Raw genomic sequence first — 72,089 nt, forward strand, 5'->3', positions numbered from 1 at the left:
ATATGGCGGTCGTGCTAAGGAGCCAAGCGTATTAGATCCCCTACGGTTTATCTCTGGAAAGCCCTAACAACCTGTAGCAGCAGGCCTGCAGTTATACTGTTGACAAGTCCTAGCAGGAGGCAACATAAATGATGGCAGTCTTGTTGTGGTGAAGATTTGAGTGTAGATTTTGCCAGCTGCTATGCTTCCATGGGTGTTTGAGGAGCTGCTCTGCTGTGGAACACTGGGATGTACTGTAGGTCGTGGAGTCAAGCAGTTTATGATACATAATAAGTGACAGAGGTTTGGGCTAACCCACAAAAGCTATCACAGTGAAGATCAGGTTAATGCAGCACTCCCTAAACGTCCTGTCTTTAATTCTGGGAGATAATAGCTTGGTAGCTAGCACAACCAGCAGGTTGAGAGGCAGTAGGAGGTCTTGAGTTAACTATTGGATTTAGACTGTCAACCCCATAGGTAGTTTGTACAAGCAGCTTATTGCAATCTATATTTGCATTTATTGTTAGGCAGCGACCTATAGTGGTTGTAGTAATTACAGGAGCAAAGGAAAAACTCAGATGATGTATAAAGAGTGAAAACGTCTGCATAGGGAGGTGGTTGGGGTGGATCGATGTTCTGTCCCATATGAAACTGTATAAGTTCATTTGTAAATTAAGTTACATAAGTAACTACATTACGCCATGTCACAAACGTAACTAATGTGGTCTCTTACACACTGTGACTAACTCTTTTATGTGCACATTGTACCTTATCCATAGCCGAACAATATTAAATCTTATTGTGTAACTATAAATGATATTTTATATTCCTATATCACCTTAAAATTAACCAGTAATCCTCTAAATTACAGTATATTAAAGCCATGGGCAAATTGTGGAAAAGATTAAAATGAGCAGGGAGGCTTTCTAACACAACACATTCAGAGAGGTATGACTGTTGTCACTATCTATTCAGACCCTTTCATCATCGCAGGTGCTTACCTTCTGAAGTCCTGACTAATACAGCTCTGGACGGTGATATACAATGATTACGACTGATATGGACACTTATGGAGCCCACATTTATACACAGAAGAGACACAGCTACCTGAAGGTCAAGTTGAAGAGAGGGAGGGGACAGTCAATTTCAAAGGACCTTTTGTCAAGTCCTTATTGAAATTCATCAATGGGCCGCCCTAAGCCTTTTCAGAAATAAAATTGTCATGCTAATTCATTTTGATTGCCACATTGGAATGGCTAAACAAAATGAATGGTGGGGGCTAGATGCGTCCGCTGAAGCGTAACTTTGGATGTTTCATAGTGAATTACCCTTGATCGACTTGCCCCATGGATCTTGGTGCAAATTCCGATCAAATGCCCACATGTGCGGAATTCCAATCACCGCTTTGCTAACTCATTGATTTGCATGCCAAAGAGGTACACATTAAAACCCCAAATGAAAAGCAGCCCTGCTGACTGGGACTTTTTTTGCAAATCGAAGAACGGAGATTATTTAAATTTCATCCCAAGCATGTACCTCTTGATGTGAAAAAAATATTCAGCCATTTGTGAACCAAACAGTGACAAATCACTGTTGTCATTTACAGTGACTTGCAAACACTTACAGAGAGTACTTCATTTCATTAAGGTTTTATTAGGGAGGACGTTTGTGCTCAAACAAAAAATGCCACTTATCAACACACCAAACTAAGTTCCTTAGTTGCTATTCTTGTTGGGATGAGGGATTAAATAAAAAACACAGCTGGTCATGTAGACTATAGACCACAGGCCATACTGTATGGAGAAACAGTGAGGAATAACAAGCCCTCCATGTTGCATGAGAGACATGATTTTTGTGGATGAGGGGGGATCATACTTTCCAATGAGCCATCTGGACATGGGCCCCTAGGGGACAAAGAGAGAACAAACCATGCTTACTCTGCCTCTCTCCCTCTCCTATCTATCTATCTATCTATCTATCTATCTATCTATCTATCTATCTATCTATCTATCTATCTATCTATCTCTCTGGCTTTTTGTTTTTCTCTTACTTTTACAACAAGTAAAGTCAAGTCAACATGGCAGACTTGAAACAGTTCCTATTAATACATTCAGCAGCATTTTTTGATTCATGTTTTTGTCAACATGGGAATGTAAATCCAGCATTCACTCTCTGTTAGTTGTGTTTTTGGTCTCTTTCAACTCCTGAGGGAAATATCTATTTACTGTAGCTTCTAAATGCACCACTATGTTTACCAGCTAGTTGCCGACTAATACCTAAAATTGGCTTTCAAATGGAAAAAATTTCCGGTGTCATCTACGATCACAATGTTGTGTCCAGATAAAATGGGCCAATTAGCATTTTAATAAAAGTTGTACATGGGTTGCATTCTGTGGGATCTGATTGTGAGGAAAAACTCTCATTCATACAAAGAAGGATGGACTTTACAATGTGGTGGCATGTGGTTCTTGTAATTTTGTTGTTATACATTAGACTGACTGATCAGTCATGTGATTCACAGGACATAAATATGACCGTAGCCTTGGACTTAGTGCCCTTATCCATCACTTTACAAAACATTTCTCCATCACACTCACTTTGTCTCCCCCTCTCACCCTTTCTCAGTCACCCTTTGGTGTGTCTGTCTCTCTCTGTGTTGTTCAGTTGCAGGGATTGGAGGCCCTCAAGGTATTGATTGGGCTCGGCTTAATGCTGTCAGACTGATGGGAGACATGTGATTCACAGACGAGATCTTTGCCCGGGTACTCTTAGCCTCAAAGCAACCACACACACACACACACACACACGAACGCACGCACGCACGCACGCAGGCACATACGCGCAAACACGAGCATGCACGCACGCACAAATGTGCACGCACGCACACACATACACACACACACACACTTACAAACACACACACACGCTTACATTTTGTACACACAAATTAACACACATTAATGTACAAAAGCAAATGCATGTCCACACAGTTAAACGGGTATCACACACATGCACAAGTGGGCACACTCCCACAAAAACACACAGCCTTGGGAGTCCCTTGTGACACCCTCAATCTGTCACAGCTAAAACCCAGAGGACCTTGTCTTTGAGAAAGGAGGGCCGAGGCAGTACACTGAGCTCAGCAGAGTTTGAGCTAATCAAGACTGGCAGCAACAGACTGCCTGCAATGACAATGACAATTTTTCCACGTTTACATATTTCACAGTTGAGGATATCTCATTTCTTTGGTTGGAGGCATGGAAAAGGGAGTTTGTCCTGATGGGCAAATATGGATCGTGCTTAGAGTAATCACCCGTCATTGGACTGAGGCACAAGTCTGACTGGATAGACAGCTTTGGGTTGTTCAGCAATGTTTACTGACAATAATTACATGAACTATGAAGAGTTTTCATTATTACTGTAACTGCATTCTATCTGATTCATAGAATTAGTTTTTGTCACAGCAGGCCAACACTGTGAGCTATACTGTATAGTTATTATGTAAATGGTAAAGAAAAGGTAAATAATGGGCTTTATTCACTGATATAAGGTTCACAAGGTTAAATAACAGTAGGCTAAAGGACAAGCAAAGTAAATTCATAAAAAAAGCCTCAAGATGTATGTTTCAATGTATCAGCAAGATAAGAATGATATAGGCATATACAGTATGATGAATGAAATCCATGATAAATTTAAATAATTATTAAAGGTGATACAGTTACTGGCCTTTATTCTGCAAAGAAGTTAAAGCATGAGGCCGGAATTATTATTTATTTTCAATTGTCAACAAATCCCATGAAATGACAAAAAAAAACATGTTCGTCTGTCTCTCAAAAGTTCTCCCTATGCAATCTGCAAAAATATGAATCTTATGAAGTAAATAGTGGATTTGTTGAGGACTGTTTCAGCCACAAGTTACGGAATACATATGGTGCTCAATCTAGCAGCAGGGGGATGTATGCTAAATTGAGTAAAAAATAATGATTTAACGAACAAATTACCTAGTGTGCAACAGTGTGGCTCATTTATGTGATGTGTTGTTGATTAATGGAGCTCTATGGCACAGACAAATAAACTTTGGCAACACAAATAACACTTGTCGGCTTTAGTCTTTTCATGGGACTTCTTGACAAAATAAAAAATATAGAATATGGCCAGTCTTATCCTCTAAGGTTGTTTTACTCTTCATTTCTTCAATGAACAACAAAGTTACATAATCTATGTGCTGCAGCTCCAATGCTGTTTATTTCCTCATTTATAATACTGTAATGCCTTTTGTGTTTCATTTCATGAAGAGTACCCTATTCTATGTTTCTGCTGACATCTAATGAGGCTTTGCACTTGACTTTGAGCCTGTAATGTCTCCGTTTGTTGTTGCCCTAATAAAATGTACATTTGTCCTTTTCCATACGCGAGTACTTGCCGTCCTCTTTGACATCTGGATGTTCTCTTCGTGTGGGGACCAGAGACTAGTAGCCGCTGTAACTGTAAGTCCAAAGGCAATAAACGTTCAAATAAACTCCTCAGCAGTAGGCCTGTTAATCGTCTGCATGCAGGGCTGGGAATCGGTGAGACAGATGTGGCAGGAAACAATCATGTGATGAATTGACCCCAGTGTTAAATAGTGCCACTAAACCTTTTAAAATTCGATAAACAAGTCAGTAGGCCTGCGCAGAGATCCATACCCTCATCACAATGAATTTCCTGCTGCGTAAATTGGTCAATGGCAAAATTTGACCCCTGACTTTGCTTTTTCAGAATGTTCCAAGAGGCATTTAAAGATAATTCACTATTAGCTTCACTAACATCACTTCTTTTTTGAGTAAGAAATTGATCAATTGTGGCCAGGTTAGCTCAGTTGGTAGAGCAGGCACACATATACAGAAGTTTACTCCTTGACGCAGCAGCTGTGGGTTTGATTCCAACCTGTGGCCCTTTGTTGCGTGTAATTTCCTCTTTCATGTCTTCATATGTCCTCCTGGAAAATAAATAAATAAATACCAAAAAATAGAAACTGATAATTTAGCAATGTAGACTATTGAAAAATAGTGGCGTAAGGTATTTATGACGGGCCCTAGTGCACGACGAGATGCATGAGCTTTTGCGCCTAAACTAACTTCTGTGTATATCGTAACGTCTCAACACATGATCAAATACTGACTTGGCGTTGGACAACATCAAAATACATGTGACCCAGAAATCGTCATTGCATATTTATAAATGACAAAAATACCATAGAACATAATAAATTATTAATTTAATTCAATAGTTGTTTATTTATTTATAGTTTTCATAGTTTATTTGGAATAAGCATATCATTTTGTTAAAAATTGCTACTGGCTATTTTACAAAACCATGACGAGATGTGTTTGCCTTGTCAAGGGCATATATATCAAATGGCACAATTCATTAAGCAAGTTGGCAATCTGAATGACTTGCAAGGGCCCATTCTCCTCCGAACACATTGTTGCAGGTCCAACTCTCTACTGGCCCTTGACTACACTGCATTGTCTATCCGCCCCGGTTTTAATCCTATATCGATGTTATGCTAGTCATTATTCTTTAACATTCCTCTATCTTAAACAAAATGAAAAACTGCAGAGAAGTTGACTTTTTAGTTAAATTAACATTATGCTCACAACCAACCCAGTAAAGCTGCAGCCATGCTGGTAGCTTTACGAGGCTGTATTTAAACACAGTTGGGCTTTGACCTTAATGCTAACATCAACATGCTAGCATGCTTACAATGACTACGCTAACATGCTGATTTGTTTACCATGTTCACCATCTTATTTTACTGTGTTAAAATGCTAACATAAACTAATTAGCACTAAGCACAAAGTACAGCTGAGGCTGATGGGAATGTAATTAGTTCTGCAGGTATTTAGTTATAAATCAAAGTAAAAAGGGCAACATCATGGTGGCACTAGGGAAAAGGTTAAGGGGATCACTAAGGTCGGATTCATCCTCTGGGGACTGTGAAGGTCTGTACACAATGTCCTGGCCATCCATCCAGTAGTTGTTGAGAAATTTCAATCGGGACCAATGTGGTGGAGCAATCGACTGACAGACATTGCCATCCATAGAGCATTGCTAAAAACAACAAATACATTGTAATGATAGTGTGACGTATTTTGAGCTAATTCTGATACAGTATATAATGCTAACCATAGTATCACTGAAACACTGCTATTATCTTCTTCTGTTCTTTTTTATTATCTACATTTTCTTCAGAGTAATTAGTACTGTTATCTAGCATGCACAATCTGACAGTACAACATTGATCTTCCGAACACATGCGAATGACTCCAGTAACTTTTCCAATACCTTCAATATTTCACCTCACTGTGTCCTATTAATGATAGAAAATGATGACTCCATTGGTTAAATTTGGCTCCGGCCCCTCTATCCTTGACTCACTAAATGAGCCGAGTGAAGGATGTTGTGCTCTTCTGCATAAACGCTTGCAGCAAAATAGAGTTTATTAAGACCCATAAAAAACAACATTAAAATTCACAACCAAGGGAGCGTCACCTGACCCCTGGAGAATGATAAATTAGCTTGTGTTGTTCTAGCAAAACGACCATTTTATACCTTCATCTTCCCCCCCGGAACTGACTCTCCTTCATTGTGGTAGCACCACATAGGGCCTGGACTGAGATGCTTTGGCAGTGAGGAAATTTCAGATGCTGCTGACATCATTCTGCCTGCTTCCATTCTCATAAGAAATTCCTAATGACATTTAATTCAGCTGCACGTCGGCTCTCCACATTCAACGGTGTCAAGTCGGTGTGGTGTTGTGCCGCACTGCACATAAGCCGGTCTGAATTTGACATTGAAGTAATAATAGAGAGCAAGGGCCAAGAAAATAAAAGTCAGAAATCCCCTTCGAAATCTCTGTGGTTGATAAAGCTGCTGCTTAGGGCTCAGTTCATTGATACCTTTGATTGTATTCTACTTTTCACTTACCATGGATAAAGTGTTTTCTGCAGCCACTGCTGCTCTGCTTATCTGGGACAAGTTGTAATTATTGTGCAGCCACCTCCTCATTGTTAGTTTGAGGGATGGTAAAACAGATTTCATGTGACAGCGGTACTTCCATTTCCCACCAGGCAAACATGCAGTTGTCTAGGCAGCATTTGAGAAGAGATGAAAGAAAATGCAAAAACTCATCAGTGACACTCATTGAGAAAAGAGGGGTTAATATGAAGTTCTAGTATTCTCCAGCTCAGGTCATGTACTCCTTGCATGTATGAAGCTGTTGCCTGGTAAGTGCATACCTATAATCACAATTCGCTTGTTAACCAAAGTCCCTTGCGAGTCATCACAGGCAACTCATTAGCACTATGCTAAGCTAATGGATCAGTAAATGGATTTTTATGTGGGCATAAATGCTAATTCGCTACACTGCAGCGCTGTTTGACAACGCTGTGTTTAGCAAGCCAGTCTGGGCCTCTGGGATGCGTTTGTGTCTCATTAGGCTCGGCCAGGAATCTGTTGTGGATGTGGAGGACTTAGTGGCAAAACAAAAATACAATGACAAAGGCCTACAGTGCTAAAACACTTGTATGTCTTGCACCCAAAGGTTTTATTGAAGAGGGATAAGATATCCCACATGTGCAGACTCAATTAATATTTTTTCAAAACAGAAAATCAGTCTGTAAGATCGGAACTGATTGCCTGTCAGGTGTTATTATGTTGCATGAAGGTTGTTGCTATCTGGGATTGACACTGACACCGACTGAAGCTACTTGATAAAACTTGAGGTGTGTAGCTCAGAAATAAAGCTCTCATACAGACGTGGTGACTTTTTGACCCTCTTCTGCTCACACACTGTCATTTACCATATGTCTATTCATCCACAACTAACATTCACACAATCTTTTATTCATCAATTACTGGACACATTCCCAATTGCAAATGCTAATTGGTGATCATTACCGTATTATATTTTTTCCCATTAGTACTCTTGGCATAATATGTGCAGGGAGTCCTTTTGAACATCCAAATTTACATGAAGCCCATCAACAATGTCTGATACATGTATACACTACAGCATTATAAATTGTATCATGAGACTTTCTACAAGCCTTCAGAACCTGCTTTCTCCAAAGGTAATAAGCAATTACAAGCCATCATAATTAGGTATTAGGTATCACAACTGCTCATGCTAAATCACCTAATTTGCATTAGAGATAATAAGGTCTGACAAACAGTATGGTTCTTCCAGCAAAGTGTAGTTATAGCTTGCCATAATAGCTTCATGACAGCTCAGTTTTTTCAGCTCATACCACCTTCGTACTATTTGTTGATCCTGACAGCAACCACCACTTAAAACCCTGAGACAGCAAGACAGACATTCAAAATGGAAGAGAGCAACAGCGGGGCCTCGTTGAAAGAGCATCTCTAACTGAGTGGGAGCTGAGTGGGAATACTGGCTCTGCAGCAAACACAGAAACCACACGTCTGCGTTTCTAAAGCCAACTGGAGCACATAATATTCTTGATGAGGCTGCATGTTGGTGTATTACATTTTCATCTTTCTTACAGCAAATATTAGCCTACCTGTTTCTAGTATGTTCTACTGTGGCAAGCAAAAGAACACTATAATGGTTATAGAAAGCATGGCTAAACTTTTATTTTTTGGGTCTATTATTTCCTAGTCTCGCCTTGCCAACCCTTTCTCCACAGCGCTGTAGAGGAGGGTCTGGCGAGTCCACACAGCATTCTGGGATGGGTGAAAAACCTGCCGTGGTTTATTGACATTTCCTCAAACCAATCACAATTGTCTTGAGTGGCACTAAGCACCAGGCAGAGCCACAATGCTGCCTCAAAATAAATTTTTGGAAAGAACTTATTTTGGTGGAACATCTGTACGTTCAAAAGTTGTTTTAGTTGTGAAACAGAAAACTCAGAAAAACAGATTGGACAGATAGTCTAGCTAGCTGTCTCGATTTCTATCTCCAGGGATCTGAGGAGCAGTTAACCATAGTACTCTGATTTCTTTAAGGTCTGACATAGCACCCTCATAACCTTTCCAAATTACTTAAAGCTGGAAGGCTCAGTGTTTACTACACACTGGCTTCTACTTGTTGGAGTAGTAAAATAACGTTAACTTTATTCCAAAGATATCCAAGATTGTGGTGGTACATGTTTTTCACTAAAAGAGCATATTTTCCGCCAGAATAAAGAAAAAATATTTACTGTATATTCCTGGGAGGTGCGGCCAATTCATGATGCATCATTCAGAAAAAGAACGCACACCACACTGTGCGTTATTTTTCTACACCTGCACTTTATGTGTTATTCTCTAATACTGCACACCTTATTGTAGATTACCCCTCATATGAAAATATGGGGCAACTTTTGCGGGGTAATACACAGCTGTAATAATGCATTAGACAGTACATTATAATGCATCATACACATGGGCTTCATAGAAAATGTTACCCAGTTTCATTTGAGTCTTCACAAGAAAAGTTTGTTCTTTTATAGTTGTTCCAGTTTTTCTTGGATACCCTTGCTGTGTCCCTGTTAGAAAAATAATTGGCTTGTAGTATTGCAGTTTTCAAGTGAAGCCTCTTTCAAATCAAGGACAGTGTGACATAAAAGTATAAAATATTAATATATACACATTTGAGGACCACGAAAGGCATTTACAGTCCCTACAATTTGAGGACACTCCCTCAGCTTGGGGCACTAGATAGTCCCTCCACCACCGAGCATCAAAGGTTCAGAGTTAGCGGCTCAGCGCTAGAAGTTGCAGAAACACTCACCCACTGTCAGATGTTGACAATTTTTAGACCAGAAGAGGTCTAGATATTTGTTGTTTATGGTCCTATTAAGATTTTACTAAAATCCAGACATACATACTCTGCCACTGCACTGCAGCAGCAGTTCCAGCATTAGCAGTGGCTTAAATCAAAGGGGCAATGTATTTAAGGTAAGTGCAAATCAAAGAAGTGATAAATAAAAGCAGCATGAAATTAAAAGTATGGAATCAGGTGGAAATTGATATTTTCTCACGACACAGACTACTGTTGACCTGGAAAACACTCACACACACACACCAAATACACACTCTGCAGCTCCTGGGAGCGGACACTCTCTTTATATACTCAAATGCATACATTAAGATGGAGATGTACAGATTTTTTTAGTACAAAGAAATGAAAAAAAGGGTGTAGACATATTAACAGGAACACCTGTACAATAGTATGCAAACTATTGTAATTGCCCTACAAAAAACACAACCACTGTGAAGGTTATTTTTTTAGACTTGAGGATGTTCATTCATCTTGCAGAGCATAGCTTATTAGGTTGTGGTATTTAGATAGTGTTTGATCCTATTTTGTGTTTTTGAAATATGTGGCATTATCGCAACTGGTATTCGTGTTATTGTGTCCACCTCTTGTACTTCTCTCAGAAGAATGCCTCTTGTGCTCCTCCTTTTCTTTACTTACTCTTGGAATGAGACCCACAGAACATAAAATACATTAATTGAATACACAATTTCAAATATATCAAGCATCTGAAATTAGCAAATAGCATGTCCAGCTGGCCAAACCATTTCATATCAAAATATAGTCAATTTAGACAAGGATTTTGAATACATTTAATTACGCATTGATTTTAATTACAGAATTTAACTTATGTGACATACTGCAGATCTGTCCCCAGTTTTAATAATATTTTACCCAATATAAATATCTCTATGTACTAAATACAAGACACGAAAGAAAAGAAAAGGCAAAGCCAGGATTCATCCATGAAGATTTAAATGAGATCCAACATCAAAATCACAAATGCTTCTCTTGCCAGATGTTAAGCTCTGGTCTGGGCGTGTCCCAAAAATATACAAGAATATGAATAATGCATTGAACATGAGTTATTTCACAGTGTATATCTGGATGTGCACGCTCATTCACATACAGGCACACAAGCATGTTTACACATATTCACACATGGACAGATGCAAGCACGCACACATGCATGCACACACGCACCGACAAAGTGTAGACCATTAAAATGAGCCAGGGGTCCCCTTCTGCTAAATGCTCCCAGTGATGTGTACAAGATGCGTGAGGTTCATTGACAAAATCTACTCTTCTCGACTACTGTATGTTGGCACCACATAAAAAACATAAGTTATAAGCTAAGTTGTCCAAAATGTTCACATTTTACCATCATGACCTTCAGTCATTGAGTCGTCTCTGTGACATTCCAATAGAGTTTCATGCTTTTTCACAACGTTCCGTCCTGTGTGTGTGTGTATGCAGAGATTTTGATCCGGCCAAATGAGAGAAAGAATCCAATAGACAATACTGCCTTTATCAACCTCTGTAAAGTCATGACTCTTTAGCAGCGAGCTGTCATTAAAGAAACTTGTCTGTAATATAACCCTGGACGGCTTCATAGCGAGGATAGTAAACAAGATGAAAGGGCCGACTTCTGAAAGACCTTCTGACAAGTCTAAATCTTCAAGGAGCCATCCTCTGCAGACCTGATGTTGAATTCCAAGGACAAAAAAGGTAATGTACTTCAATGAATATTCCACTGCCCGGTTGATAAATGTTCCTCACAAGGATTTTGTTCTATGATGTGTCCACAAATTTGGCTGCGGTGAAGATTTAATGCCAGTGGTGTACCATGCTTTTCATATGAGACTTCTCAGAGTTCTCAGAAGTGTCTGCCAAGAGTCGTTCACTGTGGTGGGTGGAAAAGCTCTGGATTATTACAATTTCTTTTTTTACTGAAGGTCAAACCTGGTGTAAAGTTTGGGAGTCTTGTTGGTATATGGATACAATGTTGTGGTGTAGTGACTGGCCTCCGTTCCTTTTGTAGCATGGATGTCAGTGAATCTGGAATAGAGAAAAAAGAAAAGGAAAAGATCAAAATCACTAGACAGGTGTGAACCATGAACCTTCTTACGTACATATCTAACCTTTTACTTTTAAATCACATTGGTAATCTCACCAGGTCAAATGTAGTTATCATTTCCATAACATTTTACCTAAGACATTTCCAAACTGAATACCACCACACTGACACAAAGCCTACTGCAACACAAAATAAGGTTAAATATGCACATAGAGATTACTGTAAATGTACGTTTGGCTTTCATTTGAGAAAGCTAATACATTTATTATATCACTTACTTATCATTTCATTTACATAAAGAAAAGAAAATCTACTAGAATAAAGGCTTTTTATTTGCTGTACATTTGTGGCCTTCACCTCCTGTGAAATTACGTAACCAATGACTTAATATAGCCAATCACTTGATCAAGAAACCCATTTGAATGATAATAGAACTTTGCAATGAATATGTTATATGGATAAAACCATAAAAGTTAATACATAAATTATTTGTGGTGACAATGGACAAATGTGACACCCTGGACTGCCCATATAAATCATTCAGACACTTAAATATGAGTTGGCAAATCCACATAGAATTGCACAAATTCCCAGGGCTAGCAAATAAATATTTATGACGCCCCCAATTCCCCCTTTCTCCCTGTCCTTGGTAATTGTGCGTGATTCATTTTGTTTTCTTGGTGGAAGAGGGAAAATCAATCTTAGAATATTGGCCAGGGGACACAAAGCATGCAGATTCCAAGTGCTTGTGGTTTTACAGAATGTGAAAGCTTCACAGATACTTAGTCAATGTTCTTGAGAGGGGAATTTAGTTAAATCTTTAGATTTCCTTGTTTTTCAGGGAAAAGAAATGTTTGTGGAAGTAAAGTTAACCTGCCAGCAGAGTTAGGCTAGCCTGCTCCTGAGTTTACCAACTTTCCCTACCAACTTTTATAATCTCACAAAGGGCAGGATTCCAGAACGGCCCATCTGAGCGTTAATTTTCTCAAAGGTGAAACAGGATACTCAGGGCTCAGTTTACACCGATCGCCATTTCTAGCCACTGGGGGACCATAGGCAGGCTGGGGGAACTCATATTAATGTTAAAACCTCATGAAGTGACATTTTCATACCATGAAACCTTTAAGCATTTTGAAAATTCCAAAACCCCTTTTGATTTCCCTTTTTTGCATAATCAAAGTGACTGCATCTTGAGAAATGGGGGATCTCATTTGGTCTTCTCCCGGTCCTGGATTATATTTATTTAAGCTCAGGGGTGAGAACAATACTGGAAAATACATGGGAAATACACACTAATGGCTGAGTTATTCCAGGTCTAAACTACACTAAACTACACCTTCATACAACTTGGAATTAAAGCTTCTTGATCATCAAGATTTCCTGAAGAGTTATTATTTCTGTTTTTACAAGATGCAACAATGAAAATGTATTTAGTTGCTTGAACTGTAAGTTGTAAGTGAGTAAACTGAAGCATGGTTATGCACTTAGCATGCAAATTAAAATATAATATAATATAAAAGACTTACGTACTTGCTGTTTTCTATGCAACCTATGATGGCTCCTTGGGCAAAGGCTGGAAAAGAAAAGTAGAAGGTCAGTATTGGAGGAACAGAGGGCCAGCCTTCACTAACGTTTTACTTTCCCTCTTATTCTTTTACTTTCCCTCAGCACATTGGAGGCATAGCAGCATATGCCCATTTAAAAGCACAGATGGCATGTCTTCCAATTATATCTAAGGCGAGACGATGGAAGCTGAAGGTTATTTTGTTCTCTCCCAGTTTTTATGACCTCTGAGGACGCCGCTTCTCTCCTCGACCACAAAATACGAGCAAGTAATGGCCACCTCATCGTCTGTGTTAACGATTAAGAGACCTTTCCTTTCTTCCATCAATGGCATCACACAGATACAAAATGTTACCACGTTAGCTGTAGGGCAGGGTAATAAACAGTGTTTTACTTTGTTTCTCTGTGAATAACTTCTTGCCTCCTACATTCATCGTAAGAGAAAACATGAAAATATTGTATTTCACTTGACCAAAGGAAGAAAACAGCTCCCCTGCCTTCTTAATATTGGTGAATGAGCCCCTTTTGTGTAGATAATGACTCGGCTAATCATAATCAGGAAGCTAATGGTCTGTTTAGCCAATCAGAGGAACCAAGGCTAAACGGCTGTCTGGGTAGCGCATTGGCATTCCCAGCAGCCACTGCTCTCCTCTCTGCTGTGCAAGGCTTTTTATGCAGCAGCGAGGTGGACTTGGTATTCTGCTGCCCGCCCAGCCTGTCGTCATGCGATCTGTCGCTCTGTCCGCCTGACCGCCCGACCGGCCCTGCTGCTGTCGAAGAAAATCAGTCCTCTGAAGAGGCGCTGATCCATCACACCTCTCCAGCAGCATGTCATCTAAATGCTAAGTACTTCCACTGCATCTTTAAATCAAAACAAGAAAAGAAATGAGCATGGGGGGGGCAAGCTGTTGGAAGGGATAAAAGCTTATAAGGGCAATATAGAATCTGCCGAGCAAACCCTTAGCTTTTTGATAACATTCATTTTCGAGGGAGAGGAATTGTGAGAGAAGAAGAGAAACTGGACGAGAAGGAATGTGCATGATGAACCCAGAGACCTTGTTATCCCTTTAAATTTACAAGGAAGAAAAAAAAAGAATTGATATTGATACACCCAAAAGTTTCCTTCAAAGAAAATAGTATGTTGTCTGATTTCTCTCCACAAACTATCATGAATGTACCTGAGCTGCTTTCCTTCTCTCCCTCGACTCCCTGTCTCAGTCGGACTCCTTGCTATTGATTGGAGAGATTCTTGAAGTCGGTGCTGAGGTGGCAGAAGCGGCCGGCAGTATTAACTGCTCCTACTAATTAAAAGGGTAACAAGGTTTGGCCCCACGGGACAAACTGTGCAAGAGCCAGAGCTGGCTGTTTGCCTGCCTTGCACACCGGTAAACAGTGCTCACCGCCTATGGTGTTTACAAGACAGGAATCCAAGGACATCAAACACATATTCATCTCCCGCTGGCACGAGGGATGAGGGAGATTCACAGATAAGGAGAGAGAATTAAGCGGGAGCACACTAATCAGCGCTTTGCTAATTGCTTATGCTGTGGTGAAATTGAAACATTTGGACCTTGTCTCTGAGCTTGGGGCACCCCTAGTTTCATCACCACTTGTAAACATTGAGCACTGTGCATAAATGATAAAGTTTCACAGTTCAAATAAGGTGCACAGCCTGGATCTTTGAGAGAGTGCCAGCAGAGATTGGCAAAAATATTAAGAGATTCAATTAACTTCCTTCCTTATCATCAACAACATATTTTAGGATCAAAGTGTTTTTTTAGAAACAGTATGCCTCGCATTACACAAATAAAATCCGCCGCCAAGGTAGCAATACAACTTCCAGAAATGTTTGTAGCCAGAAGGGAAAGCCACTGCAGGTAGAGCAGACAGCATGTTTGCTCAATGCTCATGGGAAAACAAAGCAGAGACTGCATATTCAGTGGCACTTCAAGCCGCAAAATTCTCACCAGCAGCCCACCCAGCCATTATGGAGACAGGCGCTGTGCCAGCACTGCAGTAACAAAAAAAATCTTTTCCAGGGTCTCTCCTGATAAGTGGACTCCTCCAGGGCTTAGTTGGATTCATCAACTGGAGACTCATAGTGGTCCCAGTTACTACCATCCACTAGAACTGCGGTTGTTATTAGGCTAACAAGCACAGCTATATCCTACTGAAGACCCTGAGTGCATGGTTCATGTCATGAGTATGAACCTGATGCACAAAAGCATCAGAGCATCAGATTCAGAGTTATCTCAGAGAAACAAAACCAACATTACAGTAGTTACAAAGCCTTGGGTGGTATTTGCTGCTTTATTTCTCAGGGCCAACTACAGAAAAACCAGCATTTATTGTCCAACATTCAAATACTTTACTGAAATAAAATAGTATAAAATAATGTAAAAAATAGTCCATTACAAGAAAGGAAATACTGCATGAAAAATTATACCTTGCAGTGTTTTTCAAAGTTGAAGCACTGTAAAGCTGCATTCATTTTTTTTTTTACACTTGGGGACAGTTGTAGCTAAACATTGACATATTATAATCTGTTAAAGTTATCATGGTTTTGCTTATTCACACATAAAATAGTAGACACAGAACAACATTAGCATTAATTTGGTGTCATGTGTCTGGCAACCTGGTGATTGTTAAGCTACTTAGCTCTGTTTTGGTCTCCACCATGTAGCAGTGCATAATTAGTTTACGTTAAAGTTACATTAAAGGAGGGGGGTTCAACTACGAAAATTTGTAGGGGGTGCTAGCAAGCCACTTTTTCACTCCTATTTACGAAACCTTTAAAATACCATTCTTTTCGCCAGTCCTGATGCATATGCAAATTGTGGTGACTTTTTGAGGCATTGCGCATAATCATAATTCTTTCAGTTGCAATAGGGCCTTCGCCAACTGCCGGTCATCAGTGCTCAGGCCCTAACTATACTACTACTACTACTACTACTATTCATTTAACTAAACATTATGTATACTTGCTTACATGTTTGCTGAGCATTTTTGGATGCATTGTTTTACACTAATTTCTGTAAATTATCATTAGCGCTGCATGATAATGTAGTTTAGGTACATACACATTTGAAAAACATGCATGTAAAGTGTATTTGATTTGTGGTAAACTGGCTAAAACCTACAAAACCGTACTTGCATTAAAGTAAAAAGTATGATCAGCAAAATGTAGTTTCCAAAAAGTACAAATACTGTAGGATGGCACCTTTCACAGACTATTATATGATTACATATGACATTATGGAATTGTTACTCCTGATGAATAAACATGTGAACTGCATTTTGATATTGTATATTTATACATTGATGATGGGTTTAATCTAACAATGCAAACAATGTTTGTCAAATAATAATTGTTGGGTTAAGAAAGCATACTGTCATATGAAAGTTATATTATATTTATATTTATTTATATAGTTATATTTAGTGTGAGTACAATTATATTACCTTTATATCTCTGGAAACGGGTTATGTTTTTAGGTTACATACACATACATTACAACATAAATGGGACAAAAATTTAAAACTGTGGCTGCATCATATAGGCAGCAGCACTAAACATTGAAATAGGATAGGTTAAGTATGCTTGAATGTGTCCAGTCCATTGACAGGCTTTCTGCATAACACAGGGTACAAAAACCCTGTGTTGAAATGTAGCCTATGGCTCTGACAATTTCACACCAACCGAAGCTTGGGACACAAGCATTGTGTGTGGTTAAACTCGCATGGCAGTTCAAAGCCTGGCAATAACAGAACTTTAAATAAGGGAGCAGGGAAATGTAATCATGACGCTTCCTGCCTGTACTGTATGTTCCATAACCCAACACCTATAATAACACAAATAAAAGAGGAGAATGGAAAGGTTGGCTTTCTCTGTTTTTTGAACATTTCTATCAATCCAAACTATTTCAAGATAATTTCTGCATCGTCCATGAGCTATCTCCTCAAGACTGATGATCATGCCACAGAATCCGACAAACAGATGAGCTGAAACCAAAGGAGTGCATTTATCTTTTCCGCTTGATTAATAGAAGATCTGTAAATGAAGGCGAAATAAAGTAGAGTATATTTGCTTATCGAGTGTAACCTCTTGTGTACTCCGGGGCACATATGTTGTTTCAACGTCAGTCGTTTTATGAATGTACATCCAAAGGCAAAGCGGCCAGGCTACAATATGTTATCCCTAAGGATCCAGATAGTGGCTGTCAGACACAATATGACAGGAGTGCCGTCAGTTCACAAAACCGAATATGAGTGAAAGCCTGGAGGTAAGCCAGTAAAACATAAAACATAAGAGCTAGACTTGTGCTCTTTTGTCTGATGTACTGTATGTATCAAAGAAAGAGTGGTGGTGCATTTAAGATTAAGACAGGATGAAAAATAGTTAATTGCAGATGCGCATCTCTCTCAGCAGATAGTGCTGCAAAAAAACTAAACTCTTCTTCTTTCAAACCAACATTCCTCAAATAGATCCATTAGTTGCGCACGCTGGAGCACAGAATTTAATAATTTCAACTACAAATGAAACTGAAAGCCAGCAGAGCATTGAAGGACATGGTGCATAGCATGCATATCTAATATTTAAAAATGCTCTGGTCTCTTTTTTCAATGAAATTTGAAGAGGCAAACATTTCTCTAATGACCTCCAGTTGTGATTTTCTCACTAATATTTCCACACTGCGTTAGAAAGGAGACTATTAATAACACATCCTTTAAATCAGGGCACATTTTTACTATATGTATCCTTCAGAGCCTTCGGCACAAGGAGTTACTATTCAAGAAACAACCTATTTACGTCTCTCATTATGCATTTTATTTAGTCTTAATGAATGCTGCTGGTCACAGAGCTAAAGCACCTGAAAAAAGGAATTCCACTATCATAGACCACCTTTATCTAAAGATGGCATCCCACTGAGAATACAAATTTGTTTGCGCGAGGTTTACAAGGTAGCTGTGTGACAAATACAAGAGCTGTGAAAGAACAAAGGCCAGCAATTTACATAACCTGACAAAATACACTCAAATCATATAAAAGATAAGAGCAAAGGCACACCAGGCTAATGTAACTGCAAATTAGGCTTAAAAGCAAAAGGGTTCTGAAGGACCTCTTGAAAAATATTGTCATTATACAGTATGTCATCAGTGGTATGAGCTGTTCAGATAAAGGTAGAGTTGGTTGAATCAAAAGTCTGAAAAAAATGAAATCACATTTAAAGATAAAAGATTGAGGTGATCTGCAGTAACCACTGCAGTCACGACCAGCAGCATTCAGCTTTTTCAGCCTGTCTTTTGAAAACATTTTCTTCAGTACCAATTGCAGGATTATCATTTTTCTTAAGCACAGAGCCAAGAGTGGTCACAGGTAGTTTAAAGTGCTCATATTATGCTTTTTGTTTTTTCCCTTTCCTTCATTATGTTATATATGTTTTTGTGAACGTTATAGGTTTACAAAGTGAAAAAGTACAAAGTCCACCCCAAAGGGACTTACCATCTTCCAGAGAAAACACCGTTCACTAACTGCTCCAAACAGCTCTATTGTAGTCCAGCCTTTACTTCTGTGACAAACGCTTGTCACTTTGTAACACATGTTATAGTGCTCGCCTAGCTGATAGCAAGGCACGCCCACATTCTCTGCAACTGACTATCTAGCGGTCCTTACCTAGTTATGCGCATGCATAACAACTTCCAAATACAATTATAAACTTGAAAATGAGTACAATATGGGCACTTTAAGGTGCTGTTGTTATACAACCGTCTTTGCAAAATGCTATTATGTGGCACAAACGTGAAGCATATATGAATCACTACATGAAGATTAGTGGTTTAAATATATAACACAGATATTTTTTTCAGGAACAGAACAGCTCTTAAGACAATGAATCAGTAGAGTCATCTCTGTTTCTGGTTGACTAATGTTGTACAGGTATTTGATAAACTGGTTGTGTTGCATCAGCAGTATGCAATATGTATGAGGACTGTTTCATTTTATATATATATATATATATATATATATATATATATATATATACATATATATATATATATATATATATTCTTAAAGCTGTACTTCCATATTGCTCTTTGTAGTTTTTCTTATTTAAAGCTAATGTACTTGCATTTACCACTTACTGTCTGGAGTTTACACCTTCAAGGTTGAAAGCACTTAATTGGAAGTCACTTTGGATAAAAGTGTCAGCTAAATGACATGTACTGTAATGTGATGTAAAACGGGAGTAAATAGTGCATATGTGGGGATTATTTTCAGCAGCTGATTAATAGACATTTAGTCACCTAGTGAGTATTGATGGCTGCAGGATGGTTTATGTAGGATAGACTGAAAATAAACTACAGTATGTGTGTATTTATGGTAATGAAGCGACATGTCACCCAGTGCAACTGTTTTAATAGTCAAGTCAAAATGAGGACTATACTTATTTTATTTTAAGGATAAATTTATTGTTGGTCGTCTTTTCATGGGATTTGTTGTGCAGGATTTTTCCAGTAGGGTTGAAATAATTTAAATTAATTGCAGTTGGAGAAAAAGTGAGATGATGTCACCACATCGTTCCCTTCTATTGATGACACGTTCAGACATTTTCACCAGCAACTCACTTTAAAACCTGATTGTTTTGTGTTCATTCTTACTTGGAAACAACATCCTTTTCCATCCTTTACACTAAATGTACCAAGCCAACCAGAAATCAGTCATCTCTGCTCTCTAACCTCCCCAACTTATCAACAATTGATTTCAGGAAGCTGCACACAAACAGTTGTGTTGCTGACAGAGCTGCGGGTGTGTTGCGTTGCCTTTCAGAAGCGAGCTCATTAGAAGTCTGTCTCTGGTCAGATGGGTTGCTAGCAAAGCAGTGACCATGGTGACACATGATTTTGCTGCCTGGTTGTTTGTTGTTGACATGAAAGCTATAAAAATGTAAGCTTTTATAGCTGAGGTGCAAGCTAATGTTATATAACTACACTGTGGAACTGCATCATCTGTCTGTGCAATTTTATCACCTCTTTCATAAGAGGTGATCATTTCATAACTCTTTCATTACTGGACAGGAACATTTGTGTTGATGCTGGGTAATAAATGCAATTCTTCTTGGTTTTCCCACCACATTTGTAACATTTTCTATTCAAACACCTGCTTCCCTATTTCTCATTAAAAGGTACATATATCAATTCATTTCTCCTTTACAAATCAAGAATGTGTCATATGGCATTCATTCAAAAAGACTGCACTGGTTATGATGTCTTCATGTTTACAGCAGCATTGGCAGGACTACACACACTCCACTACCTTTTTTTACTTTGGCCGACGCTGGAAAAAAGAACATATTGCTGGTGGAGGACCACCAGAGCAGAAAAAAAGATTTTTTTTTTTTACAGAACATGATGCAAGCCTTTCTGGCCCACTGGGTCGTGCTGTGTGTGTATGTATGTGTGTGTGCTGTCCATTTTGCAATTCTCCTTCATTTGGCAAAAATGCCCAACTGCAACTGTTTTGGGTGTCTACAGGCCACACACTAGCTGAACAGTGGCATTTGTCATGTGGGTGTCGGACGATATTTTAACCTAGTGTTTAGCTAGTGTTGTATATTGTCTGAGGGATGAAGTACACATCAAACCTCATTCTGAATATGATTAAATAAGGGTTTCAAGTACTAAGTACTCATAATTTAAGCTCTCTCTAGCCTATGAAGTAACATTTGAAGCCCACAACATAATATTTGTGAGAATAGTCTCTGCTTACCCTGCACTGAAGAAGCATTTCTATGCACAGTTTCAATTTCAGCCCATCACTTGATTAGCAAAGGCTGATAATGGAGCTCAGTAGTGCTCTCAACAGAGCTCTCACTAAGCAGGAAGCAAGTGATGCAATTGCACAACCCTCTTGTTTGCCGGAAAGAATAAAAAACATTTTACTGTTCTGAATTCAGTCTGTCTGTCTTGTCAATTTTCCACCCGAAAGCCATTTCCACCCTTCATAAATTTACACACTAACACACACAACTGTCCTCTTGTATAACCTAACAATTGAAATCCACCCCCTCCTTTCCCCTGTCAAGTGTATGAAACCAACCTCATAACGCCCCGCCCCTCCCGAATTGTGCCTTTCACCTCAGAGAATATTGTATGTAGACCTTTCAGCAGCTCACTAGTGAAGACAAATTGCCAGCTTGTTTGGGGGGGCCTCCAGAGAGTGATTCATATTAATGGATAGCTGGCAGTGGAGAGCAGGCTGCATATGCAAACACCATTAGCAGGTTAGGCTGGAGCGTGTGACCTGGCTGTGCCACCGTGAGCTGCACACACATGAGAACTGGCTGTGGAGAGAAGGCTGTGTTTAAAAAGAGTTGCAGGTGAATGGAAATGTGTGTGTGTGTGTGTGTGTGTGTGTGTGTGTGTGTGTGTGTGTGTGTGTGTGTGTGTGTGTGTGTGTGTGTGTGTGTGTGTGTGTGTGTGTGTGTGTGCGCGCACATGCGTGCATGCGTTTGTGTGCGTGTGTCTTTGTTATTTAATAACCATTCAACACGATTAACCTACAATTAAACAATGCAGTTTATTTGAATTACTATTAGAACCTTTAACAGTTTTGAAGTTTTCAAAGATTTAATATATAATTTGACAGCCAGAGTGCTTTGAAGGTAGTGACTGGAGAGACACCATTTCTGTAAAGGTTTCAGTTGTACCCTCTGCGATACATTGTATTTGGGATTATGTTTTATGACAGGGCGTTCTTGACCACAATGAGTGGAAAAATTTATTAAAAAAGGTCTCATTCATTGACACATTACTTCATGTTTTTTTTCCTTGTACTAGCAGCTTGTAAAACTTACATACATAGTGCTAATGTCCAGCAGGTGGAGCATTGGGCGGTTAAAGGTTAAATGTCATAAACATTGGCACACTGCATTTACAGTTACCAGGTGATTAAGATAGAAAGTGTAAAGCCCTTCGAGCACAAGTGTTGGACAAACTTAAAGGGGAGCTGTGCCATTTTTTTCAGCTTAATTTACCTTAACTGAACAACTTTGGAGTCATTGAAATGATTATATGACTTTTTGGGGGTTGAGTGGTGGCCGTCTCGCTTTCCCCTAGTGCCTGTGAGCGGAAAAATCACCCTTGCAACTTTGGGCCGTTGGGCAGAGTCAGGACGTAGCCTGTGATATCAGGTCCTGCAATGTAACAAAGTGAAGCTGAAGTGAAGCTGATTTTTTTAACACTATTGTCATAGCTGAGCCAACAAAAACGAAGCAGAAAGCTAGGAAAGCATTGTCAGAGGAACAGAGAAAGAGGAAATGGCAGACTGATCAAGCAAGGAGTCAGACACAAGTACATAGACATCCGAGCTTCCAAATATCTATTCCAAAGCTGTAGGGGGAGCGCTATAGAGAAACCTGCAAGCAAAAAGTTAGAAAACCGCAAAGAAATTGCCAAAATTGCATAGCACCCCTTTAACTAGCTATTCTTACAGTAAGTTGGCCATGAATGGGCACTCGAGGAAACGCCATGGGGTTGTATAAATCTGAGGGTTTTATCCCACTGAAAGCATGACTGTGCTTTATCAAAATCATGGAAATTTGAATGCATGATTTCTGGTGCAAAGTTTGTGTTTCTGGCCTGAGGGCGGCTCATAGCGTGTCCAAAATGCAAAGAGTTCCTCCTCTGAGGAGAATAAATGCGCTCAGTAAATCTCATGGCAGGACTGCCTTTAAGATTTTCATATTTCTTCTACATTTTGGACTGATAGTGACACAAGACAAAAGGTCAGAATTCATCCCAAAAGAACCATGAATATTCACAGCAAATTTCATGGACATTCAGTCAGTTTTCATTATGATGTGGACAGTGTTAAATGATAAGTCGAAGAGACCTTTTGGCCTCACAGTGGTGATAGAGAAAAGATTAGTTGGTCACTAAAATTAAGAGTCTAATTCTGGGGGGTGTCACAAACCAAGAACATAGTAATCTGTCTAATAATTGTTGAGATGTCTTTTCTGGACCAAAGTGATGGGCAAATAGATCTGCATCTCCATTCCACTATCAGGGGCAAAATGATCCAGTTTTATTAATTTCAGCCGCACTCAATATAGGAACAGCGTACGCTTGTTGACTGAATCCAACATCCAGTGGCAGTAAAGAAACTGGTGCAAAAACATGACAGTCAGTAGGCAACATTAATTTTTTCTATGTGTCAGAACCATTTAATCAACATTTCATATGCTCTTATCTCATGGTTAGGTTGTAGCTACAGGTTGTGCGCAATAATTGGGCTGCCACTCTTAGTCCACAAAATACAGATCTTAATTGAATCTTCAAGTCATTTTTCACTTTGTTACTTAAGAATTTAATTTGAAAGGCGAGTTCAATACTGGATTCAGATGTCATAAAAATTCCATAGAATCCCAACCCTATGTTTGACCGATTTAAGCAGTATACTATGCATTTTAACAGATGCATGATCTGCCGCCATCAAGTACATTTGTTACTTTATTTTAGTGGCTAACTCCATTTAGGTCAAGCCCACGCACAACAGCATGAATAAGGAGTGCAGCCATTACAAGCTTTCAGAAAACCACATTGTCACTCTGAGTGCTCCTATGTAATTTAATTATTAACATGTGAAGACAGATGCTCTCACAATTAAAACTCCCTTTCTACACTTGAGATACTCGCACAAAGATGTGGACGGACAGAGCTTGGCCAGTGGCCGAATGGCACTATCTCTCCCCTCCCCTTGCTCTCACCCCAAATACTTTCCACGCTCCAGCCTGATCAATCCTCTTTATAGATTTCTCATTTTCATTTATCTTCTAGAACGTGCTATCCCCCCATTTCAGGTCTTACAACAAATACCTCTGGATACCTCCTCTCTTCTGCTGCCAAATCCTCCCTGCCTCCTCAAACAAAAAACAGCAGCATCACTTGTGATTAACTTCTACAGTACAATAAAACTCACCTCAGCAACAGCTAATAAATAATATGCAGTGGAACACATAATCTGCATTTGTTTTTTGTAAATGTATGTACAAAAGCAAAACACTAACCTAAGTGTGCTGTCAGGGTAGATTAGAGCACGATGGGAATGCGTGCATGAAATCTGCCCCAGCTGCCCAGGGCTGCTGGACGGAGGAGGCGGAGGAGCAGCGAGAGGGAGAGTGAGAGAGAGAGAGAGAGAGAGAGAGAGATAAAGAAACAACAAGTGAGGGAGATAAAAGAAAGAGAGAGTGAAAATCAAGAGATCCAGTCACAGGTTGACCTTTGAGCTTGTGTACCTGGCGATGAGGACAGCAGTCTCTCCTGCTCTATCCGTCCTGTCATCTCATGCCAACATCAACATGCTGTATTGTGCTGTTCCACTCGTACCATCTCGGTAAGTTACATCCCTCAAAAAAGCTGGACTTGTGCAGTGCCAACCACTGAACACAAACACAGCGCACACATGCTTGTGGAGCCAGAATTAGAGTCTAACTATAATTGTGCTTAATGGACATTTCAAGCACAGCTTAGCCAATTGGTGGAGCAAGACAGTCACCTGGTGGGAAAAAAAAGTGCCTTTAGAGTTTTTTTGTTTTTCTACTCATGGCTTCCAAACGTTCATAATGAATATTTATAATAATTCTTTCTTTTTAATGACACCAACATCTAAAAGCTCATTGATAAGACATGCTGGCTTTGTGTTTCCTGTGTATTGTGAATCAAATAAAAGTTCATCAAAGAGCAGAGCTTCAATCAGCACTGAAACATTGGAAGCTCTGAGGCATTGGATCCATGTTGCACTGTGAGAGGAGCCTACAGACAACCAGATGACACCATATTGAAGGCTTTAAAAATGTATGTATGTTTTGCATTTATTTAAATCTATCACAAAGTCAGGGAGAGGTCACGGACCGTTGTCTGCTATTATTCTTTTTCTCAGCATGACACCGAAACCTAAAACCTCTGATCTTTTGTTAGAGTAAATTAATCTAATCAGCTGCTCAAGCATCGCATCTGAATCCACATTTTGTCGGTATTAGTTTCACAGTAGATGTTCAAGGTAAAACCTCTGATATTTGGACTGGGTTTGACAGGTTTGTGTGTTTGTTAGGTGAATCAACATTGAATCAAAGTGGGCAGAAAGCTGCTGCTGAACTGCTCATTATTAGTTGAAAATTTCAAGCATGTTGCACTTGGGGCCTCAAAAGATGTCACAGCAGATGATTTCATTTCAGCCCTCTATGGGTTGCTAGTCTTCTCAGGGTCCATAATCAGACACGTGGAATGTAAACAACAGCAAAAATTGGTTCATGACCATTGCATAGTTATATTACATAGTCATACAACTGACCTTTTTTTTTTTATAGATACTGCAGTTGAGCCTTCTTAGCATTCCTAAAATTCTGGTGTATTTAAGCTGGTCCAAGAAGAATTCAGGTTTATCTTGTGAAAAACTTTACCTAAACCTGGGCTCTCGCTTCACATTACATCACACTTATCAGCTTGTGGGGGTTTACCCATGCTAAAATGTTGGCGTGATGCTGTTAAGTGCGTATGGCGTATATTAATGCCATGTCTTGTAAATTACCGTGACAGTCTTGATGCGACCACTGCCCTTGGTGCAAGTCCAGCCAGATCGGTTGAACAGGAGGCTGCAGACCTCGCCCTCCAGGCAGGGAGCCATCTCACACCACTGACGACTCCGCACAATTCGCGCTGAGAGGGCGAAAGACAAGAGGGCAAAGAGGCAAATAAGACAGACAGATTCACAGAGACTTCAAAATGTCAACATGTTCTGGAACAAAAAACAAAACTGTCCATTTTATGCTCACTAGACAGGAAACATCTTCATGTGCTGGTGTGTCTACAAGCCTGTAGTATTTTAATTAGGTTCTTGTTGAACTACCAGGTTTGAATTGCCTGTGGTAGTAACCTTTACAGGCCAGCTGGCGTTCCATAAATTACTCTTCTTCTAATGCTTGCTTTTACTGCAGCTGCAAAGAAAGATTCTTTTTTGTTGTTGTTATTATTTTACCACACTTTCCTCCTGAAAATAGTTTTTTTTGTGTGGTAATTCTAGGTAAAAGGTTCAAGGTTGAAAGTAATGTGTACCATTATGTGTACCATAATGTAACATAATATTTTTGGAATTATTTTACTCACGCTACACTGTACAATTTGCTCTCAAATTTGCACTCAGTGGACAATACACCATATAGCCTACCTGTTAGCTCTCTGGTCTTATCACCATCAAGGCCAGACATATTGTGCAGTATATTGCAAGAATCTTTGCATGCACCAGGAGTGAAAAGAGCATCATAGCAGGTATAGCAAGAGCATGAGCTCATTCTTGATTTGCAGCAATGGCTGAAAAAGCCCTATAGCCACCAGGGATGTACCAATTCCAATTATTCAGTCCTAAACCAAATACCTGGCTTTTGGGTATAGGCTGATTCTGAGTTTCAATCTGATAGGTGTGGAAGTGACAGGGATCGTTATGTTTTGTTTAAGGCAACACCAGGCTTGACATTGCTTTGCTTACTTTGAAAAATAAAATGTAACAAATAAATGCACAGATTAACAATTCAAGTGTAAACCTTTCCTATGCAGCAACAAAAAAACAACACAACAAATGCTATAACTGCAACAAAAAATGGATACTAGCCACCTTTTACCAAGTAAAAAGGGAAATGATAAAAAAATTTGCAAAAGAAGAGCAGTACTGTAATTGGGACTGCACTGAATTCGTGGAGCTATAATGATAGCACAAAATTGTCCATTTTTTGCTAAAACCTAATGATCATGCTTTTATATTTTCATTCCTGTTTACATTCTAAATTTAAAAAAGTAGCCTTATTGCATTCTGTTAAATGAATAATGTGATTACAGTTTCCTGTGAGGATGCCTTTTGGAAATACTTTTTAGAAGAAAATCTCAAGCTCCTAGCAGGGAGACATTTACTTATTTTTGGGGCATTTGTGTACCTTTTTTATTATAAATTAGCAGTGAAGAGATGACCGGAAACAAAGGAAGAAAATGCTACAAAGATCCCTGATCACAAACGGGAACATGGTAATTCAAGCTCAATCAATTTTAAAAAATATTTCAAGACATGAACCTATACAAAGCATGTGTCAATTTCTCTGCACAAATGAGTCAAATTAGCGTCAAGTCACTGGATCAGCATGAACTAAGGTTACAGGTTGTATCAATATTGTGAAATGAGTTTTGTTTGGATTTTGGAAAGAGGTAATCTGGGTGAATGTTTATATGATACCCCTTAAACATGTTATCAATGTTGTTTAATCTCATGTTCTAATTAATGCACACACATTATTAATACTATAGGATTCAGTAATATTTCAATAAGTAGATTAGAGGGGATGGGATACAGTATAGAAACAAACTTCAGTCTTCTTAAAGGTATTTGTCTGCTGGAGACAACAGGCTGTCAGAGCGATCCCTCTGCAGTCTATCTGCATGACATTGAATTAGCATTCGCTGTAGTTGGTGCTGATAAGCTCTTATTGTTCTTTACACGGCGTGCTAAAGCAACACTGAAAGGTTAACAACTCTCTGCGGACCTGGCTGAGGCCACTGCTCTTGCCTACCCAAGATCCCCCAGGGGCAGCACATTGTGGAACGAGGTAACATGGTCGCCAAATTGAAAGAGAGGAACTACAATTCGTTGAATGTCCACTGGAGAGCTGAGGGCGAAACAGAGAAGTAGCGGAGAGAGGGAGAGTAAGGAGGTGTGGAAAGGGAGGCCTTGTGACATTTTGCTGTGAGGTATTCCTGGTCCAGACCTTGTTAACAGTCTGAAATTGGTCTTTGGAGTGTCATACCCCAACTGCTATTCTGCAATATAGATCTGTCAACTTGTGCTATTTATCAAGCTCCCCTCATGTATGTAACCACACATACACACACTCAGACACAATTACCGCTCTGTAGATATAAAGCCATGCTCTCAGCCAACAACAGATATTGTTGACACATCGAGACAGGAGCCGGGTTTTTTCTAGCCTGTGCTCACGGTGTAGTCAGGCAGCTGGGAGACGAAGCAGTGGAAGAAAAATAAATCTAGAAACCTGTCATCTCATTAAACCAAACAAGCATAAGAACATATTAAAACGGAGACAAAATGGTCATCTTGGCTTCCCCGTGAACAGAGTTTCCTCAGTGTGCAGGAGAAAATCAAAAGTGACCTTCCTCTTGACACAGCAACATGCCGTGGTGAGTTTTCATTTTCACAGCCATTAGTCAGGCGCAACAAAGCATAGATTTATCAGTCAGTTGCAGATATAGTTTTGAGTATATTACAGGGCCAGAACAACTCAATTTCCAGGGCACGGAATATAAGCTGAGCCGGCAAAGTTAGCGGGAATGCTGACTAACTGTGGAGTGCATCAGCCCAGCCAGCCCAAAGTCACGGAGGTTGGCTAAAATAAATGCCTTTTTCAGCCGCTGCCACAGTATCCAGGCACTCGATAGCTTGCCCTTCTTACTTTTTCAATGCCGCCCATGACAGTGTGACTTGATCTATGATGACTTGATGTATTTCATGGTGCCGTAAGCCGTGGATCGGTTGCACAGCACTGGTTGGGATTAGAGCATCCCCATGATAACTTCATCCACAACGACATCATGAATAACACGAGCAGTTACAAAACAGCACTGTTGCAGTTTGGCTTCAGCCTGTCTCCATCCATCAAACCTATCCATCCAATATGCTGACACGAGCAATTGTGGACACATTAAAAAGCTTATATGGTACAACCACCCACACATACATCAACTGTATACTGAGCAGACTGTAAGCCTCTGAGCTGAAGCTGTCTGAAAATATCTGTCTGCTGTCATATTTCATCTTAGAGTATTGATTATGTGATGCTATTATGCAAATGGATGAAGATTATTGTGGTTTTATTATGATATCTGTTTTGTGTTTGAACATGATTTCAGGCCTGTTGTATAAGGTTTTTTCTGCTTGTGATGTTGGCAGTGTGCAGCAGCAGCAGCAGCAGCAGCAGAGGTGAAACAGCTGGCTGGGGTGGTTGGAAGAGACAGAGAGAGCCTGTCTGTCTGGTTGACACCTGGGTGGCCCATACTGCTGTCGGCGCTGTCGGAGTCCCACACAGGGACCGTGGACGTCGGGCCAGGCTTGTAAGCTGCCAGAGACCCTGCTGGGGCACGATTCTGGACCTCCAACTACTTTACACGTAAGACCATCTGTCCCCCCATGCACAGTGCCAAGCTCTGCCCTTCACAACATAGCACTGCCAGACGAGACTCAGAGCAGGGCAGGAGGCACAACAGTGAGTCCTAAACCAGACATACTGTTAGTCTGACAAAATTCTTCCTCTGCAGAAGTAAAAAATAACATCAAATTTTTACTAAAATTACAGGCAGCTCATGTAAAATGCATTAAGACGAGGTACAACAAACTAAAAGACCTAATTTTAGAGAGACAGGAACGAGTATCTTATACAGAAGCATGAACCACCTCTACAATATATTGTGCACCTCTACTGGTAATTTAATAATCATCCTAATAATGATGCTTTTTTGATAAATATCCAACAAGATTAGCTAACTAGCTTTGCTGGGCACCAGAATCACTTTTATAGGTTTTTACAGGCTTTCTGGCTGGATAATAATTTGTAGCGGCCAGGTTTTCAGCCCTCTGTCATCTAAACAGCACAACCTGCTGCCAGATGCCTGATGGTCTTTCACTTCTAATTATGACAACAGAAAAATCCAACATTGAACACATTTTTAAAAGCAGCCATCAGCCATGCTCCAAACAACTATACTTTTGTTGAGCAAACTGTTGAATTACTGAGATTGTTTTTTGTTGCATTTTCTTTAGGGGCTTTTATTTCAAAATGGCATAGTATTTCTGGCTGGTTCATCAAGATGTCATCAAACCAGAAAGTTTGCAAGATATAGTTAAACCCATCTGGCAGCATCTTGATACTATTAGTATGAACAACCTAAACTGATTCTCTAACTTGAGATCTATCTATCTCTAGATCTGTGGGTGTGATGCTGTCATAAGTGAGGTTTGCTATTAATGATAAAACTAAGTAGATGTTTCATTTTCCTTTTCCTGCTGATTTACAAATGCTGCTCTGTGGAAAAGAAGGTATTGATTTTTTGTCTGATGTTTTAAATTAACTTGTCTGTTTGCAGCATTTTAGGGCTGAAAAACACTTCCACTTTTATCAGAAATACTAATTGCTTGGTTTTGCTGTTATTGACATGGATGGAAAAATTAGGTTGCATTGATTAGAAATTGAGAAGCCATTCTGTGGTTTTGTGTACGCAAGTATTTGATTAATGGATCTTCATTAATAATTTCTAAGTGCTTTTCCATCCCAAACTTTTGAAATTGCTGTTCAGCTACTGTCAGTAAAACTCAACTCTCCATATGTATCTGTCCAGGAAATGCTGTCATTAGCTGTAACTTATAGATTGTTGAATTGTAGACTTGTTGATCATTAGTGAATAAAAACTGTATTTTTTTTGAGAAGAGAAACAAATCAGTTAGTATGATATGACAGTGTTGTTGTACGTAATTTGTGCGGTGATTTTATGAATTTATCAAGACACCCGGTAAACACTGAGAAGTGTTGAGTTGCATTACCAGCAAACAACATCCACAACAAATTGAAATTAGAGTAGATCTGGAAAGAAAGGGAAATATGATCATATCTATATATACAATATATATATTTATTTTTGGTGTCAAACATATGCTTCTTTCAAACCAAGGTTTGCTTTTCTCTGCAGCTGAGGTAAATTAAGAATACAACAATTCTTCATTATTCTGCATCATAAATTTGAAGTCTTCCTTTTGCTCACTTTTTGGCTCATGTAGGGTCAATAATCGTTGTGTGGGAGTGTGAAAGCAGAAGCTTGTAGCCAGCATATAAACAATCTCCCTGCAGTCCACAGACTCTTATCATGGTGGCCATCAAGCAACATACGATTACAGTGTGGTGTGGTGGCATGGCAACAACGGGCCAAGCAGAGAAGGGGAAGGAGCAACAGAGAGTCAGGGAGCAGATTAGAGTGAAAGCTGGGAGACAAGCAAGGAAAAGCACATAATCCTCCGGTGTACAGTGTGCAGACTAGACCTGCACTACAGTGTCACACAGCAGTACAAAAAAAGGACAAACAAACATTGAAATATGGCCTTAAAAGGACTTACAAAATAAATTATTTTGGGAAGAAATAAGACACTTGTCTCATAGTATGACATTGTTAAGTAAGAATAATCAAAAAGAAATAACAGAGTGATATGTAACATTACATGCTGCTAGAACAACGCAGCCGCTATCTTGGTAAATCAGCTGATCAAATCCTACATGAGTCCCATATAACAAACTTTATTCGCTGCAGGACTTAGGCTCGTTGGTGTGTCATTATAGAAGTGTGAATACTAAGCAAGATAGCAAGGGAGATCAAAATATTTGTCTGATTGTATTGTTTAGGCCACAAGCTGCAGACTGTTGCTGTGCTGAATGTCGTTAATTTAAACTGTGACTTTGGCACATTAGTGCCCGTTTAAAATTTGAAAAACTTTAATTGTAAAATGTTTGTTCACCCATTTAAAGCAAGACAGTAACTTTTGAAAGAATACTCTCTTACAGAAGAAAACCAGTTACTTGGTCTGCTATGACCATTGTGCTACAGTTATACTACATGTTAGCATTTGTCATTATCATGTATTTACCAGTTGTGGTAACAGTGACCACTGCTTAGCAGAGTATGCCATGCACGGTTTATACGTTTTACGTTATATATAATTTATAATTTTTGTCTTTGTAAATACCTTGTGGAAAAGGTGTGTCAACTCTACACTCAAAAATCGAACATTGTTTTTGTTTGCATACCGACACCTTTGAGTGTCTTAATTGTGTCACTTTTCTAGCATGAACCCACTTAACACTTGAACCCAGTTAGAGTATGGAACTGGGACACATATAAAGTCTCCAAGAAAATAACTTTAAATAAATCTGTATTGACCGCTGTCCATGGTGCTGATTCCGGAGCTGTTTTGGGTGTTCTTCAACATTTGTGCTGACAGGCCACAAACCAACTATTGGGGAGTGATGGCCAAGGTTGGCTTATCTGATCAGCATTCGCATATTGCCTCATCTGTTAAGCTCACTATATTTATATTATTGATCAGGATCCTGGTTGCTGAGACTTGGAGGTGCCACGCCAAACAGCCAAAGGAAAATGTTTTAGTCAAGTTTAGTTGCCTAATATAAGTTTAGACATTTATTTATTCTCACTCCAACAGATGCCACTTATTAGTGTGTTTGCTTCTACTTCTCTGCACTTTGGTCCTATTTAGCAATGTTACAGTTACATTATCTCTCATACTTCACATCCCAAAAAAAAGATCTGGCGTCATTATCGCACTAATGCAAACAAAGTGGACTGTGCAGAACAGATTGGGGAGATTTTATTGTCTCTGGCATTGTTTCACCTGTGAATTACAGCTTTCGAAAAACACTTTGTTATTATTAGCAAAAAGACACAAGCCTTCCTCCAACAAAATTGCTTTCCAAGATTAGTTTATTGTCTCTGGGCGTTTCCATGCAAAGGGAGACTCTTAAAAACCTTTAGAAATACAGGGAAAGGTCAAGAAATGAGGCTTTCAACCAGTGACATTCTCACCTGGCTTACAGCTCAGACGGATCGTAGCTCCAACGACTCTTTATATCATCTATTTTTTTAGATTATTTTGTCTTTATTAGATGGGGACAATTTAAATACAACTAGGACACAAGGGGAGTGAGAGAGGGCCACAACATGTAAAAAAGATCCCCCACTGGAACTAAACAGGGGATGCTGCGATTATATGTATAGTTCTTTCAACCTCTTTTCAAATCATTCCAAACTAGAGTTACACTAGAATTCTATGAATAATGGATTATAGACATGTTGTGTAATACCTGGATTTCTGATGTCTCTGGTAGTCAGATACTGCTGAGAGTTCATTTCTCTTTTTATGTGTCTTGACAGGAGGGCATTGCCCACATCAGAGTGGATGTACATTACTTTGTACTTTTGCGGTGTGGAGTAAAAGACTACAACCCCACAGATTTATAAGAACAGAAATACTTGATATTCTCTGGGAAAAAAGGAAAAGCACTGAAATGGCAGAGAAGGCTATAAACCCGGACACTAACAGGTTCATAGTATGATTAAGTGGCCGTATAATGTATATTACTCACAAACTTAAAAAGAGGAATTCATATCAAGATACTAAAAAGAAAACCAGGTTTTGCGTTCACGTGTATGCTTAAAGCAAGGAATAATCATAGGACCAAATGTATACAAGTTATATCTAAAAGAGGCAGTGATCCACTCCTGGTGCTGCTGTGAATGAGTTATATTAAATTGACCCAAAGGACAGTGAGCCCCTGCTTAGTTAATAACAGCTCAGTGAAAAATCTGGAGTATGCCAAAGCCTCAGTGAAAGACACATATGAAACATGTCTAAAATTCAGTAAAAAACAAGTGTAACTGCATATACCCTGAACTAAAGGTCAGAGATATACGAACGGATATCTGAACAGTGGCAGCATTAGACCCATTGTGTTCTCGATATGCAGAAATTCCACCTTGTGATTATGGACACTATTTTTTAACTGTCAGCAGAAAGCCTTTAAACGAGCCTGTGAGCAACAGGTTGCATCTCTAATGCACTGGCTATTAATGGAGTGTAGGGTGTGGTGCAGCGGGAAGCCAGTAATAATCAATTTCCTGCTGCTGTAATCATAGCTGTCTGTAAGTAAATTAGCATCTGCTGAGTGTTACTGAGAGGCGTCTGCAGAGAGGGACTGGTGGTTAAAAGCAGTGTAGGGAGCGTGACACAGGCTGTGGGACTGCGGTCTCATGTCAGGTTTATTAGATTATGGCTAACATGAGTCATTCCGAGATGGAACTAATAGATGCATGTGATTGTGATATTGTGAGATCCAATCAACATCGCAGATGGACTGTGTCTCATCTGACTTATCACCCTCCTCTAGATATCATCCAATAACACAGAGGTGGCTCAGTATAAAATCTTATCTTAGAGAGTGGATGAACATCACACACTCTGCATTACAAGTGATCTTTATTCAGCTGGAGTATGTTAAAAAAAAAAAGCGGAAGAGGCAACATGAAGACAAGAGGCAAAAAGCGACTGATAATTTGTTGATGTCACACTGGCTGACTGGAGGAGGTCTATTATAGAATCCAACCAATCACAAACCAATCACAAAGATGAGAGTCAAATTTTAAAGTGATTATTGATTGGATGGTTAAACAAACAGATTACATCGGCAGTTGCTTTTAATCTGAGATATCATTTACTGCCATTAGCATGTAGCTACATGTGACAATGTTAACACATCAGTAGCTTTAAAAAAAACAATAACACTCCAGTCCTGCCTTCCTGGAGCAGATGATCATTCATAGAAGGCCAGAAAAGGCCGGCTAAGCTGACACTCAGCCGAGAGTAGCAAGAACTGTTGAAACTGAAGGGTTCAAAACAGTTTGGGTCAAATTTAACATTAGAATCCAACATTTTGGACATTGTATATATAACATAACAAATGTCCACTTTGATATGTGACAGAAGGAAAAGCAGAGGTGTAATTAATGAAGCCTGTTGGCTGATTGGCACCCGCTGTTTGCAGTATGATTTACAATGATTGGCTTATTCACACAACGCGGACATTATAACGTGACACTTTCATCTGTTACTGTGCCGATCATGTAAAAGAGAAAAGCACACAGCCCTTATTAAGAAACTGTGCCTTCAGGACGCAAAGCGAGCAGGAAGGACTTCCATACGGTTGTGATGTCCCCATTATACAAGGTTAAAGATTATTTATTTCTAAAGAAATACAACCTTGTATCTCACTTTATGGCTCCATAGCAGCAGTTTTTGTAAAAATAGGTTTGTGTCATAACCGCGCGACTTGCTGTCACATAGTCGACAAATTACCCTACAGTACAAGAGAAGCTCGCAGGCAGTTTTGACTTACATCAGCTGTTTTAGTTTAATTACTAATGTTAACTAGCATTTTAGTTAGCAATATTTAGCCCGTGCCTATGTTATCTCCTTACATATACTGTACCTATGCTCTCTCTTGGAATGATTGAGATTTTACCGTCCATGTGGATGTGAGATTTGGAATGATTGAGATTTCTCTTGGCACAGAGACCAGAAGACTTACAACTGTCAGACAGGTTGCCCACGTAACATCTAAGTCTTCAAGCTCAGTTTGAAACTGTGCGGTAACGCTCAGCCATCACTGGGAAGGTGCTTCTGATAGACTTCACTTGTCTCCTTGGAAATTTACGGCACCACATTGCTGATTTCTTTTAATGTCTATGCAACAGCCCAGTTGTGAAAATGCTAACCACACAGAGAAGACTGGACATTTTCTGGGCTTAAAGAGACAGGCAGTGTTTCATACAGAGGGTGAATATAGCTCCATATTTAGACAGGCAGTACAAGAAAAACAATGTGTTTTGAATATTAAAGCATGAAACATGTTCTAGGAGAAACCTAAAATACAAGTATGAACTGAAAATGACAATGGGAAATTTAAGAGTAATTGGCCGACTATAATTGGTAATTTCCTAACGCAAGTGTCTTTGACTGACATAACATTAATAACTACATTGTATGCAGGTGTGCCAGATGAAGGGCCCTGGTATTGTGCATGCTGATTCACTGGAATGGGGCACATAATGGAATGGATCTATCCATAATGTTAATAGTTACACCTGTGATTTTCCTGTTATGATTTTTCATGATGTTCTTGTTATGTCAAAATGTCTGCCATGAAAAAGGTCTACGGCCCATCACGGCAACATTTCTGCCACCACGGTATCAGAAATAGGGCTGTACAAAAGGGTGTCTATCAGCAGTGATTGTTAGTGCATGGGCTTCACACCGCGAGCAGGCACGCGCGCCACATGGAGGAAAAGGGAGAGAAAGAAAAAAGAGACTGCCGCTGTCCGGAGGATAACTAGCCAGTTGTTCAAACAGACCCCACTGCTAAAATAAATCTAAAGGAAACACTGACATGCTATTACTTGTCATTATCTCTATTTTTTTTAGTCACTGTTGTAATTTACTCTGATGTTATTTACTGCTTTATATATATTTATGATAACCAGTTACACGCGGAAGCTTCAGATTAACCATAGAGATATGAAAGTAGTTTCGATCTTCTTATCAAACCCTTGGTAAGAAAACAAACAAAGTGTTAAATTATTCATTTAACTAACCTAAATATGTATTATATCCTTTTAAAGTACACATCAACTTTATATTTACTGCTGTGTCAAAAAAAAAGCCATGAGTCAAACATTCATCCAGTGTTCACCTAGTGCACATTAAAGTCAAATTTGACTTCAAACAAAAGCAATGCTCAGAAAATAATTCTGGCTTAATCACAACACTGCTGTGTAAGTATTACAGTGATCTAAGGCAGAGATTCATGCAATGGACCCCACGTAGACACAAACATTAAAGGGTCCTGACCCACTGCCAGAATGTTGTTGTTCATTATAGTTATACATTACGTGGTTACTACAGTGGGGACAGAGGTGCCTATTATGGGAATAGTGATGGTTGGATCAATAAATACGATAACTTCCAGTTAATTCAATTACAAAATGTTCCTAAGGACCAACTGAGAAACCTTTTTTTAATTTATTCAACATGGATTTATCCACAGAATGATGCTCCTTTCCAGAGCACTCTGCTTGACATTCATACATTCTCACTTACTGTTTCTGTGTCTTGCTCAAGGGGACCACAGTGGGAGAGAGGAGGAACCTTTTCCTCTTACAGGACACCCTTTGTTGCTAGCTTTTATAACCATTGGGCCTCTTGTTTTGAATCAATCCAACAGAAAATCTTGCCCTCTATGGGACAATTTAACCCCCCAGGGCTAGAAAGGTCATTCAACTCACCGTCTACACATGCTGGTCTCGCCCTGGTGGTCCCAGCGATTTGGCCTCTCCGGCAGGCGCAGCGGGCCGTCTGCCTAGCGATGGTCCGTCTGGGAACGCTGCTGTCTCTGTTGAGCATCACTATCTCGCAGGTTCCCACCGCCAACTGGCCTGCCAAACACAACAACAAGGAAAAAAAGCACATCACATTAGAATAACGAGATTGCAATGAACATATTACAGAGGAGCAACTGGTCTTCGAAGACACAATCAACGGGCAGCCTGGAGACAGGGCGCTTTTTTCGTATGTATAGCACTGAACAGTTTAATACTCTCATTTCAGTCCCAAATAGAAAAATGAAAAAATGGATTTCAAAACTTTCAAAGCAGCAGGCTAGAGTGCTTCTTCAGTTTTAATACAGTATGGCTGACTGCTCTGTTGATAAAAGTGTATTATAGTGATGATGTGGAAACAAAGATCTTTCCAAGAATCTGAAAAAAAAGAACATTTTCTATTTTGTTAGTCATAACTACAAGTCAAAAGTTGCAAAATATTAAAGTGCTAACACTGACTGTGTTAGGAATAAAAAATATTCAGCAAACTTCATCAGATCATTGCATTGTGAGATACTGAAACTGTCCTCAACAACTTTGGGCAATTATTCAAATACCTTAAACAACCTCTGCTGTGATGTGAATGAGTGCAAATTACAGACATTATTTACTAGACAAACATAGTACTATGGCATGTAGATTGGCATACAGTTTAAAATACTTGTTATCCTGTAGTGTGGTGTGAGAAAGAAGTTCATGGGGTGTATAAAGTGGAAAAGTAAGCCATAACCTGGGAAGCATCAATGTATTTTTGTGTCTATGTGGAAAATTCTGGCCTGATGGTGGTGCTAGCAGGGAGATCAGGTGGTCCCCAAAACATTAGACATCATCCTCTGACTTAATACAATGAATATTCACAGCCAGTTGTCTGGATATCCTCAACATTTTCAATCAATCTGACTGATTGATTGATTGATTGGATATCCTGATGTTGGACAGTGTTTTACGTACAGACGGACAGCTGAATGTACTCAGTTTCACTAACCTTAGACCTGACCAACAGCAAGCCAAAACATTTTTAGTATTTCTAGCGGTTTGATTGAAATTTGTCAATCTTTAATGTTTTGGTGAACCCCTGACCTTTCATCTAGCACGATCAGCAGGTCTAAATTTCAGTTTCAGTGGGCAATCCAATCCTTTGTTGCACAACCAATGTTCGCAAAACTAATGACATTCCTATCAGCCATAGCTGTATTTTGTGTTTAGTGTTGATTAGCAAATGTTAGCATGCTAACACGCTAAACTAAAATGGTCAACATTATACTTGTTTAGCATCAGCATGACCATTTTCCTGAAAGCATAAATGATGATATCTAAACAATATTATATTATATTTCTATATTAAAGATCTATATTCATTATAGCCTATGTAATTTTTATGAAGTCAAAGCCAATACGTTGCATTTTAGCCTAACAGCCACACAATTGAATTTTAAAATATTTCGTTTTGGGATTTTGTGTAATTTGACAATTGAACTAGTTAATGGTCCGCTGGCTATAATAATGTGAGACTCTGTTGACATGACAGTTGCTGCTGGGCAATGTGTTCCTACAACAGACCCGATTTTCAAGGCAAGTCAAGCTCTACTGAAACAGCAAATGAACAGAATGTCTTTAAATGATGATTACCTTTCTCAGAAATCTCTGCGGTGTGTATGTGCTGTTCTTACACTTCTATCCAAGCAAAGAGAATTACTTCAGAGTTCTCCAGGCATTACAAATTGATGGATGACTCCCTGGCCAACGAATAGCGGTTGTACAGGTACTTTTATGTTTCAACGTTGTCAGAATGTGATCTCTAATTACACAAACTGGACTACTTGGGAGGGGGGGATAATTGCTGTAATAGTAACTGTTTTTCATTATCTTGACTTTTTCATGTCAGGGAAGTTAAAAGAGTTTTTAAACTTTTCACTCTCTTTACTTGGCATGAAATGAACGGGATGAAATGAACACAATTCTAGATTGAAAAATGTTCATTTTATATATTGAGTGAGTTTGGATGATTTTAAGATTGTGTATGCCAGCGGTACAGTACACCTGTGTCAAACTATTATCAAGGTGAAGAGATGACCTTGAACTGCAGCTGTGGCTCATTCATGGCCCTGATGAACGCTTCTGATGAGTCACACTGAATATTCTAGGTGTAACATTGATGTTTTCAATGTTGAGATTTATTAAATAAACCCTCCACGTGGCCTTTTGTTGCTGACAGTCTCATTGAACACTTAATGTTGAGGCAGCAGCATTGTTTTGGTACAGTGTTTGGAAACCCAAGGGAACATATTTAATTGTCTTTTATTGAGGCCTTCCTGGTGTGTTTGAGGGAATTATGAACTGTTAATAGTCTTGTGTTTATAGGTAAACAAGCTTTAATCACAGGAAATTGCTTGAGGGTGTCTGCTGCTTTCAAAAACACATTTTGAAGAATAAATTCAATATATGTTAATGACACATTTTCAGTAGCATCTTTTTCATTTAAAATCAAAGGGACGTTTGTTGCAGCCTCAAATGAGTACTAAAAAATGAATCAATAACCACCTGCTGAACAATATTAACGTGGGAGTGCATCAAATCTGACTACTTAAACTCAGCATGTTTCTTAATAAGTGAAAAATAAATGCATGTGAACTTAAAGAACTATTTCAATTTCTCTAGGGTGAAGATTGCAGCACAGAGAAAGTTGGGGAAAGTTACTTCAACTTTGTAATAATCTGGACAAAGTTACACAGTTTCTTTTTTTCCTTTCTTTATTGAATGGAAAGCTGCCAGTGAAAGCCATTCAGGCTGACACTGAAATAAAATCAGTTCAGCAAAGGTAGATTAGAGAAGAGTCTGTGCTGCAGTTCTTGTAAGGGCAATCCCTGGCATTCACCAACCATCACTCCTTTACACTGCTGTTTCTAGTTGCTTCCCAGCACCCTCAAAGGCTCATTAAGTGAGACGTTAACTGCTAAATAGCATGAAATGACTGTAATAATGGCAAAGGTTGAAAGGGTTGTTGATCAACATAAATGACTCATAAAATTGCCTCAGTGGGTGCTGAGATGTTTCAGAAGCTACTTACTTTTAGAGAAAGACATGTTGGAAATATTCCAGATAATGATTGTGGTTTGGTTTTATTTTTGTGACCATGTGAGATTAACCCACTAGGGCGCAAGAATTCTCTTTGGTCCCCAATGACCACCCAACCAATTACTCCAACTATGTGCACTGACAATGTAACATTACTTTAGACGTGAATCAATTATGAATCAGAAAAAGTAACACCCTTTTGGGCCCTTGACCCTTGAAGTTTTACATTTCCATGAACTTTGATGAGTAAAGTCACAATCTCCGTAGAATGTAACCCTGTCATTTTGTAATCCAACAACCTTACATTGTTTTCCCTGGCCAACACGTTTGCTTGAACTCGTGGTCCTCAGAGGATGGACCCTAATGTTGTTGGCAAATCCTTGCTCTTTCCTCTAGCAACACAGTCAGGTTACTGTAAGAACTCAAATCAGAAGATCAGATTGCCATGAAATGGCAGCTTCATGTTCTCCCTTAAATGAACCCTTTGATTTTCAACACTCATGGGCTTTCCCCTGGGTCCACCTCAACATTGCAACCTCTAGCACCTGCAAACCAAGCTTAAGACTTTTGTATTAATAATTTGTCCCTGTCAGTACCCACACTCAATCCCAAACGTTGGATTTTAAATTAATGGATTTGTGGGTGGGTTGTTGGTCTCAGTGGCAGCTATCTTTGTGATTTAAACTAGAATGGTGTATTTTTTTACATAAAATTATCATCTAGACCAGTCTTGGGAGTCATAAAATACAATAACCTCTATGAAGAACTGCTATGCACATTTCATAGCCTCAGCCATGCTGCCCACCCTCCCCTACCCACCATTCAGCCCACCCTCTACTTTTTTTCTGCTAAGGCGAGTCCCTGTTTACTTGGTGGGTGCTTGGAGGACAGAGATGCCATCAGATATCAGTGCTCGCTGCCGTGTTTCCACATTGAACAGATGAATGGGCTTCATGCAATAAGCCTGAAGGAGGAGAATAGCAAGGCGGAGAGTGCGTGTGTTGGGGGGGAGGGGGGGCTTTGTAATGACTCCTCAGCCACAGCCAGTGCTCCATCATACGTACAGGAGTTAATTCATATGACAGTAGGTTTCTGTCACTCAGCAGCGTGAAGACACTTGGCCTCATCTCTGTTTCACATGATGAAATGGGCATTTGGCTGCTTTGGCGGCAAGGCGCTTGCCAAGTCAAGGAAGTCGCCACGTTGCAGTCCGGGCTATGGATCATGTCAAACATCTAGAGGGCTACAGGAAGCCGATACAGAGCACAGAGACTGTCTCTCACCACTAAATGGCACCCTGATGACCTTCACTGATCACTGAATCACAACACTATATGCTGCACAGGAGTTTGAACAAACACAGCATACAGCAAAGATGTGAGTCTGTGCTCTACATATCAGCACTTTGATCAGACACACTGCAGATCTACAAAGTAAAGGAGCACAAATATCTTAGTATCTCTGCCTGAAATAAGCTGCCAGGAGTCCACACTTGCTTTCCCAATTTTCCCAATTCAATGTGTGTCATTAAGACTGAGAACTGCTAAGCATGATGAGGTTATTAAACTACATTACACTGGCTGACTCTGACCACATAAAGCAAAAATAGAAAACTAATGATTATCTTTCCTGTTAACATTGCAATTGGTTCCACATTTAGACATGTTTAGTGGGGCTCGAAAGTTTGGGCAGCCCAGGTAAAGATTTGTATTAATGTGCATAAAAAAGCCAAGAAAAGATGTACGTTTGGAGAAGAAAGGGAAAAAAATTTAATGAAAAGAACCTCTGTCCAACTGTTAAGCATGGGGGTGGATCAATCATGCTTTGGGGTTGTATTGCGGCCAGTGGCACAGGGAACATTTAACGAGTAGAAGGAAAAATGGATTAAATAAAATTTCAGCAAATGTTGGACGCTAACTTGATGCAATCTGTGAAAAAGCTCAAGTTAAAGAGAAGATGGCTTCTACAAATGGATAAGGATCCTGAACACACCTCAAACTCCACGGTGGATTACATCAAGAGGCGTAAACTGAAGGTTTTGCCATGGCCTTCACAATCTCCTGACCTCAACGTAATTGAAAATCTATGGATAGACCTTTAAAAGAGCAGTGCGTGACAGACAGCCCAGAAATCTCAAAGAACTGGAAGACTTTTGTAAGGAAGAATGGGCAAAAATACCTAAAAAAAGAATTGAAAGGCTCTTGGCTGGCTACAAGAAGTGTTTTCAAGCTGTGATACTTGCCAAATGGGGCACTACAAGGTATTAACTCTGCAGGGTGCCCAAACTTTTGCAGACACTATTTTTTTTGTTTTCTTTTATTTTGAAAGTGTATGGATGATGATGGAAATAAAATCTAACTTTTTGTGACATATTATACAAATGTCTAATCTGTCATTTGATGCCTTTTGGAGATTTTTCCATCTTTTCTTGACTTCTTTATGCACATTAATACACATTTTTACCTGGGGTGCCCAAACCTTTGAGCCCCACTGTACTTATCAATAAAACATTCACTTTGTTCTTATTATCTTTCTAATCTTTTTTTCTTGTTTCTCTCTTTAATTAAGACTGTGCAGATACATCAGTAGTTAGTCCTAACTGATAAAATACCTTTATTAGATTTAACAGACAAACACATCAGACACAGCCATGCACTGCTCCCATTCAACTGAAACCAGATTGGGTGCTATGAGAACTGCTCTGCTTTTTCTCATGTAATCTGCCATGAAAAGAATATATGACAGGCTGCACTGAATGAACTATGACAAGGAATCCCATTTCCATAGTAAAACAATATTCCTTTATAGATTGTATTATTACTCGCAGGCAGCTAAAGCTGGAAGTGATGTTTTACAATGTTTTATTGCAGAGATCGTCTCTGCAAACTACTCTTTCGAACGATGATTATTAAAAATTCCACTTCTTGTAAAGCTAGTTTAGTTAATTATTCATGACAATATGTATTGTATTTGGTATTATTCCCCATAAAGACACAGCTATAGCACAGAGCCATTATGTGTTGGCTTGGCTCAAACGTCCTGGCATTAAATCTAACCAGTTTTTCCTGAGAGAGTCAATCAGACTCTAATCACAACACTGGCATAGAATAATGAGTCTCAGTGATTATCTTCCTTCCATTGTATGTTCCTTTCTCGACAGAAGAGCCATTCGCAAGGATGAAAATGGGACTGCCAACAAAGCGCCAATTTAGAGAGTATGACAATCATATTAACGTGCATCAAATCAGATATGAATTCAAAGGATCTTTTATGGAAGATTTAAAACATTGTGTTATTCGTTACAATATTAATGCTACAGGTATCAGTCAAAATAAATATGTCCTTTTTGTGGTGGCTCCAGTTATCAAGTTTTGTAATGTATTGAGCACTGACTAAACCTCCATACCTGTCATGTTTTTGTCCTTGTTTTAGTCTCTGTTATGGTTTTGTCTTGTGTGGGATCATTTCATTTCGTTTCTGTTGCTGGTCGGATTATTGTTCTGTTCGGTGCTTCTCTGGTCAGGTCTGATCTGGCATGTTATATTTGTCAGTGTTCAAGTTTATTCCTTTTTCCTGATTTGTGAAATCTTCAGTATTTTTGGAAATATTTTGCCTGCATCTTCAAGACTCTTTTGGTTGTATCCTTTTGCTCCATTAAATCTTTGAACTTTGCTCTCGTCATCTCTGCATTTGGATCCAAGTCTCCTCTCCAATCTGACAATACCACCACAAATCTTAAATCTGTACTCCTACCTCACACTAGTACTACTTGGACTTATTCGCTCTTGAACGTCTTGTATTCACAGCTGCAAATAATGATTATCATTATTGATTATGGATTAATTTAACTATTCAAATGGACTTTTTTTGCACCTACTAATGAACAGGTGGTATTCATTAAGTTAAAATGAGCACTCTAAGACACTAATGACGTTTTTCCATTACATGGTACCTCAACTCCGCTCGACTCGGCCACGGTGCCCTGTCCTCCTTTTTTCATTGCACGCCTCATGCGTGAGGCGAGCGTGGCTGGTTGTCATAGCAGGGTACTGTTGCAACCTAACGCAACACACACAAAGAACGTCGAACATGTGTTGCTTTTGATTCTCAGCATGTGGCTGTTGCCAAAACCAGAAGACAAATTTAGTTTCAATAGAAGCTGGAGGCAGCAAAAAAAAAAATGCTGGCTAAACTACTTAAACACAGCGGGTTTGTTCAGGACACCCCCGTCTGTCGCTAGCAATGATGACGCAGTGAATAGTGACGATTCTCTCCGACCAATCAGTAGTCTGCAGGTTTTCACATCACCTTTTGGTATAGCCTTAGCTCGCTTGGAACCTCGACCGAGGTGGAACTAAAAAAGTACCTGTTAGCATGTTTTGGTTTGGTAATTTGGTTCATAAACTAAGAAAGGCGAGTAAAGGCGAGTCATGGAGGTACCATTCAGTGGAAAAATGCCATAAGACTTGTTTTGTCCCACTAACACTCCAAACCCCCAAAATATTCAGTTTACTGGCACATATGACAAAAGAAAGCAGCAAATATTGAGACAGTGCAAGTACAGTAGGGACTGTTTGACATTTTTGCTTGAAAAATTACTTTATTGCTACAATTATTTATCAAAAAAGTTGACCATTATTTTTCCGTCAACCCCAGTACAAAAGTGTCCATTAGGCTCATTATTTGGATTTTTTGCTTAATGGTTAACCAATAATTGATTATCAAAATGATTCACTACACATTTTCTGACAATCACACAATCAATTAATTGAATACGTTTTTCAGTCCCACTTGTGACATACATTAGTGCACCAAGGTTAATTACCACTAACTTGGACAAATTACTGTTATTCACAACGTAGTCTCACACTGCCGGACCTATCTCCACAGCACTGTTGAGTAAGGTCTTACTACACCACACATATGTTCTAGGATAGGAGAAAAATATCTGGGTTGTTTGCATTTCTTTAAACTAGAGATGCACTGAAATGAAAATTCAGGATGCACTGGGCTGGAAACCAAAACCTGACTGACCGTGACTTATTTTTTCAAACCCATTTTAATAGTTTTTTTGTATATTTGAAATAATGTTATACTTTTTAATTGATTTAAATTATTTAATGAATCTGAATTGAAAAAATACAAATCAATAAAATGATCACACTTTTATTGAAAGTAACCAAAATTTTACAACATATATAAAACACATTAAATATATTATTCATTCAATTTTGTAACAATCACATGTCAGAGATGTTGATGTACTCTGCATATTGGATACATATATTTTATGCTCATTTTGGGCAGTTTTTGTCTTTCAGCCAAAGACCAAAAATGCTATTTTTTGCTGAAAATTTTCGTGCATCCCTACTTCAAACCAATCACAATTGTCTTGGGCGGTGCTAAATTTTGGACGCAGTGACAGTGGCTCTGCATTGCACGAGCCAAATTTTCTTCTTACCTTGCCATTTTCAGCATGTAGCTTGCTAACTCAAAGTATGTTGTTGTTTCACGTAGCAAAGGGATTTTGAGAATGACAACACTGAGACGATGTCAGGCTTCATCCTGGAAATGTACTTTGGTTGATCCAGACTATTCACTGTGTTACATTACCTAAAAAGCAGGCTGATCAACATAAAAAGTGGATCTAAATTACTGGATCAATATCTGGATTTATCCTCTACTGCCTTTCTGATTTCAATCAATTTGGCCTAATCGTCTCTTTGTGCCCGTTCTGATTTCACAACTCTGTTCTTACCAACTCAGGACTCAGGAAACAGTGATCCCTTTTGACTAAGCATATGCTAGTCAAGGCAGCCACAGCCAAGTGCATCTCATTACCTTAACATTGTTTGACGCCAGCAGCGCAGTAGGTATCATGTAATAATGACACCCGGTGAGAGAGGTAGATGTTTGACTGACCCCATGCTATATGTTTCCTGATGGCGCTGTGAGATTCTGCTGCTAAACAAGTACGGCAGCAGAACAGTGGAGCAAAACACACGCTTTTTATTAATGTGCTTGGTTTACAGGGAATACAACCGTTTGATTTCACATGCTATTTGAATACTCTACAGCGGTCCGATCAATATTTATGCAAGTAAACAACTCTCTGCCAAAGTCAGAGGACTTGTAATGGTACCTAAGAATGCAATTGAATCTGTAGCTAAAATGAATCAGGAATTATAGCAAAGGAAGGTGTGGGAGCAGCAGGGGTGACTTCTGGAGATGAGGGGTGTGTTATGCTATTACATGATGAAGCTCATTCATCTGCAAGCGGAAAACTAAGCAGTGTTTTGGCAGGCAGTCAGTTCGCCATTTATTGTTCTGAGGAGCAGTTCCAGCTCTCACATCCTTATGACAATACAGGTTGGAGTTTTCTGCTCTGAAAAGCACTTTATATTAACAAATGTGTACCTACATTGCATTAAAATGTGGGGATTCTTAAAGCTACAACAAGCCTGATTTGCTATGCAGTCATGAGCACCCAGTGGGGCTGCAGAAATAGAGGAAAATGCACTGCACCCCCACCAACGGAGAAGCCGGAGATGTGCTCAAATTTAATTCTCGAGTCAGGTGTGTACACTACTCCACCCACGGGGAATGACAAATTGAAACTCTTGTAGCAGCAGTAGGATGGTGCTCCCACTGGAGAAAGTCAAACTCAACAGTGTTGGGTCATTTCCTTTTTCACTGGAAAGCAGTGATTTGTTGTTTAGTTTGCTACTGTAACTTTACTGGACATCCAGGTCTTTGCAGTTAAATTCAGAGCTGCCGTTGTGTGACATTGCCAAAGGCTGCTTTAAAATAGAAAATATTCCCCTTACAGAGCTAGGACTGACACTGTAATTTAGGTCTGTCTTGTACAGTACACATGATGGAGGTGGCGTCTGATAAATTTCTGTTGCAGTGATGCAGCACAGTCTGGGCTGCAGAGATATTACAATGTAGGGTACACTCAGACAATTGGTTGTAGATGAATACAGGCTTGAGGCATAACAAATAAATGTACAATATGCCTTGCAAAAGCAAACAGTGGCTCAGTTGAATGTTATGCAGAGAGGACTGTAAAGCCAAAGTGACTCACTTCAAATTCCATAGCCCTCTAGGATGTCCTCCTTCTTTAATGCAAACCCGGAGAAAATGGTGAGCATCAGAAGGCTAATATGACCCCATAAGCACTGTACAGTAATGCATGAGTATGTGAACTGCAGCTCTAATATTCAAGCACAGCACTCTCAGGAAATATGGCATTAGGCAGAAAATAGAGCAGGACACAAGACTGAAGGAATATATCTCAAATCATTTACAATACTCTGCCAATGATGGAGCAGTTTCAAGCCCAGAGCTTTCCGCAGAGAAAATAAGAAAGCAGAAATACACTGAGCAGTACACTACACTCAACCACAAGGGAGGTCAAAGCTGAAGGCTAGATGGAATTCATATTCAGGGAGATGAAATATGAGCTTTGTGTGCTGCCAAATTGATTTAGCTATAAAAAAAAAAAAAAAATCTTTTCATTTTGTTCCATAAAGATGCTCATACTTTTACAGCTCTGCCACCTATAGGAGCAAGCTTCAATGATTTGCTAAGAATTTACAGCCAAGGTCATAATCAAAGCAGGTCTCCTTTTGCATGCTTAATGTAGCCTTGAAGAAGAGTGGAATGAAAATCATCATTTTCACTTCAAAAAGTCGGTAATTCTCTGCTACTCTGATTAGTTTAATGCTCTGATAGATAGACGATGCTCCCTGAGTTAAAAGAGAATACCAACCAAAGATGTTTAAATACATCACTCTAGTCACCCATGAAGACTTACTGTCTCCCACACAAGAGCTGATTTGCTAAGAAAAAAAAAAAAAACAACCAAGATAGAATCCGTAATAATTTACCAGGATAAAATCTGTCTGGTTTGTGAAAGACATTTGGACAGGAGGCATCAGAGAGAGACACATGGCAGAGTCCAAAACGCAAAGAGTGGACTGACTGTGTGAGTCGGTCATCAATGGAGCTCTGTGCTGATTGTGAAGCCACAGGGACTCACTTTAAAATTTAGTGACACAGCCAGTATAAATATCTCAGAAACTGTGTGCTGTCATTCGACTGTGTGCAGGTCCCATCGACAGTTTACTGCAGAGCAAGTAGACTGGATAGATGGTTGTCTCTGCTTCTCAGCTTCAGGGCGCTGTTATTTGTGTTCAGGAGCGCTGATTGAATTATTCAAACAAATCAAAGTGACACGTTCATCATGACGTGACATGTGCTGTAAAAAGCCCCATTGCTGTCTGTTGCACTTAAACGACACCACGTTTAGGATCTACAGTGTAGTTCTGTAGATGTGTTCAAGTCATTTGAATCATCCAATGAATCTTCTATTTGGTGCTGGTCAGGTAGCACAGGGATTTTCTTAGAGCCTTTTGCTGCCTGTTGCTGCTTAAAATGATATCCATGAGAGGAAGGTTAGTGGCCCTGAAAAGCAAAACAACAAGCCAATATAGACTATAAAGCTCTGTTGAAATGAGGGTACCTGCAGAAGGTGATAGTTCTCTGTTGGTTCATCACTACAAACATTTCACACGTTTCACGTTGTGTGATCCAATGTTAATATGAGAAATATTTCTTAGTGGAGCTTTAAACTTCTTCAACAGGAAATCCGAAAAATACAGATGTTATACTTTGTTTGACTGACAGTTGATCTTTGGAAACTGCAGTGCAGAAACAGCAATGACTGCTTACCGTAGCATCAAAGTTGCTCACAGATTTGTATTTGCACTTCTAAAATGCAAAATAGCCTCATTTGATCACAATATTTTAGAAGGAGGAATTTTTATGTTGAAGTTGAAATGTATATTAGAATTCCTTGAGCTGAGTTAGAGCAAAGGCTAACTGTCCGTCCACCCCCAACTTATAAATGTGGATAAAAATGCTCCATCCCCTCCTCTTCCTCTTCACATACACACACACACACACAATCCAAAGCAATGTGGGTGACAAAGCAAGGAGGAGTTGCCACCACTCTCTAACTGCACCACTGAACCAGAATGTGGGTCCAGTGAGGAAATCCAGACATTTCCAAATATATTGTTGAATAAACTGGCAACGCTGAGAGCGGCTGACAGGCCATTTATCGTGGCGGGCGCTGGCCCAATGGCGTGCGCGTACAGGGCTGCTGTGCTTTGATTTCCTGTCCTGGCCACCATGACAGATGAGCTTCGGAGAGAGGGTGGAGGCGACGCAGCCTCTCACCACCACAAGGCTTCACCTCTCTGCCCACCAGTTCAACCACACTCTTCGCTGCTTCAGGGGCCTTCCGGAGCCGGGGAGGTGGAAGTGCTAGGGAGCTGGTCAAGGAAAGTGATGAATGCTTTGACTCCATCAATGGTGGACAGCCATAAACACACACAAAATATATACTGTCAACTAGCTAATGAAATGATAAAAAGCAATGGTGGTTTGACAGCACTGACTGGTTACAGCTGCCAGTTTCAGAGGAGGATTTTAGTGGGATTGCAAGATTACAAGTGCAGATAAATAATATACTACATGCATCATTCTTAAAATTCAGCTCAGAGCTGGAAGGAGGAGAGCGACAAACAGAGAATGGCAAAGCTCAAATCATATCCAGAGGTATTAACTAGGCCAAATCCAGCAGAATCTATTTACTCTAAGAAAATCAAGGGTATTAAAGTTCACAAGAGATTGATTGAACAATTTTGTACAATAACACTCTAATGAGATCATTTTCAGATGAAATCGAGTCAATAATAAATGGCTGAGGGGAAGAGGAGAGCTGCTGTAACTCCTCAGATAATATGCAGAGGCTTGAAAGAAGGTTCAGGGGCTGCAAAAGGAGACTGGTGAAAGTAGCATTTTAGGAGAAAACACTGCAAATTAGAGGCAAAGGGAGCACATTTCAGTGCACAGGCAGTTCATTTTTCACATCAGTGTCTACTTTTGTTCCTGGCGAGCAGCCAAAGACATTGATGTAGGCACTATCCCTCCTCCACAGCGGTAATTATGCTGCTGGCCAATGCTTGATTAAAAGATCTAATCTGCAAACTTAGTGTTCAACATCTCCCAACAAGTTCCAAAGCTTTAAGCCCGTTCTCTGTGTCTTTGACAGCACTGGAATCCGAAAGGTTTTGTCATGGACGGCAGCCATTGAAGTGCAGGGAAACATACTTTTGCTTTCTATTCTGTGTCAGGGTGAAGGTGTAATTGCACCAGCGGATGTATTATTCAAGAGGAAAGCATGGCATGGATGGATATAGCCTTAACCTGAGTGAAATTATAAAAGCTTTGAAGGCAGGCCTTCTCCTGTCTGCACGAGGAATTAAAACAAGCAAACTATGATGCTTTTTCACCTAAAGCTAAATTATGGCTTCCCTAAATTGTTATTCCACAAGGTTTAGCAAAGAGCCTGCATCAGAATAAAGAAAACCATGAGGTTAGTTTAACAATACGGTTATATATTACAGTATTGTGAGAATATGGTCACTGTAATATATTACAGGCTCTTAAATAATATTATAAAATGGTGTTAGGTCCAATAATGCCACTATACACTCTCTGTTCAGTATCATACACTCACTACAGGAATGTTATAGGAAAGATACCAAATCAAATTCCAATCAATCAACAATCCAAAAAAACATAATGTACAACAAGGTCACCATACATTGCCTGGTGATGGGACACACATTGGACATTGTGGGGAATGTTCCAAAGGATCACCAGACCTGACCACACTATGTGCACTTGTATCCCAACAAGAAGCCCTCGGAGACAATGGGGCAAAGTCATTAACAGTTAGAAGTGCCCTTACCCTCTCTCAGCAGATGGGAGTAGATGAGCCAGAGGAGCAGCAGGCAACAGAGTGACGCACCTCCACCTGCGGAGAGCGTCTTCACTCCAGACTGCATCCTACACCTTCAGCCTTTTAGATTATCCAAACTTTGAACGCTTGTGCCCCTCAGATGTCAAGCAGATCAGCGGAAGAGTTGCTAATCCAGTGGCGTCTCCACAGCCTGTCGTCGGCATCCATTTTGAGGTTATAATAGAAGAGAGGAGCTGATAGTAATCCCCTCTTGCTTTTCAAATTCCCTCGGTGAGCCGCATATCCATCTAGGCTGCTCAGCGCGCACACGCACACACACACACACACGCGCGCACGCGCGCACACGCACACACACACACACACACACACACACAGGGTACAATGTCACCAGATCTGGCCAAGTTTACGCAGCTGTGGTTTCAGGAGCTGGAATTCACTGGCAGGCTTCTGCAAAAACTGTTAGTATGTAGATGCAGAGGAGTGAGCGGCAGCAGTCCCTCGCAGTTTTGATCCTCACACGGACATATGCTGACGACGTTGCTAGTACATTCAACCTCTCAACATCCCCTGAACGCCGCTGTCACCTCTATTTTCCTCCTTTGCGCTCCGCACTGTTTCTTTTATTATTCCCAACCAACTTCTGCACCGAGCGCGGCTCTGTGAGACTCTTCAGAGAAACGCGCAAGTTAACCCAGGCGGACATGACGAACATACCAATCAGCACAAACACTTGTCCGGAAACGCAACACTCCATGCGTCCAAAACAGCTGAAGGCGCAAATGCGTCATATGTGGCCACATATGCACTGCAGCTCAAGCGAAATGTCACGTCAAAACAAGAGCGGCGGGTCTCACGCAGCGCACTGCCGCTGGACGAAACGCACTCTGAAGCGCGTCAATGCAGGCGGTGCAGTGAAGTTGGACACACTTGTCACCTGTATGAGCCTTTGTGGATGCTCTGGGAAATTGTCAGGGGTGATGCCTTGCATCTCGAAAAGCTCCCCTTCCCGCATAGCAAGTGTTGGTTTTCAGATGAGTGTGTCAAGCCTTATTCTGTCCCGTTCTGCATTTGCATGCAGGCGACAACGAAGAAGAGGATTTCCTCCCTTCATTCCATAGCAGGAAACGCTTCTTCTTTTGCTGCTGTACCCTGAGTTGCCTTGAGTTACAATGTTTCCATCTGCTCTCTCTGTCCCTTGCTTTCTCTCTCGCTCTCTCCTACACACATACACACAGTGCCCCAATTCCTTTTGCAAAGTGAGAAAAAAAACTTTGAGCTCCCAGGCTATAAATCCTAAACTGTAGATGATGATGATGCTTATTTATACACAGTAAGATGTCCCATCTTAGCCCACAGGGAGTATCAAAGCAGCACCAGCCTTCCCCACATTCTGACATGAAACTTTTCTTCATGTTTTTATGCCCTCATTCACACTGTAGGTGGAAAACGTCCTTGGGGGCTGCATGGTCTGAGGACTACACTGGTATTCTGGGATAATGTGAAAGGTCTGTTCCTGTACTGGTGGCAGGATAATGTGCAGTACCCCAGAGCTCTTTTAAGTCACATTTTTATGTACTGTCTAATCTCAAAATCACAGTGTGTGTGTGTGTGCGCTAAAGCTTACAGGTGCCAGTCTATCTTTTGAAAGAACACCATTTAAGACTCCCCTGCCACTCGTGGACCATTGCCATAACTCACCCTCACTCTCTCTTACTCACACACACAAAATTCCATGACCAGTGAATGTGCCCTTTATTAGCAGATGGAGAAGTCCCCCCCTCTGCTGTACTATCAGCCAGCTTTTATGATGACGTATAGGCCCAGGCCAAGGCCTGTCACCTCATCGGTGTATATGAAAAATGACAGGACCTCATACTGCACAGACTATTTGTGAAGTATTAAAGGTATAGTTTGCTGATTTTCCACCTTATGTCTTAAAATCTGCTTGTTTTATCTCCATTGCTGTAACCAACTGCAGCGGCTTACTTTACGTGGACAACGGTAAAAGAACTACAGGGAGAGTTAGGATGCTGAGAGGAGAAATTTGCTTCTCTTGTCTACAGCTCAGCTCAGCCAGATTTCAGAATCAAGAACCACGTTTCAGTCTGTCAGAGTGACGTCCCAGCAGGGATTGCAGTGTAATTAATCACAATCCATCACTGTGACTGACAGGGTTGTGAAAGTTCTGCCAGTTTATTTTTCACCCATTATTGTTATGTTTACGAGTAAGACATAGACTTATTTCATTTGCATTTGGGCATGTGTGGATTGTGCTCAACAAAAAAAATCTGAAAAAGATTAAAAACATTGAATTATTCTTAATCTTAAAACCTATCTAACTTGAGTGTTACAACCATATTATACTTTATGCTTCTACTTTGCTACGTTTATTTTTCTTCTGTCTTTAACAGCCTCATTCCACTATGTGAATACTTTTTATTTTTGATACTTCAGCAGCGTCCTTTTTGAAGCATATACTTCTGTCCTTAATGTCCTTAATGTTAACATTGGATCATGTGATGAAACCACAGAGAAAAATCACAGGCCAGAGCTTGTTAGCATCTTTTGTACTCGAGCTAACTGTCCAGTATTTAACAGGGAAAAAACAAATATTTTTTTCTGAGGTACTGGAACAGACCACAACAGGGCCAAAAGGAAACGGAATATTGGAACTTTTGAAGTGGTGTTGTCTGAGGTAGATGACGTTCAGCACGTCCACAAAAAGACCAGAGAACTGACAAGGTAGCAAAGTGGACAGGGTAGACCAAATTTAAAACACATTTAAATATTTTAGCCAACAACATAAAAGGCCCACCTAAAAAAAACAGTAGTTTATGTGTATGCCATATTTAGAATATTTTCACTACTTTACCTTGCAGTCGGACAGCCCTTTTCTTTGGCAATACATTTTTTCAACCATAGAACCTTCGATTCTAGACAGAAGCAACTTCATCAGCTGTTTTGATCAGACTTTTGGTGGTTTATGAAAATTGTAAAATAACAATTTGTGATTATTAGAAAGCACAAAATGCTGTAGAAACAAGAGGCTACCTTTATGAACTGGTGTACATTAGACATGCACTTCTCCACTACCCAGCCTTTGTTCAGCTGCTGAGTACAGAACATAAAATGCCTATTGTGTTTCCACATTTGACAGGTAAGCAGAAATGTGCTGTTGTAGGCAGAGGTGAGATGTGGGTGTTTGTAGCTCAAGTTTACGTATGTAGACTCTCCAGAGGGACGGCAGAGGTCCGGGTCAACTACAAAACATCCGCCATAGATCTGGTGAAATTGAGTGTCTTGCTAAAGGATACTTTAGCAGAGTGGTTTGAACCCAAGACTGAGAACCGTTCACAAGTTTTCACATAAACATGGTTTTACAGGAACAGGTGGAGGCTTTGTAACAGGTAATTTGCAACATTTGTCAAATTATTAGGGGAAAGAAATGGAAATTAGGACACCCCAAATGCATGAGCATGAGCATTAGGATACGCAGGCATTTCCAGAATGTGATTTGTTAGCTTATATCAAACCAAGACAGGTTGCAGTAATGTGGACCCACAACTTCAATTTTCCAGCCACCGGCTGCTCACAGGCTTTGCTTACATGCCGTAGAGGAGCATATGGTGCCTCAAAACATCTGTTCAAATGGACCATTTGAATGGACCGAAAACATTGAAACAGTGGGCGGATTCTGCCACAACTATACCTACTCTGTACTCATCGCTTTAAAGTTTGATTTGGAAACTTTAAAGATAGATTTTCTGTTTTTGGTTAACTTCTTGATTGTCTGCATATGCTCACTACTGATATTTTTGCCAAAGTTGACTAAATAAACAGCAACGAATTTATTGAAGATTTGTTTCTAGCATGATCAGCTATTTCCTTGTCATTCTCAACCAAGCAGAGGTGGTTGCATGCGACAAACAGAATGGAATCACTGTAGCTGTTGTCATCCTCCGCAAAGAAGTAACGTTAAGTTACAAACTATTCAGAGACATTTTAAAGTCCACAGGAGGCGAGTCTTACATAAACACAGGTGCATTCAGACAGAAAGTGAAGCAATTTATGTAATTTGCATGAACACAAACGCAATTCAGCAACAGCAAGTTTGTGCACAAAACCTGCTAACGAAACTTGGCAAAGCTATGCTAAATTGGGTTGTAGACAGTACTTTCTATCCAGATGTTTAAACATGAGCACAAATATGACTAAAGACAATCGGGATACTGACTAAAATCAGTGTCATGGCTGTCATCTTTGGCAGTGCCCATGGTGTGGCATCTGCATACAGATAAAGAGCTGCCAACTGTGTTTGCATGTCTCAAAACGATCAAAATTTCAAAAAATGTCTGAGCCCTCCGAACCCCAGCAGTATTTTACACACTTGAACTGCGGATGGTCGCAGCATGTCAGCTTCTGAAATAACGCTTCATGTTCCACACGGGTGTCTGCTTGGGTTTTACAAGCATAACTCCCTTCTCGCGCCTTCCATCCAGAGAACGTGAGTGACATGCCAGTCAGACGGGACATGGACTGGACCCCCTTTTCTGCTCCAATGGACAGAGAGTCATGTTGACAAGCTGCTGCAGAAAGGCAAAGGAGCGTCTGTCCTTTTGAAGCGCAGCAGACCTTGAAAGAACAACACAAACAAATTTGAGCACAACAGCAAGGTCCCTCACGCAATTACTGAAGATGCAACGTGCTTCTCATAATGATTCAGACTGATGAGTTTTCCTTCTTTATAGCTTCTTCCTATGAATCATCACTGGTTGACTTCAAGAAAACACCATTCTGGGGTCTGTACATACCTAATGAGTCAATCACAAGATAAAATAACAGTGGCATTTTCACATAAATATATGCCAATAATTCATCATAGCCAGTTTGACAGGGGCTTTTTACATTTCCTGTTCCAAACACCTAAGGCCAATAATCTTTGCAGCACACCATAACAACCTAATAGGCCTCCATGGATTTGCATATAATAACATTTGCATGCACTAAAATATTTATTGTAGCATGAGTAATGTGAGAATAAGAATAATGAACACTGGATCCTCAATTATTATCAATTATACATGCTCATGTGATGAATCAATCAGATATTATGTTACAGCTGTCTGACAACTATATGTAGAAACTCTCAGCTCACCAACATTGATGTCTTACATTGTCAAGTTATTTTATGAATGAAATAGACAAGTTATATACCTGAGGGACAATTCGGGGTCAGTTTTGAATAATTTACAACCCCGTAATGTTTTCTGTCTGTTGCCTGTCTACCTGTCGTAAACAATTTTGTGACTTTGTGGGAAAAATCGGCAAAGGGTTTATTAAAAACTATATTAAAAAAGCGTTCTTTTCACTATTTGTCTTATTTATTGTCACAGGTCATTTATGATGCTCAGACGAAAAATTACAGTTTCAGAAACATTCAAAAGTTACATACAGTCACTCTAAATATATTAAAATAACAACTATTAGGGCTTGAACATTCACAATCACCTTCACAGGGTCCACTTCTTACACACATCAGTCTGAAGGCCAGAAGTGTGTGGTTTGTCAACTAATGATAATGACCTACCAACTTTATGTGAGTTGTGGTAATGCTGAAATCAGATCAATAGTGCCAAGTCAATAGAAGGCCAGTGGTTTCCAACACCACACTATAGACACTATTAGTGATTTACTGACCTGTTTGCATGTGGAATAAAGCCTCTGAGAACATTTTTTCTTGTCTGTCCCCTCTCGACTGTTTGGATCTAAACACCAACTTGGGCAATATGGTGCCATGCCCCAAGAAATTCAGCCTATTTTCTGGCCTGTCAAATTCTGAACTGTCGGCGCTGAGAGCCCAATAACAAATCAAAGATCAACTCTGTTGGCAATGACAGATACAAAGCCCTTTTTTTATTCTTTTCTTTTTTTTTAAAGCGTCCAACAAACATGCTTCCATTGTTGCTGCATCTTATTGTTCTGCAGGAACTGTGGCTTTGGAGTGTTTGTTTTTGATTAGGAATGTTTAATGGCCTCTACACATTCAATTATCAGCAGCCTGCTCCGCCAGTCGATAGTCATCCTCTCATTAATGGCCCAGAACTGATTACCAAGGACAGAGAGAGAAATGGCTGAAATGTTATTCATTCAAAGCGCTAATTAAATCCTCCTAGGTGGGACTTTCAATCCCACTAGAAACATTGCCAGCATTTTACTAAGTACCATTTAAAGTGATAGTATGCCTAAAACTAACTGATCATGAAAAAACACGCGTCTGGATTTCTATGTAGCCTCGCTGTCGGAATAGTAAAGTAGTTTGTGCTGCTGCTTGTGATTGAGCTGGAAAGTTATGTACTTCACATAGATGTTCCATCTAGGAAAGTGGCGAAAAACGTTTTCCGCCTCTTTTGTTTTTTACAGGTATGGGTGTGTAGCCCCATTGTATTTCTCTTCATGCAAAGTGGAATTAATGAACTCACTGCCAAACAAACAAACTCAAGGACCTCCTTTTGATTGAAAACTTTTCCTCTATAGTCTGGATCAAATGCCTTCACAACCTCAAACAGCATATCATCAATGCTGAGAGGAACTGTTTAGTTCAAGGCTTTCAAAGGCTGAATTGGGAACGTGCCAAGCATCTATAGTTCCTGTACTGGGACTTTTGGTATAAGCCCTTCCCCTAGCACAGGGAGGAGAGGATTCACACAGGTGCTGAAGGTGTGAAAAGGTTTTGTGTCAGAATTAATTTTCCCGAAATGTCAGCGATAAATAGGGATTTTTTTTGCACCTAGTGGCTCCCAAGGTCAATTTGCCGTGCTGCTTTGATACACCAGCAGCATCAACTATGGCAAGCAATAAAAAGAAACTTACATCCAATGACAAATCTTTTCAAAAGTCTTGCTTTTTACATTAAAACCACAGTAAAAGTACAGTGTAGGCTAGTAAAAGATTGTTGTTGTGGAAAGTATAGAATGGTAAGGTATGGTTTTTTGTAGGCAACTAAAACACTCTCTCAAATGTTAAGTTGAGTTCTGTGATGGGAAGAAAAGTTCATTGCTCATCCACCATCTTTGCTTCTACACCCTTTCCGAGGACGTAATGTGCCCAAATGGAGTGTCTCACCTCACTCCTTATAAAACTGAACCCTGGCATTATACATAAATTGTGAGGTGCTGAATTATCCAATTTGGACGTAATTTCCTGAGGATACTGGGATGACCTAGCAAAAGCACACATTAAATTCTATGAGTTCATAACTGGGGACATTGGAACTGGGCCTACAGTATGTCTGGAATTAAAGGAGAACTCCAGCCAATTTTTACCTGAATCTGGATTGCTAGATGTCTCGGAGTACTGTAGATAAGAATAAAACGACCAAAATCGATGTTAGCAAACTGGAGTTAAAGGCCAGAACCCCCAGTTAGCTAAAATGCCAGATGTGGGGCCATGTTCTAAAAAGTGCCTTTGTGCCTCTTGACAGACACAAAATGCAATTCAAATTTCTGTGCAACATGAACAGGGCCCTTAGATGACAACAAGATGCGTTTTCAACTCAGACATTGTGAAGAAACTGTTTAAATTTAAAGTTTGTGCTGTCACCTACCTTGTCTCAATGCTGCAGGTAGCTAGCTTGGCCTGCTAGCTGCACAGCGGCGTCCAGGATGAGGGGGTTCAGTCACGTTTTTGGTGATAATCATCACGCAGCAGTTCCGTGTGAGTATAGTATAGCATAGTTGTTCGTTGCTCTGTTTTGTTCCAGTTCATCCATTTTATGTGCGATGGATCTGGCGTTGGTGAGTGGGAGGCTTGACAGTGGAGGTCTGTGTGGTGGTTTCCTTAGCCGGGCTAGCAGGCCCGACCGGCTTCCTCGCGTCAGCTTTCTCTCCCGTCACCGCCTTTGTCGACTGCTGCTACCAACAACAATCGGCAAACTTTGAATTTTAATGGTTTCTTCAAAATCGGCAAACTTTGAATTTAAACAGTTTCTTCACAACATCTGAGCTAAAAATGCATCTTGTTGTCACGTAAGGGCCCTGTATACATATTTGAATTGCATTTTGTGTCTGTTAACCCTTGTGTTGTCTTCCCGTTAACAATGAACTTGTCCTTCCAGGTCAAAATTGAAAATGAACATTTTTTGTTCATTTTTCAATGTTTTTGTCGCTTTTTCTGATTTATTTGTCACTTTTTTCATGGTTTTGGCGCTTTTTTAAAAACCTGAGCTGGTTTAATGATAGGTTTTACACGTCTTCTTGGAATTCTTGGTCAACAAACCTCATTTATTTATATATATATATATATATATATATATAATAATAATATATATATATATATATTTTTATATATATATATATATATATATATATATAAAACACCCAAAAATTTAATTGAAGGTAATCATTAACTTTACTTGAAGAATGTTGTACGGAATCATCCATTTTATTTTTTGGCAATTTGGTTGAAAGAAATCCATATTTCTGATATAAGACCATTTGAAACGGGTCAGTTTGACCCAAGGACACCACAAGGGTTGAGAGGCACAACGGCACTCTTTAGAGCATGCCCCCACAACTGACATTTTAGCTAACTGGGAGCTATGGCCATTAGCTGCAGCAACTCCAGTTTACTAGCACCGATTTTGTTCGCTTTTTTTCCTATCAACAGTACCCTGAGACATCTAGCAGTCAAGATAAAAAACAAAAATAATGTTCAGTATGGAGGGCTGTTTGGCAAGTCTGGCCAAGTCAGCAAGCCCCAAAATGAACTGCCCACTGACATCTAAAGAGTCAGTGGGCATCTAAAGTGTTTGTTGTTGCTGTTGTTGTTGTTTTTTAACGCTTATGAGTTAACTTTTTATTTGTAAAAGGAAGATTGTGTCATTTTATCTATCAAATGTTCAACGCAACGGGTTTGTGCAATATTGTACAAACTTGTGTTGATATATTGCTAAAATTAAGAAGACCGATCAGATGACCGTTAAGTTTGGCCATGAAAGTGAGTAAAATGTGACAATGACAGCTAAAAGTAGCCACCATAACAACTAGTTCACATTAGAAAAAAGGTCCTCTCAAGTACCACTTTGGGGACATTGAAATGCAAATCTAGCAAACAGCGGGTTACCGGAAATTTCCACGGACTGAACAACCTCAACCAAGAAAGTTACGAAAAATTACACACATTAACACCTCATCCTACCAACTAAAGTATTGTCCGGCTGTTTGGTGTAGAGTAGTTGTTGTGACAGTCAGCAGTAGTATATGTATGTCCCACCCCACTATCACTGATGGTTACCGCTAACATTTACTGCCTCATGTCTACAAAGAGGCCATGAATGCATCCTCTGCCCGTCTCTTCCCCATAGACTCACGCCACTTTGGATTTCCATCAGCTCTCTTATGTGTCAGCCCTGATTCCATCACATGAGGAAAAATCAATATGGAGGATTACCTTAGAACCAATGAAATATGTATAGGTGTCCCCTGAAACCGACAAAAATGTGCAGTTTATGCTGGTTGAGTAAGTGACTAGGGTGCCTTGGATTTCAACATGGTGCAACAGCACCTACACACTGGGATCCACTTTGGTCTTCACCTCCAACAGAGGAGAAAAGAGATGTGTGTCAGGGCTCACTGTCACCGCCAAAAAAAGCAACAGGGACAATAAAGAGTGCAACAGTACAGTAACAAAGCATCTGAGAATTGTTTTTCCCCCTCTCTCCGTTTCTGTCTATCTTTCAGCTCCTTTGATGCGTTTCCATGAGAACAGTGAGACAGAGCAGGTAGGTGTTGTTGCCCCTGGTGTAGGAACAACCAAACTGAGCAGAGAGGAAGCAGTGCTGGTAAAGTTTTGTTATGTCTCTCCATTCCAAGTACTCCAAGGCAAGGCTTTATTTGTGCATACATGTGACCTTGCAAACAGATGATATAGCACACACATATGCAAAATACAATGCATTTTGAGGTTGACTTTCAATGTAGATTATTTGCCCTCATTTGCCACATCCTTCTCTAAATGATTTTAAACATAAAATGAAATTGAATTGAGAAAGTGAATTGAGCCCGGTGTGTTGCATACAAACGTGGCTTGAAAATGTCTGTATTCTAAGCGAGCAACAGAACCCACAACAGATTTGAAATGTCTTGGGATTGTTTGTATACGACAACTTTAAAGATTCAGGCTGTTCCGTACATGCAAGGTTACCGAGAGCTGCAGAGATCCCATTTGTGAGAGCCTGAGAGTCTCTCAATGCCATTTAGAGCCTTTTTGGACACCATGACAAAGTGGAGTGGTGCAGCACTATTCATCTTCCAGCTGTGGCCAGGAGCCTTTGACACCCCAGTAGACAGAGGGAAATGAAAAGAGGGTGCAGCAACAGCCAATGGCGCTGTGCTTTATCTGCCGAGAGACTTGGCTTATCCTCCAGCTGTGTGGGCACTTGCTTTGAATGCAAACAATATGGCTGCAGAATGTAGGGCAGGCAAGAAAAGCGGCTTGCATGGTTAAGTTGAGGCTGCAAAAGCTATCAACGAACTTTCTCTGCAGAGGATTTAGAAGTTGTGGTGTCTTTAAACGAATGGTATTTGCATCACTGTGAACGTATTGTTAAGTGTCAGAATGTAAGAGGATAAATCCGGTTTATTACAGTTTGGGTCTTATTTCTGTAGCTTCAGCCTTCATTCCTATCAGTTATTGTGCAGACATTGTCTTCACCAAAGTAATTGCTGAGATCTGGGCACATGGTGACATCGCTACAAGTTAAATGGGGCAAGAAACAAGTTGTAAACAAGCAGATTATCTTAAAGATTTTTTGGGGCATTTTAGGCCATTGTTACTATAGGGCAGCTTAGACATGAAAGGGGAGGAAGGACATGCAGCAAAGGGCAGCAGGTCGGAGTCAAACCCACTGCCGCTTTGTTGAGGAGTAAACCTCTATACATGGGCGTTCTCTCCACCAGGTAAGCTAACCAGGCGCCCACAAGCACATTATCTAATCACTATAATGTAATTGTTATTGTTATCATCACCATCATTATTATCATTATTATTTTTATTGATAGTGAGTGCATGCTTATGTTACTCTGCCCTTACAGAAAGAATTTCCCGGATCTTGTTGTCTCTCTAGTTAGACATTTTTGTTGGCATCTTGGTGCAAATGACCCTTCTTCTTCACCCTCGGATGTTTGTTTTCTTGTTTCTGTGTCTATTTCCAAGCTCAAGAATGAACTTTTACTCTCAAGAGCCAAGATGTAATAAACCACACACCAGAATTACCCTTTAAGATGGCTGTATTGAGTTAAATCACAATGCTTGTGTCATCACTGTTCCACCAGTCACTCAATATGCTAAAGTCACCTCTGTTGCACAGATATTCATTTTTAACATCCATCAGCCAAAGACCAGACCATATTTCCTCCACAGTGGGAGTAGCCAGCAGGTAAGCTCTTTCTCCTTTAGACTTCTCATAACAAGCACAATTTATTGGCTACACTGAATCATTTCCCCAGTAAAAGTGTGAATTACAGGGAACGCTTTTGATGATCTTTCTGATTTTCAACAGCAATTTAAAAGCTATCTGTCTATGTAAGAGCTGTTGAAATGACGGGCAGTAATTTAATCTGAGCTCCTGACAGAAACAGAGAGCAGGAGAGGGAAGAAGGAAGTATAGAGCGAGATGCCTCATGGGTCATCTTTGTGGTTTTTCCATGAGTAAAATCAAAGCTGCTAACTCCACAACTCTAGTTTGTTGTAGTCAAAAATTGAGGAATGTTTTAATTTAATAAATTCAGCAATATAATAATGCAATTTAAAAAATGTGCTGTTCTGGATTACTCATCTAAAGTGGTATTATGCCATTTTAGTCACATGCCAATGCACAATGGTTTGTGTAACTTTGTTGAACAGACCAGACCTATGGGTTGTATCCCATTATAGTTCTGAACATGCCAGCAGTTGGGAAGCAAGACACTTTGTTCTTGAGTAGCTGCAGTGTTTATTCATGGACAACCTGAAACCTACCCTGTACATTAACTACTATTTACACCTGAACACCCGTCTGAGCGCATCCACCGTCACTCCCTCTCTCATGCCATACCACACACTCTCTATTCATATAACATGCATCAAACTCTGTCAACACCCTATAAATATAGGATTGAAACACCTTGCTTCAAACCCAAATACAGGGATATTTATAAATGTATACAGAAAAGAAATGTGGCACTAAAAATTGCAATATTTTAGAGCTCCTACACAGCCAGTGTGGTCTGTACATTTTTTTTTAATAATACCCAGCAGTAAACATGCTCGCTAGCGGTAATGCTAGTTTGGTCCTTGGCGTGATAATAATTTAACAGCACAAATAATATTAATTTAAGAAAGTCTCCTGTCGTCTGCCAGGCTCTAGAATAAGTACCCGATGCTGTTGAATATTTAGCCACACTAGCAGCGTGGCTATAGGGATGAAAATGTTCTGGTTTGGATGAGCTAACACATTTAAAAGTGTTTTTGTTTTTTTAGATATGTAGATATGTGAAGGTTATGATACTAAAACAGAACATTTTCTCATATAGTGCACTTCTAGCCAACTGTACCTAAGTACTTATTTTCAGCCATGGCGTTAAACTGTGGTGCAGCCACAGTAGGAGGTTTGTGTTTGCTTGTCATGCAGTTAGAGGCAAAGTAACTCCACAGTCCTGGAACAGCAGTCCTGTCCCTGCAGCTTCCCCTCATGTTGCCTTGCTTTCAGCAGCGCACATCAACAGTTTATGAAGGAGCAGGCAATGCGTTTACCAAAAGGAAAAAAGAATTTAATCCGAATTTTGCCATCCTGACATTTGCCATTCATGTTCATGTCACCTCCCTCAGGAGCCCCTGATCTGTTGTTGCCGCTATCACAACGCTGTCCACTTAAATGTCGAATGGCTGCTTCCTTTAGTTTGCATAGTGATTATAATGACTCATCCTCTTACAGAGGAGCTAATCTTAGCATCCATTAGGCAAAGAAGTGTTCCACCATTATGTCGGTGAGTATAAGTGACCCCTATTTCTTTTCATGGAAACGACTGCTTCCTGCTTGGATCAGAGAATGGCTAGTGGGCACATAATTCAAATACTGTCCAGAAAAGTGCTGTGCCTGCATATTACAAAGAGGGCCTTGAACTGCATGAAATATTAAAGCATTAAGACCAGATGAGGAAGTAAGCCACAAGATCTCGCCAGTGTCTAGACACAGATGGGAGGAGAATTTTGAGTTGATGACATGGGGAGAAATGTCTGGCCTTCCCCCATCAGAGGCGATGAAAAACTCCAGAAAGTGGGCAACCCATTCAGAGGTTGGGTGAATGACAGTAGCAAGATGCTACACAGCAGAAATGTAGTCAGGAAAGGAAAGACAAGACATAGTATACTTATTCTAAGGCCATTAACATGCATTTAATAATAACAATTCATTTTATTTATAAGCACATTTTAAGTCACTATAGGATACTTTCCAAACCTAGATACAGAATAATGTCATTCCACTGACAGACCCCAAATAAAAGTAGACAGAAAATGAGAAAGGTTGAAAACAAGGACATAAATGCACGTAGAAACAGAATGTGCAAGAGCAGAAAGAGAGAAAGAAAGTAAAGCAGACAAAATGAAAGGAGGCACAAAGAGCAGCAATGAAAAAGGGAGAGTGAAAACTCAGATTAGAGATAATCAAGCATGAAGCAGTTGTGCAAAATTTACAGCCGTAATTTGGAATCCCACAGCCCTGGCATCTGGAGGAAAAGGGAGACACAACAGATTCTCATTTGTCAGAAACAGTCCATGCTTGGTGGGCGTTTCTGTCACTGCTTCCATCTCCCTTCTTCTTTTTCTTTCTCTCTCTCTCTCTCTCTCTCTCTATCTCTGTAGTGCTTATCCATCCTGCTCGGAGCACAAATTAAACCTGCGTCACAAGACAGGCAGCATATCTCCACTGTACCTGAGCAGCCAGCCTTGAAGACACAACGCTGTGAGGGATCATTTCAATTGTGGAGGGCATAAAAGGAAAATGGGAATTGATAGACTCAGCAGACAAAGAGAAGGACACTTTACTTTTAGGGCAATGTTAAGCCAAACTGCTGTGCCATTTTAGATTTTCTTTAAAGTAACAATTTGTGACATCTTTATATCCACCTCACACATCTCAATATATTTTCACCCATTTCCAGGGGCTCTACATGTGGATGGGGTAGCCAGGGATTATAGATATGCACTATTTCAGGGCCCCAAGAGAGCAGTTTCCATTGGGCCCAGACTTACTAGCAGCATCCCTGTAAGAGAGACCACAGTCGTAATTTATTCTCCTATTTAATTTCCCAGAAGGGCACTGCAAAAACCAAAAGGGATAAAGTCCATCTACTCTACATGTACGGTATTTACATATTTAATTGGCTAATGAACTCTCTTAGCCGATGACATTTACCTGCACTCCATCAAAATGATCCATTCATACATTTTCCGGCGCTTGTACGGGTCTTATTTGGTCCTCTGGGATTCCGAACAAGATCAGATCACGTGATCCGATTTTACACTTGATCTGGATCAAACCTGCCGTTTGGGTTTTTCAAAACTTGGAACACGGTGTGGGATCTAGTTGGTCCAAAAAACAGGATTATCCTGATCCCATCAGAAGGGTGGATTAAGTTATAATTTTTTCTAACTAAAATAACATCAGAGAGTTTTTTTAAGTGATTGATCATAAAATAAAGATTTACTGATAATATATACATTTCTTCTTATTTGAAGCATATATGAAGCATGTCACATCTAATGAGATATGGACTATTTAATAGTATTGTTGTTGTTTTGCTATTTAACATTATAACAAATTAAGGAATGTAAATTCTTTCTGTTTATTGCAGTGATTCTGTTTCTTAAAATTAACACAAACAAGGGCTATTATTGGCCACCAGTATTTTGCCTACCTGTTGTTCTTTGCTAAGACAGTAGGCTACACTATTTGTTCCATTTAAGGCGCTGGTGCATAGAGATCCCGCTTGCTATCTGGCTTCTCTCTACGCGTACAGACCAACTTTAGCCCTGTTTGAAAAAAACGCAGCCCCCCTCACTCCTTTCAACGAGGCCAGTCCGGTGAGACAGTGAGAATGAGCCGCAGAATGCTCTGGCAAAGAACAGAAACCAGGATCAACATTTGTTGGACCACAATTAGACATGGTCCAGCAGAGTTTTTCAGTGGCCGATCAAATACAAGGAAGCGAGCGTTCCTGTACTTTGTAATGTAAAAGGGGTTGAATTGAAGTTGCATTTCTACGTCACAATTGTCTCGGTAAAGATATTTGCTTTCCAGAGGAGCATAATCCTTGGAGTCAGAGTACTATAAACTCCTGTACAGCGTTTTTCTTACATAATTGTTACAGGCAATTCCTACCACTTCAGCTTCAGGACACAACTGTAAAGCACAAGCAAAAAAAAAAATATTTTGTGTGCCTGGTGTAGACAACTTTTTCTTCAGATTTGGACGAGACAAACTACTAAAAAATTCCATCTGAAAACCAGCCTTTATAGTTATAGTATAAGATGTCACTTAACATCCATCACCTGATGCAAGAATGAGACACTGACCAGGTCACGAGTTGAAGAGGCCTGGAGAACTCCATCCTCAGCAAAAAGCAATGAAATGTCCTCTTTAATAAACTATTTGGATGGATTTGGATGCATAAAATTTACATATAGACTTATATGTGACCACATATAGATTATAGACTAGGTCAAAAAATACAGCGCAAGGGAATATTATGTTTTTTGATTTAATGAAAATTAACATGTAAACATGGCCTTACCTATACTTACTTACTTGTATCTGCAGACAGTTGGAGCTGAAATACACGACAAAAAAACATCTATCTTTGGCAAGCATTTGCATTAGAAGTGCAACGCCAACCAACCGTTGTTTTAGGAAAGACTGACTTGGCAGTCACATTGTTGTTACAAAACAGAAAATCAGGATTAAGCTCTTTATTTTGATAGATAGATACTTTATTCATCCCGTGGGAAATTCTAGAGTTTAGATTTAAATTTTAGAGGGGGGGGTTCAGTCTCAAATGAAATTAAAAAGGGCTGTGCTACAGCATGTGCCAAGAAAGTATCTTGCACTTTAGAACAACACCATTTCTCATTGAGCATTTTTTTGTATTGGACAATACCCCAATGATCAAATGCTTTCAGTTCTAATCTGGCTAAACGTTTGATCGAGGCCCATTACTCCAGTGACATTTCTCTCTTGTACTTCATGAATTTAACAGCAAGGTAATGTAAAGTACAACAACAGTATGCACCGGGACAAAGTCTGCTGCCGATAATGTTGGAAAAAAAGAAAAAGAAGAAAACTAAACTAGGGGCACGTCTCAGCACCACTCAGTGATATTCATTTGAATTAATGGCCAAGTGGTGCATATTCACTTCACAGCTTTCAAACTGTGGTTACCCAGAAGAACAGCCTGCAGTGTAATTAGAAAGCTTTTGGCTCCATTGTGAGGCGAGTAAAGAAAGGGAAGGAGGAGGAGGAGGAGGAGGAGGAGGAGGAGGAGGAGGAGGAGGTCACAGATTGAGCACTGTCTTCAAACCCATTTTGTAGACTAGAACAGGAAGAAACCTTATGGAAGAGGAGTAGTTAAGAAAGACAGAGGAGGGTGAGAAAGTAGGATACGGTGTGATTGTATCAGACTCCCAACTTAGAAGAAGATGAAAACACGCCCTATAAAGTATGAGTCTGCAGGTCTTCATTCAACCAGGGGTTTCCACTGCGTGAAAACCTAGAGCTCTGCACCAGTCTCTTGCGATTTCCTGTGCAGCAAAGCCTGCCAGCACTTTGTCACAGCTTGGCCTGTGGCTATCTAAACAAGCTAAATATGTTGGCTGTACACTACGCAGCTGTGTTGTCCTGTGGATAATAAGCCCAACAATGGCACCAATGCCACTACCGGCCTTACTGGACTATTGGCAGTATCGAGTAAATGCCGTAATGCTCCCATGATGTCTTCCTATGGAGGGAGCGGGCCACCGCTGCCTGCTTGCCTGTGGTTTCGCTGTGTAATGAAATATGTCTCCCTTGATGTATGGCTGCAGGAGAAGCCCAAATCGAAAATTGAATCACACTAACTTAATTTGTGGTCGGGGCAATCAAATTACTTGTTTTGGCTGCGGTGCTGACGATGAATTCATCTTTGTGACAAAGCTGTCACGGCAGCATAAAGGGGGTGGAGGAGACAGAGTGGACGAGGTTGTGTGTGTCTGTGTGTCTGTTTGTGTATATATGTGTGTGTGTGTGTGTGTGTGTGTGTGTGTGTGTGTGTGTGTGTGTGTGTGTGTGTGTGTGTGTGTGTGTGTGTGTGTGTGTGTGTGTGTGTGTAATAGTGAAAAGAAGTCAGGAGAGGAATTTTCTGTCAGTGCTTTTGCATGCTGTATTGTGCCGGAGTGGCGACCACCTTTGGCTGGGTATTTGCTGTCAATAAAAAGCATGTAAGTTCTCAGGAGTTTCATAATACCCACAATAAAGTTGTTTTTTTTAAAGCAGCCAATGAACATCTACACATGGAAGCAGCTTACACAGGCTTGGGTTGCCCTGTGGAGCAGTTTGGAGGAAAAGTGTCAGCATCTACAGTATGTGTTCATTCCTACTGCAGCTGAACAGCTTGACATCAGCGCCTCAAGGCCCCAAAGCTTAATAAGGCTGAGCTGAATCGCCCCTTGAAGGGTTAGTTCTTTCAAATGGCAAAAGAACATTAGATTAAGATTAGGTCATGTTCAGACTGACTCTCACTGTATATGAAAAACGTACTAGAGTTCAGAAACTTGACGTGAACCCACCGGGTTGGCTCGATTTTAGGCCCAAGCAGTACTCTAGCCTGTACTAAGGCACTGCGGTGCTTTAAGGTAAATGCTGAAGTCACAATGCATGTTCATGCAAGTTATACCTACTGAAAAGTAAGGCTATCACCAAAGTTATCACAAATTAATGATTTGGGGTTAGATGAACGCTTGTGCCAAATGTGATTGGATTCCATACAATAGTTGTCAGGCAGGACATGTCAGTTTTGAAACCTAAAGCCATCTTTTAACCTGAACACAAACCAAAAAAAAATGAAACAATATCACTGCAAACCTCCAAATTCCCACTAAGAGGTAACTGTAATGATGATGAACTGTACCTTCAGCAGGTCATGCCATGGGCTTCTTTGGGAGAGGAAGTATGGCATGGTCAAACTCAGCACTGGACTCCAGGAAGTGAGAGTGATAGGAGGAGACAGAGATGGTGGGGGCAGTGTTTGTGTTTCAGTCCTTCTTCCTCCCCTTCACTTCACACGTTGTGAAGACCAACGCCGCGGGCGTAGAATAGTTACGCGCCAAATAAATCCCATAAAAGCAGAAATAACTGAGTTTTTATTCACTGAAGTGAACACGCCAAGCAGAATTAACAACTTGCAAGATTTGTTCCCTGTTCAGCCAATTTCTCCAATTGGGAATATGTGTGTGATGTTCCATCACAAATAAAGCCTGTCCATGCATACTCACATACTTCAAAACCAAAGACGTTTCACAATAATTGATGCAACACACATTAAGCACATTTAAAAGGGCGGATAACACTTTTTTTTGTTACTTTAGGGAGCAAATGGCAGTCAAGCAGAAAACGTTAAAAAATGACTCACTGGGGAAAACTCAGTGAGAGATGGATAAACACACTTGTATCGAAAACAATTCGGCACATCTCAGTGGGCAAAACTAATGATTGTGGGTCCAAAAAACTAATGTTTGAATGGTGTTCCTGGTACGCTATTGTGGATTTGATCTGAATTCTTTCATATAACAAGGATAAACTACAGAAAATGTCACTGAAAAAGGGGGTTCAGGTTCAGAACATCATTATAGCAGCAAGCAAAGATTTGCTTTGTAAAGATCCAGTGGAGTAATGTCGTCCTGAGTAGAGAGTGAAGTCACACTCCCTCTGTGTGTGTGTATCCAATCGTCTCTGTTCTTTCTATGGATAGTGGGTCCGGCCATGCATGCATGTTAGTATATGTGACAAATATGTGAAAAAAAGCTATGTATCTCACGTATTGGGGGAATGGTATGTGAAAGCCGTGTGGAGGCAATCCCAGCCATAAGATTAATTTTGTGGCCTTTACTTGAGAGGACAGCTGAAGATGGGAAAAGGATTTGAGAGAGGGCGAATGGCATGCAGCTAAAGGCTGCGGGTTGTCCGCGGGTTAGCTCTCAGCCTGGTAGCTCAACCAGATGAGCTACATTTTATAATTTCGAGCATACAACCTCTAAAAGAATAATGGCAGTGTCTTAAGTTTTAAAATGTTGGTTGTTTCAAACACTTGCTCATTTTGATGATGGCTAGCTCATGCTTGAATGCACTTATCGTAAGTCACTTTGAACAAAATTCCAATTGAATGGAATGTGAACAATGTTCTTTACTTGTAGATTGATGTTGTATTTTTTCTATAGTTCTAAAGTTCTTAGCAGCCATGAAAAGAGTCTGCATTTTTGTTGTCAAAGCCGCAGTGGTTAGGATTTCTTACTCTTTCTGCCGCCCTCTTTCTCAGACCACTGAAATTACAATATCCTGAAAGATTATTATGAAATGTTTGCCCAATGACATCAAAACAAAGTGCCTACCCCAGCCGTAAGTAAATGTCTGGTAGAGTCCTTTTTGCAAATTATTAAAGTCGGTGACTGGAAGCCACACTTCCCCCTCCTTCTTCTCCCATGTCTCAATAACATCCCCAGCGTAACAAATCTGGTCCTCAGATATCTTGATTTTACAGTCGCACACAGAAACCACATTGCTTTTGGCCTCTTAAGGACAGGCGACAGCATCCTAAAAATAGTCCTTGTTTACCCTCCTGTGTTTTGTTGGGCCTGTGTCCTGCTGTGACTCTGTGAGCCAGCTCACTGTTTTTGCATTGCCGGTGTCACCTTCGATCGCCGTAAGAGGAGAGACAGAAGATGAGATGTTGCCGGAGAGGAAAAGGTGGACACCAAACAGAGATGGGGGATATTCAAAGATAGAAACATGTAAAAGAGGGAAGACTAGAGGGAGGAAGAGGAGGCTGCTGCAGAGTCAAAGATGAAAGAAGAGACATTTGGAGGGGTGAGGGCAGGACTTTGGAGCTTTAGAAAGAGACAGCTTTTAAGAAAGTGAGGGGGGTGGAAGGAGGGGTTGAGAGGGAAAAAAGCTCCAGGGAGAGGACAGAGATGGAGTTTTAAAAAAGAGAAAGGAAAAGAGCAGGCCAACTGAATGAAAACAGCTGGAGAAAGAGAAGGGAATACAGACACAGAGGGGGAAAAAAAGTGTGTCATAGAAAGTGACTGCTCATTTGAGAGCTCGCTTCATGTCCTAGCGGGGCACCACTCTGCTGTCAGGTCCACCTTCCCTGGACAAGGACTGCTTGTCACGTTAATGGCCTGGAAGGAAGACCATGTCACTTCATCACCTTGCCGCGACGCCAACATGGCCGTGGCTTTTGTCTCCCTCAGCTCCCCCTCCACTCCACAGCTCCCTGGAAGTGACTAATTGAACCTGGGAGACTGGCTTTTTGTGTCTTGGGGGCTGATGTACAATGTGAGAAAAAGCCGCTGATAAAGGGAAAAAAAGAGAGAGC

At 40.1% G+C, this 72,089-nt stretch overlaps 1 protein-coding gene and 1 long non-coding RNA gene across 7 annotated transcripts in view; one reads left to right on the top strand and one right to left on the bottom strand.

Annotated features, from left to right (window-relative positions):
• Positions 1 to 10,052: 10,052 nt before the first annotated feature.
• tafa5l (TAFA chemokine like family member 5, like) lies at positions 10,053 to 52,642 on the bottom strand. 6 transcript variants are annotated; one of them, XR_004332778.1, is made up of 6 exons: positions 51,418 to 52,642; positions 37,425 to 37,574; positions 26,008 to 26,135; positions 24,488 to 24,562; positions 13,389 to 13,431; positions 10,053 to 11,839 (listed from the first exon to the last, which is right to left on the bottom strand). XR_004332778.1 is itself a non-coding variant. In XM_032521291.1 (5 exons), the coding sequence occupies exons 1-4, from the start codon at positions 51,512 to 51,514 to the stop codon at positions 13,408 to 13,410; spliced, it is 399 nt and encodes a 132-aa protein (XP_032377182.1). In that variant the 5' UTR covers positions 51,515 to 52,639; the 3' UTR covers positions 10,053 to 11,839; positions 13,389 to 13,407. The 6 variants fall into 6 exon arrangements, 2 of the variants coding, with proteins under 2 accessions (XP_032377182.1, XP_032377181.1); XR_004332777.1 differs by having other exon boundaries at positions 13,385 to 13,431; XR_004332780.1 differs by having other exon boundaries at positions 24,488 to 24,559; positions 51,418 to 52,641.
• An 18,382-nt stretch (positions 52,643 to 71,024) lies between these two features.
• Positions 71,025 to 72,089, top strand: part of LOC116692594 (uncharacterized) — an 8,739-nt gene continuing 7,674 nt past the window's right edge. The window contains exon 1 of the long non-coding RNA XR_004332732.1: positions 71,025 to 71,070. This is a non-coding gene — a long non-coding RNA (uncharacterized LOC116692594). The remainder of the gene's footprint in view (positions 71,071 to 72,089) is intronic.

Source organism: Etheostoma spectabile, chromosome 7, assembly GCF_008692095.1.
Source record: "Etheostoma spectabile isolate EspeVRDwgs_2016 chromosome 7, UIUC_Espe_1.0, whole genome shotgun sequence".
NCBI classification, from domain to species: Eukaryota; Metazoa; Chordata; class Actinopteri; order Perciformes; family Percidae; genus Etheostoma; species Etheostoma spectabile.

Bases quoted from the DNA above. Each gene is read 5' to 3' on its own strand.
- tafa5l (XM_032521291.1), bottom strand. From the start codon at position 51,514: ATGCAGTCTGGAGTGAAGACGCTCTCCGCAGGTGGAGGTGCGTCACTC. The intron at 37,575-51,417 runs GTAAGGGCACTT...TGTGTTTGGCAG, and splicing joins CTCCCATCTGCTGAGAGAGG to GCCAGTTGGCGGTGGGAACC. The intron at 13,432-26,007 runs GTAATTTACAAG...TTTCTTTTCCAG, and splicing joins GTCGCATCAAGACTGTCACG to CCTTTGCCCAAGGAGCCATC.